The 70,995-nt window shown below is 42.2% G+C and overlaps 4 protein-coding genes across 9 annotated transcripts in view; 3 read left to right on the top strand and 1 right to left on the bottom strand.

Annotated features, from left to right (window-relative positions):
* The window catches only part of LOC136767616 (ankyrin repeat domain-containing protein 35), a 3,587-nt gene extending 154 nt beyond the window's left edge, over positions 1 to 3,433 (top strand). Inside the window, exons 1-5 of the mRNA XM_066721517.1 lie at positions 1 to 330; positions 591 to 1,361; positions 1,930 to 2,019; positions 2,494 to 2,559; positions 2,935 to 3,433. The exon at positions 1 to 330 is cut by the window's left edge and continues 154 nt beyond it. Coding sequence (XP_066577614.1) covers positions 1 to 330; positions 591 to 1,361; positions 1,930 to 2,019; positions 2,494 to 2,559; positions 2,935 to 3,006 — 1,329 coding nt within the window. The 3' untranslated portion in view covers positions 3,007 to 3,433. The remainder of the gene's footprint in view (positions 331 to 590; positions 1,362 to 1,929; positions 2,020 to 2,493; positions 2,560 to 2,934) is intronic.
* Positions 3,434 to 3,936: 503 nt separating this feature from the next.
* nudt17 (nudix (nucleoside diphosphate linked moiety X)-type motif 17) lies at positions 3,937 to 7,852 on the top strand. 4 transcript variants are annotated; one of them, XM_066721515.1, is made up of 9 exons: positions 3,937 to 4,043; positions 4,611 to 4,706; positions 4,864 to 4,986; positions 5,095 to 5,278; positions 5,392 to 5,417; positions 6,096 to 6,188; positions 6,313 to 6,411; positions 6,644 to 6,780; positions 7,064 to 7,852. In XM_066721515.1, exons 2-9 carry the CDS (start codon positions 4,632 to 4,634, stop codon positions 7,257 to 7,259), a joined length of 933 nt encoding a protein of 310 aa, XP_066577612.1. In that variant the 5' UTR covers positions 3,937 to 4,043; positions 4,611 to 4,631; the 3' UTR covers positions 7,260 to 7,852. The 4 variants fall into 4 exon arrangements, with proteins under 4 accessions (XP_066577612.1, XP_066577613.1, XP_066577610.1 ...); XM_066721516.1 differs by having other exon boundaries at positions 3,940 to 4,043; positions 4,614 to 4,706; XM_066721513.1 differs by having other exon boundaries at positions 3,942 to 4,048.
* A 12,427-nt stretch (positions 7,853 to 20,279) lies between these two features.
* LOC136767614 (mucin-1) lies at positions 20,280 to 43,679 on the bottom strand. 3 transcript variants are annotated; one of them, XM_066721511.1, is made up of 8 exons: positions 43,462 to 43,679; positions 36,566 to 38,505; positions 36,123 to 36,196; positions 35,841 to 35,983; positions 35,367 to 35,494; positions 34,893 to 35,039; positions 24,592 to 24,655; positions 20,280 to 22,401 (listed from the first exon to the last, which is right to left on the bottom strand). In XM_066721511.1, the coding sequence occupies exons 1-7, from the start codon at positions 43,523 to 43,525 to the stop codon at positions 24,617 to 24,619; spliced, it is 2,535 nt and encodes an 844-aa protein (XP_066577608.1). In that variant the 5' UTR covers positions 43,526 to 43,679; the 3' UTR covers positions 20,280 to 22,401; positions 24,592 to 24,616. The 3 variants fall into 3 exon arrangements, with proteins under 3 accessions (XP_066577608.1, XP_066577607.1, XP_066577609.1); XM_066721510.1 differs by lacking the exon at positions 24,592 to 24,655; XM_066721512.1 differs by lacking the exons at positions 24,592 to 24,655; positions 36,566 to 38,505 and having other exon boundaries at positions 43,462 to 43,543.
* A 7,924-nt stretch (positions 43,680 to 51,603) lies between these two features.
* Positions 51,604 to 65,618, top strand: ccdc39 (coiled-coil domain 39 molecular ruler complex subunit). The gene is made up of 20 exons (XM_066721509.1): positions 51,604 to 51,754; positions 52,234 to 52,353; positions 53,240 to 53,386; positions 53,815 to 53,973; positions 55,089 to 55,181; positions 55,375 to 55,503; positions 55,654 to 55,845; positions 56,357 to 56,460; positions 56,806 to 56,938; positions 57,127 to 57,321; positions 58,004 to 58,168; positions 58,898 to 59,035; positions 59,265 to 59,473; positions 59,683 to 59,806; positions 59,975 to 60,134; positions 60,467 to 60,573; positions 61,934 to 62,074; positions 62,463 to 62,642; positions 64,991 to 65,082; positions 65,244 to 65,618. The coding sequence occupies exons 1-20, from the start codon at positions 51,665 to 51,667 to the stop codon at positions 65,401 to 65,403; spliced, it is 2,838 nt and encodes a 945-aa protein (XP_066577606.1). The 5' UTR covers positions 51,604 to 51,664; the 3' UTR covers positions 65,404 to 65,618.
* The last annotated feature ends 5,377 nt before the right edge of the window (positions 65,619 to 70,995 follow it).

The raw sequence follows: 70,995 nt of genomic DNA, 5'->3' as shown, positions 1-70,995 counted from the left end.
GGGGCGACTGTGCACCCTAAATTTTCCCCCCAGTCTGGCCCTCCCGTTCCCATCCTTTCTGCCAGCCCTGGTCCTGGGTTGTCCTGGAGGCGCATGGGCCGTATATTCCAGACGATGTCCCCCAGGGTGTCCCCCCCTGCCCCTGGTACTGTCCAGCAGGGGAAGGAAGCACCCGCCTGCGTCTCGGTCTCCGGGGTGGTCCTCCAAGAGAGGAAGCTGGCCAGGAGGGAGAAGAAGGAAGAGGACGAGGGAAGGGGGGATGGAGACAAGACAGAGAGGATGAAACGGGAGCTGCGGCGCCTGGAGGATGACCTGAGCAGGGAGAAGGAGGTGAGGAATGGGTGCAGTGAGCCAGAGAGTAGTGCTGCCATCACCCAGACCTGGTCCTCTGGGTCTTGAGCAAGATCACTTAATTCTTAATTCTGGTGACAGTGATTAGTTGAGTTCTGTCATTGAGAAATGTGTCTCTCCAGGACCAGGGCTAGAGACCCTGCTCTACTGTACTGTGTCGCCCCACATCAGTGTTTGTAGTCTGCTCTTATTGTTGTGCTCAAGGCGACTCAGACCCCTCCCCTCTGTCACCCCCCCAGGTGTCCAGAAATCTCCAAGCCCAGCTGGAGATCCAGGAGGCCGAGATCCGAACCTTGGGGGACTATTTCCCACCTGACATCCTGTGGGAGGAGGCAGAAGAAGCGGGGGTTGGTGGCGGAGGGCCGGATGAGGTGGACAGGGGGCGGAAGGGAGCATTCGAGTGTCCAGCGATGAAAGAACTGTTGCAGAAGGTGGCAAGCCTATCCCTGAGGTACCAGCAGGCCCAGACCACATTGAGGACTCAATTAGAGGAGCTCCCAGAGGCCAGGCAGCGCATCCGGGCGCTGGAGGAACGTCTGGGGGAGCTGGGACAGGAGACAGTGAGCCGGGAGGAGCACCAGCGGACAGTATTGGGGCTGGAGAGTAAGGTGGCGGTTCTGCGCATTGAGGTGGAAAGGATGGAGGAGGACCTGGGCCAGAGGCGGGCGGAGGTGGAGCGTCTGCAGGCCGAGGTGGACCGGGCCTGCGGTGAGGTGCACAACCTGGAGGCTCGGGAGGATCGACGACTGGATGAGGCCCGAGCGGAGGCAGACAGGGAGGCCAAGGCCCTGCGTGGGGAAGTGGGCCGGCTGTTTGCCCAGTGCCAGGCTGCCCAGCATGAGGTGGAGGATGAGCGGAGGGGGGGCGCCAAGTTGAGCCAGCAAGTGACAGATCTGGAGGCGAGGCTTGCCAACCGGGAGAGCGAAGCCTGGGGGCTGAGAGAGAGCCTAAGGCAGCTGCAGGAGAGGGCAGACCGGCTCGAGGACTCCGGACGGGACAAGGACCACATGGTGAGGCCTGGAAACCAGCCCGTCTCTCTGGACACCACCTGTCCCAATACCATGTTAGGCCTGTGCCCTGGTCTGTCCCTTCTGTCCCCTGACACATTCACCATAGTAGGGCACTGTTGAGATCGGGTGGCTCAGTGTGGTAGCACACAGTGAAGGCCTTCGGGAGTCCATGGAGGAGACCACTGCCACACACCGATGGGGCAACCACAGTCAAAACCCTGGCAAAAGTGCCCAAATGCTGAAACATTGTTATTATAATAATTATTATTGTTGTTCACGTTCCTGTTGTTCTTGTAAACCATTTAAAATCAATCTTCCTGAGTTATTAAATATTTACTGCAACTTGTTCTTTATTATTTTTATTAAATCGCTTAATAGATGTGTGTCTCCCAGGGCTATTAAAATGTCATATCAATCTAAATGCAATGTATCAGCACAAGCATAAAGCATGCTACATCACTGCCAGACAGATGCAGCAACCTGGACAAAAGGTCGAAAATGTTAGACAAGTCATAATGCTTTCTTGTGTCCAAAACCTAGCTGGATCTCTTTGCTTCTCTGTCATCAGATTGTCCGCCTGCAGGACGAAGTGGAGACGCTGTCCAATCAGAGCACCTTCCTCCAGCAAGAGACACTCAAACTGAGGGAGCAGATCAAGGTCAGATGGAGCTGTTTTGAAACTAGGCCCCGTCTCTGTAGCTCATTGTATGACAGCAGTTGGCCTCCTGTCCCATTTTAGCCTCGAACAGCAGCCTGGACCCCAACCCCAGCCAACGCCAGTGCCGGGCCCACACAATTCCACATTGGTTCAGTTACCTCAGTAGAAATGCAGCCCTAACAAAAGCCTGAGTTCACTGGGTACTCCAACACTAAGCCCAGCCCAAACCACAGCCCAACCCTCATTTCAACACTTTGTATCAATAGACAAGTTCAATTACTCAAACTTATTTAATAATTTAACCCATCCCCATCCCCCCTTCACTTGTATCCCGAATTCAGACATAGTGTTGGCAAATAATCTCATTTGGGATTTTCAGATTTCTTGCGTTCTTCTTGGTTATTGTGATCGTTTCTTAAGCTTTCCCATTCTGCAGTGAATGCTGATGTGTCCGGTGTGTTCTGTTTCTCTCAGGTGGTCAGGAAGCACCACCACGATGTGATCTCGGTGTACCGAACACACCTGCTCAGAGCTGCACAGGTAAAGTTCACACAGATATAGACACAGGCAAACATGCACACACACACACACACACACACAGACACAGATAAACACATCAACACAGACTCAGGTATAAACACACAGACACAGACTCAGTTAAACACACACATGGAAACAGGTAAACAGAAACACACAGACACATGTAAAAACACACATAGACACAGGTAAACACACACAGTTGTGCCCTGTGCATACAGCGATATTCAAGTGCCATCTGAGTGTAGTGTTGTGCTCGGGAGGGGTGCAGCATTCAACCCACAGCCGAGCTCAAGGCAGGAATGCAGAGTTTGACATACTGTTGGAATTTTGTACACTGCTGCCCGACTCCCGGCTTCTGTCACCCACCCCCTCCAGGGCACGATGGATGACGAGGTGCACAGCATGCTTCTGCACATCTACAGCATGCAGAGACAGGCGGTATGCTGAACCAGATCTCCAGCTTTCAGGACTCTGGGGAGACACGGTGCCCATGTTATGGGCTGCAGGGACAGACCACAGGCTGGATGTAGCACAGGACTTGGAGGTCTCTGTGGGGAGGCGTGGTGACGTGTTGGACTTGGGCCTGTGCTTCTGCCTGTGTGGCATGGGCCTACTCTCCCCTGTGCCACCTGGGTTTTCGCCCCCGGTTTCCTCCCACTGCCCAGAGGCAGGCTGCTTAGGTGGACAGGCTGCTGTAAATTGCCCTGCTGCCATGTGTAAGTGTGTGTGTGTGTGCATGTGCATCTATGTCGCCCCCTTGTGATGAAACTGCAGCATGCACCTTGCCTGCCCTGGAGTGCTTTTGGCGAGAGTTACTGTCTGTTGTACAATCATAAAATTGTGTTGTAAATCGTCAATAAACAAATGAACAATATGGCTGATGTTGCAATTTGAACCTCTGTTTTGTATCAGAGTGGTAGGAGCTTTGTCTGCAACTTGTCTGTTGGGACAGTGGTGGGATGGGATGGGATGGGAGAGTTGAGATGTGAGAGGGCCCATGTGTGTATCAAGATACATATAGAGGTGCCCTATGACATTGTTTGTGTCACTTTTCTACCACAGTTTGTATTTTGCTTATTGGACGTGTATTAGCATATTATAATTGGGTTATGATGAAAAAACTGCTTAATTATGCTTGGGGCAATTTCAACTGTATGGTCAATAATAATAATGATAATAGTGATGATGATATTACTGATGCATACTTCTCCTAAACTAAATTATACTATTACTTGTTCGATTACACACGATCACTGATATTAAGCTGCATACTGTAAGTACAATAATACATACCCAGTCAGGCGCAAGGAGCAGTTCTGGCAGTGAACGCCAGGGGTCGTCCGTGTTGCGCTGCATGTGGAGGAAGCAGTCGGTCAGCAGCACGGAAGTAAACAGTTCCACTTCCCGTCAGCCTGTAACTAACTCGGAGAGCTACCGACATGAATGGACTTTCTCTTTAAGATAAGAAAGGGGAGTGCACTCGGGTATGGTTAGTCTCAAATATTAACTCTATATATGTGTATTTGAATCCTATGTGTTTATGTGACTGACGGCTCCATCGACGGAGAGCGAGAAGGGTCATGTATAGTTCATTAGTTGTCAGTATACAGTATACAGTATAGTGTTTGCGCAATAAAGGACCGTGTCCGTCATTGAAAGTTAATGACACAACGGGATGAAAATAAATGTACTTAATCTGGATTGAAAAGTGCAGTGGTTGCGTCTTTATCACAGATTTTGGCAGTTCTGCACAGATCGGCAACTTTGAACCAGTTTTATGCAATTTGCAGGTCTGCGCAAAACTGCGGAAATCTGCTCTACAGAAACCGAAATATCGTTAGCAGTGGTACAATGTCTGTCTTGGCACGATAAACAGATTTCACTTTAGTCGTGGTCAATTAAATGTATAGAGGTTGCGTTCTTGTAACCCAGACTTCATTAGTTCTGTGCAATGGGATCAGTGGAAATCAGCAGATCTGCGCAGAACTTAGGGACCGCAACTCTTTTAATGGGTCACCGTTGCCAGTGAGTGTCAACGTGTCTGTGCGCAGCAGCGGGCGGGAGTGCGGGCCATGGAGGCTGTGAAGAAGGTGCTGGTCTACCTGTCCGAGGGAAACTCGGTCCCTCAGTGCGCTCGCTTTGTGCAGGTCAGTCAGCTCTCCCTCTGTTTTCCTATTTGTGTCCCTTACCCCCCCTCTAAACACATACACACCTTCTCACTCAACTTTTGTCCCCGTTCCCCCCTTCTTTCCTTTCCTCCACTGATGTTTGTTCGCACCTCATTTTGCAACCGTCTCCGCCCAGAGCATCACGGGACACTTCCCAGGCTGCCATGACGACCAGGTGGAGGTGGGCTGCACGCTGGAGAGGAACTGCTTCGTGGTGTCGGCGGGCGAGAGGGAGGGCGCCACCAGGGTGCTGCTCAGGGTCAGATCCGCTTTTCTGTCTCCTCTGTGATCTGTGAACAATCGGCATCTTGCATAATCAATTTGGATTGGAAGCAGTGCTGAAGTCACCCCTGTCCCCCCCCTCCAGAGAGCTCCCTTCTGCTCCTTCAAGCACCTGTCACTCTCCGAGGCCGCCACCCTCCCACAGGACGTCCAGAACCGAGGTGTGGACGTAGGCGTGGCCATCCTGCTGCAGACGGCCGATCAGAAGGTGTTGCTGACGCGGCGGGCGGCCGGCCTGAGGATCTTCCCCAACGTTTGGGTGCCACCAGGTAGGGCTGGGTTCTGACTGACACTAATCAACATCATCACCAACACAACAATGTTTCCCAGGGCCCTCTGTTGTCGCCTATATCCGATTTCCTGCTCTTCCTGTCTCTTTCAGGGGGTCACGTGGAGCTGGGCGAAGAGGTAGCAACTCCGTCTCCGACCGCAGCCCCTGCTGGGACAGGTCTGGTGTTGGGCTGCTCAGTCCCACCCCTCCAGAGCGTAGTGATCCCAGGCGAGCTGCCAGTCGCTAGTCCTTTAACCGAGGACACAGTCCCTCCCAGCTAGACTCAGTTTAATGGCTGAACGGCCACCTCCCCTCGGTGTCACCACAAAGATCATGTGCATGGGCTGAGGGGTCTAGGGTGTGTTATTATTATTAAAAGTTCAAGTGTTCATGTTTTTCCATTTTCTTTTACATTGTTATTAATCTCTCGGATAGTTTGCTCCACAGTAATTATTTGATATCCCTAAGTGTGTCTAGATAGCACCTATGGGATTCCTCAACTGCACTATTTGCGCATTTTGATATCTATCAATCTATATAATGCGTAGATAATTTTCAGAGCTGTGTACACACACACACAATGTCAGAAAAATAAAATCTGATATATAAGTATGTGCACATTCCTTTACATCCTACACATTATTTTGACATATAATTACCCCTGTAGACAACTGGGTTTTCACTGGTGCATTCTGGGTAAAGTAACTTGCTCAAGGTTACAGCAGCAGTGTCCCCCACCTGGGATTTGACCCACCGTCCGCTTAGGAGTCCAGAGCTCTGACCGCAACTCCATACCGCTGCCCTGTGTTTTGCAGCTGCTAGAGGCTGGTCTGAGGGAGCTGAAGGAGGAGACGGGCCTGGCACTGACCCCTGAAGAGTTTTCATCCACGCTGCTGGGGCTGTGGGAGGTAAGAGAGGGGGAGGGGGATTGCGTGTGCGTGTGAGAGTGTTGGTTTCAGTATTCTCAAAATGTTTCATGATGTGTAGTGACTGTTTAAAGAACTGACTGTTTTGTCCTGTGCCCCCCACCAGTCAGCGTACCCCCCCATGCTGACCAGAGGGCTGCCACGGCGACACCACATCGTCATCTACATGCTCCTGCGCACCTGCCACACTCACCTGCAACTCCAGGTACCAAGTGTCAGTGTGTCTGGGCCACTTTGGCTGCCTCTGGGGGTTACTGTCAGTCAGTGCGTGTGTTTATATCTGTTACTTTGTTTTGCTGTCAGAGTAAATGTGTGTGTCAGTCTCAGTGTCAGGGTCCCAGTCAGTGTCTCTCCATGTCCAGACTGTGTATAAAACACTGGGAGGCCAACCTGTCTGTGTGTCTATTGTGACTGGTTTCTCTTCCCCCCTCTCTCAGTCCAGGCTGCACCCTGACCCCGGGGAGGTCAGTGGCTGTGTGTGGTTGGACACTGCGCTGGTCAGGGCTATTGTGTCTGCTGTGGACGGATCAGAACATTCTGGGACAGCACCACCTGACCTGCCCCTGACAGTCAGGTACTGACATTGTGGCTGTGTGTGGGTGTGTATTTACTCTGTTATTGTGTGTTAGTGTACATCTGTGTGTGTATTTCACTGTGTGTCAATGTGTATTCATGATGTGTCTGTGTGATGTTTCACTGTGTGCAGCTGTATTCCTGTGTGTGCTTTCCCCCGTATCCATTTGTGTTTTGCTGTATGTCTCTGTTTGCGTATGCGTGTGCGTGTGTGTGTGTGTCGCAGTACCTGTCTCCTCAGCTCAGTGCTGTATGTGGACTGATGTCTTACCTAACCCTTTCAGCATGTCGGAGGTATCCCTGGAGGGCAGTGTGAGTCAGTCAGCGTTGCCGGTGTCGGTGCTGTTGGGACGGGCTCCGGCATGGGGCGAGGACGTGGAGCGGGTCAGTACCGGCACCAAGTTCGCTCTGGAGCTGTGGCTGGACACACCGAGCACACAGGAGTCCTGCAGGTCAGACACTCCCCTGGACGCCCCCTGATCCCGGCCCACCCAACATCCTGGAGCCCAGCCCCTCCGTTTCCGTCAGTCAGACTTCTGTTGATTTTTTTTAAATTAAATAAAAGCAAATATCTGATAAAAGCTGATGTAGTAATGAATGACCACTACCGCCTACCATTTAAAATTCTGTGGATGTTCTATTGAGATATTTACATAATCTCTTTCCGTGTTAAAAATATAGGATGTTGGCTTTATAATGACACTTGCCTGTGATGCAGTTTGCTGTGTTGTCCACAAGGGGGTAAGCCATGATAATAAAATAAGAGGACTCGCCTTTGGGTGTGGACAAGGTAATATGTGTCCGGTTTAAACAAAACTGTTCTTGGCCAGCCTGACTATGGTGTACGAGGACATTGTGTACAAACAGGTGACCGGCCTAGATAATAATACTGGTTCAAGTAAAGTTCAGTACAGTCCAGTGTCTTCTGGTTTCCAGAATTATTACTATAATTGCTGTGGGTGATAAACATTCTCCGTCACATCATACAAATATTGTACTGTAAGCTACTCTTGTCATGCCTGTGTTTCTTTTCTTTCGTGATTGGTTGACAAATTAAACTCTGTATCCAATCACTTTGTTTGAATGGTTTTATTCAGGAAAAGGCGCTTATATATTTCACCAGCACAGTAACGTTATACCATATAAATTGTGGAATACTCGATTCGATTAATAATTTCGATTGGCGGGCAAAACTTGCCTTCTGCACCCCCAGATTGGCGTTTAATATTATCAAAGCACTTTCGTTTTGTATTAAACCATAGATAATTATTTGAAGAAGAATTTAAAATAAAATCAAAATGACAGAAGTGCATATGTTTACAATCAAATCACATTCAGGTAAGACTGATCAATTTAATTCAAAGTAACATGAAAACGTGTTCAGATTTCACTTCCTCACAGTGGGTTCAACGGCTCGTTTGCATCATACCGCGTACCGCTCGAGATCATAGACAAGTACAGAGAAGATAAAATGAAAAATTACATTCTCCCACAATAAAGATAATTATTTATAAACGTTATTGATCAAAAATCTAGAGATGTCTTTGCATAATGATCTTGTTCGTGGGCACTGCCAAAATATGTGCAAAACAGTCTCAGGGTGCTATTCAAAAAAAGAACAACTTACATCGATATCCCTCTTGAATTTGTTTAAGTGATTAGCAGGGTAGTATCTATGGATTATTCGAAAGGATAGTTCCCTAACCTTATTGGTGAGTAAGTACTTATGTGGTAGCAGACCTTCTTCCAGTCAATATCAGGTACAACATTATTCTAATAAACTGTAATGTTAGGAATGGATAAAGTATAATAACGAGCATATTACTCTATTATTATTAGATGTCAGGGAAAAACAGACTTTTCCTACTGGGGAGTCAGCTGGATCAAGCCGGGGTAGTTCAGAGGGATAAGAGATGCCCTACGGGACATAATGGCTCCTCTTGGGATGACATCAAATACTATTGCAAACTATTTAGGAGTAACAGGTATATTAAAATGGGCAAGGAATTCTGCATAATTTAATAGTTGACCTTCTGCATTAAACAGCTGACTCACCACTAGAATATCATTATCAAACAAATGCTTCAAAAACAAAGACTTGTTCTTATACATTGTATCCCTGTTGTTCCATATACAATATTTGTGAGGTGAAACATACTTGTGCTTATACACTAAGGACCAGGCTAGGAAAATTTAACTGGTATCTTATCAATAGTATAATTATAAATCAACATAAAATTTAGGCCACCAAATTGAGAGAAAATGTGGTGTGGGATCCAAAGTTCCAAACGTACTCCTACCTGGCGCTCACACACCTCCTTACCTTTACGTCATTCTTCAGTAGCGTTACATCACAAAAGTACAACACCTAGAATTGACATTATCTAAAAACATTTTGTCTGCATTTGACAGTAAGTTTTGCATGAACTACTAAAAGCTATGTGTTGTTCTTAAACTCTCCAGGAACTTTAAATTGGAGTTATATTTTAAAGGAAATGCGTCAGTTCGAACGGATGTAAATTCTCACGGCTGATTGGCTGTCTATCATATGACAACAGTGCGTCTCGTATAATAACAGACACTCTTCTCACGACCTGATAACTTATAAATTACACACGTCAGGATTAGATACACAGATATCTTCCTAGTGAAAAACACAAATTTATTTTTGTTACGTTTAAGAATCGTAGCCGATTCCAATGCTGATTAAACATAACGAAACTATTAAAAACACACCCCAGCTAACACAACGTTGCTACAACATTGTATGTTAGCAGGGATGCAGCCAATGCGGTGAACTGCTACTTGTTTTGTTTGTTTGTTGTGTTTACAAGATAAGGAATAGGGATGGTTGGAAAAAGCTGCTGGGTGCTGGTTTCTCTGAATAAGACTATTAACCTTTGCAGAAGAACAACACTCTGCTTGTTTGCACATGCAGATTAATCAGCTTTATCGCAGTCCTGTCAATGGACAATCTTCAGCAAGACTGTAAACAATGTCTCAACCCCAATATACCTGTCAGACACCCGATTACTGCAGCGACCATTGCTTATAGAAGTGTAACCACTACAAATGCCGACTATATTGTGACCAGCACACCAAGAAGGAAACCGATATAGCCTTCTTCCGACTGGTATTATTGGGTATTAAAGTGCATTTGAAGGCAGTCACCTCCATGTGCAAATAGTGTCCCATTACGATACGACACTGAACGCTTTTATATATTGGAACATATTTTATAGAAATAAGCGTCACCTTATACTCCCACCCTATAAACCAAATCTAAGATTACAGACTGAAAATACATCCAAGTGGAAATATGAACAAAAGGGAAAACATATGGCAGGTGCAATATATAAGGATCTCTCTGATAAAATATAGAGCTTTGTTCCCTGTTATTGGGATTGGCATTTGGGATGGGTCTGAAACAGTGGGATTGATCACCTCAGCCCTGGTGTGTGGCGCGGTTGTGGCTGTGATGGTGCCCCTGTACTGATATTATATAGGAAATCTATGATAACAGTACTAATGTCACACACACACACACACACACACACACACACACACAGTCCCTATTAGCTTTTAATGTAGATACCAGTTATCAGTATAACAATACCATCCATGCAGAGCGTAGCCCAGAAATCTAAGGCAGGGGGGGTGGGCTGAAGATGACGAGAAGGCAGGTTAGGTCAACAAAATGCAACCGTGGAAACTGCAGGAACGATAAAATACATGATTAATAATAAGAAGAACAAACATAATAATGCAGTTCTAGTGCTGCTCTCCCCCCCTGAATCTCCCCGCTCTCTGGCCTGTTACCTACGCCCCTGTGAGTGGCCTTGGAGACTGAATCATCCTCTATGATGTGTGAGAGGGATTCCTATGCGGTGGGAGTGGTGCTCACGCCAATGTTGCCTTGTAGATAAAGGACGCCAGCCAACTGAACAGTTATTACTCATCCTCGTTGTGTCTTGGTAACATGTGGCTTGCTTAGTGACTGTTACCATCCGCCCTGCGTGACACATGTTCTGTGTTGAATAAAGGGGCCATCGATTGCTTATACTTTTATACACATTTGTGGGGAGCAAACGGGACCACTAAGTGAAATTGCATTTGCTGAGTTTGTGGAATGATTAGATTAAATGCATGGGCTCCAAAATAGCCTCGGCTAGTGAAACCAGACACATATAAGTAATTATGGTTGGTAGTGGATAAGATTAGTCCAAAATCCATTTTCTGCTATAGACGACCTTTTCACAGTGAGCACCACAGAAGCCCATAGCTTGGCCATGTTTTAGACCATTGACTAATTTATGGGTCCTATCCAACTGCTACCATAAGATACTAAATCCCCCAGGAAGACCACTTTTAAAAAATCTCAGTCTGCACCAGGGTTGGACACGTGACCTTCATCTCAGGGTAAACTGGGACAACTCTTCAAAGGTGTGACCGGACGGATGTTCACTGCTTGTGTCTCTTGGGTACTGGAACCGTGCCGAGGGACGTCTTGGTCTGTGCCGGTTTGTACAGGTGTGAGGAGTCTAAAAGTCACAAAATGACATGAGAACAAATATTAAAAATAAGAAAAACAAGGCTGCTCCTCAACACATGGAAGATAGAAGAAGGAGTTGAATCAATATAAGTTGTAGGCAAAATGTGCTGCCTGTCTCTGTAGTCCTTACGTGTCCCAAGAGGGTTGTTTAGAACTTAATTGAACAACTGCATTGATTGAATTGACTTTATTGAAGGACAGACTTGATGTATGATGGAACAATAATTGATTATTTTTTCTTGATTTCCCCATAATTTCGTCCCGTCAGATGGCAGTCACATGTCTGTACACAGCAGGGCATTGTGTGCTGGTATCGTTCAGGGAATTTTCGTTTTTGGCTTTGCTTCTCCAGAATCGAAACCCAAACTCGCCCTCCGACCGCAGCTTCACTCTGATGTTGTTTGGTTACACCTTTGGTAAATGGAGTTTGTGTTAGTGTGTGAGCATGTGTGTTTGAGCGTGTGTGAGTGGGTGTTTTTGTGAGAATGTGTGTGTGTATTGTGTTTGAGAGTGTTAGTGAATGTTTGTTAGTTTGTGTATGAGTATGAGTGTGTTTGACCATTTTTGTGTGTCTAAGAGTGCGTGTGTATTTTAAGTTACGCTTTCCAGTTCTGTACACTTAATACATTATTCAAATTGTGAGAGGCAGACAAACAAGAGCGACTACAAACCTCTATCTGTCATGAAGATAAACATATTTGTAAGTATTAGTAAGTTCCTGTTTTTCCTTTTTCCATTCAGCTTATATACAGTGGGGGAAAAAAGTATTTGATCCCCTGCTGATTTTGTACGTTTGCCAACTGACAAAGAAATGATCAGTCTATAATTTTAATGGTAGGTGTATTTTAACAGTGAGAGACAGAATAACAACAAAAAAATCCAGAAAAACGCATTTCAAAAAAGTAATAAATTGATTTGCATGTTAATGAGGGAAATAAGTATTTGACCCCTTTGACTTAGTACTTGGTGGCAAAACCCTTGTTGGCAATCACAGAGGTCAGATGTTTCTTGTAGTTGGCCACCAGGTTTGCACACATCTCAGGAGGGATTTTGTCCCACTCCTCTTCGCAGATCTTCTCCAAGTCATTAAGGTTTCGAGGCTGACGTTTGGCAACTCGAACCTTCAGCTCCCTCCACAGATTTTCTATGGGATTAAGGTCTGGAGACTGGCTAGGCCACTCCAGGACCTTAATGTGCTTCTTCTTGAGCCACTCCTTTGTTGTCTTGGCTGTGTGTTTTGGGTCATTGTCATGCTGGAATACCCATCCATGACCCATTTTCAATGCCCTGGCTGAGGGAAGGAGGTTCTCACCCAAGATTTGACGGTACATGGCCCCGTCCATCGTCCCTTTGATGCAGTGCAGTTGTCCTGTCCCCTTAGCAGAAAAACACCCCCAAAGCATAATGTTTCCACCTCCATGTTTGACGGTGGGGATGGTGTTCTTGGGGTCATTCCTCCTCCTCCAAACACGGCAAGTTGAGTTGATGCCAAAGAGCTCGATTTTGGTCTCATCTGACCACAACACTTTCACCCAGTTCTCCTCTGAATCATTCAGATGTTCAGGGCCAGACGGGCCTGTACATGTACTTTCTTGAGCAGCGGGACCTTTAAGAGAGTGCTCCTAATCTCAGCTCGTTACCTGTATAAAAGACACCTGGGAGCCAGAAATCTTGCTGATTGATCAAATAGTTATTTCCCTCATTAACATGCAAATCAATGTATAACTTTTTTGAAATGCGTTTTTCTGGATTTTTTTTGCTGTTATTCTGTCTCTCACTGTTAAAATACACCTACCATTAAAATTATAGACTGATCATTTCTTTGTCAGTGGGCAAACGTACAAAATCAGCAGGGGATCAAATACTTTTTTCCCTCACTGTACAATATATTCATATAAAAAGAACATGTAAGCGATCCGAGGGGGGGAGTCTTATTTTATTTTATTTTATTTTGTTTGGTGTTACCTGGCTTCAGGTTATTTACTGACTCCTGTCAGCAGTTGCTAGTGTAAATTCAACCTGTGCCCGAGGATGAGGATGACCGCAGTTGAGAGACGCCATGTGGGGCAAACATTCCAGTGTAGGGATATTCACACTGTTCATGGGACTGCCCCTCAGAGGTATTGTATTGTATATGAAAGTATTGGGACACTCCTGACAAAACAGAAAACATACAGTGAATGAAAAACACATTGTGAAACATACTGCTGAATAAAGCATATTTATTCTCCTTCTCTTTCTTCTCCCCCTCCTTCTCCTTCTCTCTCTCACCCTCCTTCTCCTTCTCACCCTCTTTTTCCCTTATTCTCCTAGTCATAGTCATAGTAGTTGCAGTTAGTCCTTCTGCCTACCTATGTGTTCATGCAGATAGTTCAGTCCAACCTGCCTGATCTGCAGGGCTGCTGTCCTCTTCCTGTGCCTGTCTGCTGCAGCTGCAAACACAACGACATCTCGGTCAGCACCATGCATGGCGGCTTTTGACAGGAGCGGTGTGTCAGCCTGTAGCCACCCAGGAGCTCCACACAACACATACAGGTTTCCGCAGGCTGGGGTAACTGGCATTCCAGCCCTTCACAGATGACTAGAGAGTCTTCACTCCAATGACACTTAAACACAGTGTTTAGGAGTGTTGAGGAGCTAACTGAGGCCAAAGACTAGGAGCTCAAAATTGGTTCGGTTATTAGGTAATTTTCCTAATCGAGAGGTCCTGATGTAAGGAAAAACAACCACATCAAGGACTGTGTCAGAATAATGCTGTACTAATTCTGTGATGGCTTCATTGTTCTCAGTCAGGTTCCACCCCTAACCTCCCTGAGCTCCCAGGCTGGCTTATTCAGTACTGGCTGAATTGGATCATTTGTAGAAAATCCCCCCAATTCTTGATGTGTCAGGGTTTGAAAGAGAGATCTCTCCCCGTGCCCAGATGGACCATAATCCCCCAGGCCTCCTGTCCTGCCCTCACATTCCTGTACGTGGACAGTTGTGCAGCCCGAGGTCCGTCAGTAACTTCTGTACCATGGTTCTCACCATGGAAATGCGGGCTTTCCTCCTGAGCCTTGTGAGGGCTTGGGGATTGGGGTCAGGGATGTCAAGGACAGCTAGTGGGCTGGTCCAAAAAAGAAAGCCTTTTCAACACTGGATTTTTTAACATGGGCAGGAATTCTTTGCCTCTCACCCAGTGTTGTAAAATACTTAGTCAGTGTCTTATCAGAGCCTCCCCACCTTGTGGGACAGAGGAATGCAACACGCCCTGCACTGATCTTGGCAGTGGCTCCTTGTCTAACGTCTTGTGGTCACTGCCTTTTATTTTATTTTATTTGATCATATTTCCATTGGGAAATATTGCGGTGTGGGAAGCATTAACTCTGTGTCGCAATGTACTGTGTTTGTTGGATGAGGGGAATGTTCCTGTTGAGTAATAGTGAATGGTGTCACCTTAGTAATTTGAGCACAATGCTGGTGTTGACATGCATTTTATGTTCAATGTTGCCAGATCAGAGGCGTTTAATCTGGATATTCTAGTGGCGAGAGTTGATCAAAGGTTTTTGTAATTATAGATTTTTGGCAGTTTACACATCCCCACCTTTTCAGGTTTTTTTTTAACACTCCACACAACCACCACTTCCTAGTGGCCTCAACACCCCTCTGCAATGGTTACATATATATGACTAAATGCTGGAGAAGAAAACTATTGATGAGCTTGTAATTTGAGAAATGTCAGTGAGGACAAAGTTTTGAGCCGGTCAAGGCCGTAGCTCTAAAACAGAAATGGACAGAATCATTCCTAGTTCGGCAACAGTGAACATACCTGGCATGTTTAGTTTCCCAAAAACTCTGATAATGTATGTGTGTTATTTGTATGTGTCATGCCTATGGTATTTGTGCATTGATTCATTAAGAAAGTGTGCAACATTGTAAAGTATGAGCAAATATTAGATTTTTATGAGCAATTCTAATAGTGAAAACGTGACCATATGAGACCGGTCAGCCAACTCCTGTTCTTATTCTTTCCTCATCTCAGGAGTTTTTTTTGTTTTTCTTTTCTCTCTCTCTCTCTCTCTCTCTCTTTATCTCTCTCCCTCTCTCTTTATGGATGATTTCCTGCACGCCTACACCACACCGAAAATGTTGATGTTTTATATACAGTGAGGGAAAAAAGTATTTGATCCCCTGCTGATTTTGTACGTTTGCCACTGACAAAGAAATGATCAGTCTATAATTTTAATGGTAGGTGTATTTTAACAGTGAGAGACAGAATAACAACAAAAAAATCCAGAAAAATGCATTTCAAAAAAGTTATACATTGATTTGCATGTTAATGAGGGAAATAACTATTTGATCCCCTATCAATCAGCAAGATTTCTGGCTCCCAGGTGTCTTTTATACAGGTAACGAGCTGAGATTAGGAGCACTCTCTTAAAGGGAGTGCTCCTAATCTCAGCTCATTACCTGTATAAAAGACACCTGTCCACAGAAGCAATCAATCAATCAGATTCCAAACTCTCCACCATGGCCAAGACCAAAGAGCTGTCCAAGGATGTCAGGGACAAGATTGTAGACCTACACAAGGCTGGAATGGGCTACAAGACCATCGCCAAGCAGCTTGGTGAGAAGGTGACAACAGTTGGTGCGATTATTCGCAAATGGAAGAAACACAAAATAACTGTCGGTCTCCCTCGGTCTGGGTTTCCATGCAAGATCTCACCTCGTGGAGTTTCAATGATCATGAGAACGGTGAGGAATCAAAAGAACTACACGGGAGGATCTTGTTAATGATCTCAAGGCAGCTGGGACAATAGTCACCAAGAAAACAATTGGTAACACACTACGCCATGAAGGACTGAAATCCTGCAGCACCCGCAAGGCCCCCATGTTCAAGAAAGCACATGTACAGGCCCGTCTGAAGTTTGCTAACATCTGAATGATTTAGAGGAGAACTAGGTGAAAGTGTTGTGGTCAGATGAGACCAAAATCGAGCTCTTTGGCATCAACTCAACTCACCGTGTTTGGAGGAGGAGGAATGACCCCAAGAACACCATCCCCACCGTCAAACATGGAGGTGGAAACATTATGCTTTGGGGATGTTTTTCTGCTAAGGGGACAGGACAACTGCACCGCATCAAAGGGACGATGGACGGGGCCATGTACTGTCAAATCTTGGGTGAGAACCTCCTTCCCTCAGCCAGGGCATTGAAAATGGGTCGTGGATGGTATTCCAGCATGACAATGACCCAAAACAGACAGCCAAGACAACAAAGGAGTGGCTCAAGAAGAAGCACATTAAGGTCCTGGAGTGGCCTAGCCAGTCTCCAGACCTTAATCCCATAGAAAATCTGTGGAGGGAGCTGAAGGTTCGAGTTACCAAACGTCAGCCTTGAAACCTTAATGACTTGGAGAGGATCTGCAAAGAGGAGTGGGAAAAAATCCCTCCTGAGATGTGTGCAAACCTGGTGGCCAACTACAAGAAACGTCTGACCTCTGTGATTGCCAACAAGGGTTTTGCCACCAAGTACTAAGTCAAAGGGGTCAAATACTTATTTCCCTCATTAACATGCATATCAATTTATAACTTTTTTGAAATGCATTTTTCTGGATTTTTTTGTTGTTATTCTGTCTCTCTCTGTTAAAATACACCTACCATTCAAATTATAGACTGATCATTTCTTTGTCAGTGGGCAAACATACAGAATCAGCAGGGGATCAAATACTTTTTTCCCTCACTGTATATTTGACAGGTTCAAGCTGGATAACTCCTGCAGCTTCAAAGGAAAACATTAAAATGCTGAAAAAATATTTTATCTTTTTTTATATATCAGACTAAAACCGTGCATAGTGCACACATACAAAACAAAAACTATAAAAAAGACTGGTTAAAATGCACCATAGTCCACAGTGTAATTAAGCACAATGGAAACAGTCTACTTTAAACTAAGCTAAATGCACACCTTCGTAAGAGGAGACATAAGAGTTAAAGGTTGAATCTTCTAATCTTCTAAGAGAAGACTAACCAAATTACCTGTTGTATCCGAAGAATCAATAATCATTATCAATAAGCAACCCTTTACTTCAGTTCATATTTTAGATATTGAAAGAGGTGGACATTGGCTTACCACTAGGGGGGGCTTCATAACACCTGATACCCTGAGCTGTGGTTTCACTACAGATTATTGAATCCTTCATACAATAAATTACATGCACTTGCAGGGGCTATGAATGAAAAAAAACGAAAAATAAATCCATACTGAACCAGACGTATGATAGAAGACACTGTGAAATGTCAACGATGCTTAAAATGCAACCATACAGTCCCTTGTCTCTCAGCTTCAACTGTACCAGGATTCAAAATCTCACCCCGCAAACTCCTGTTGATATGATGTCAGAACATGTCACCATGGGAATCACAGGCAGGTAAACATGATGAACATGATGAACACAATCTTCTCACAGTAGATTTTATTTAAGTTTACGTTAACTAAAATATTGATCTCTCTTTGCATTGAGATCTTTGCATTTCCAGCTGCTGCACCAGACCTGGGTGGCCTCTGCTACAAAGGCTTCAAAACATGTGAACTATTTTCCTTTCTAAATCGTATCTATTTGGATATAATTAATGTAGGCTTATCTCACTGTAATATATGTATAGTCATAGTTTTGACATGTTTTTGTTTTTCCATTTCCGTCACGCACGCACACGCCACAAGTGCAAACATTTTTGTTTTAATACGTGCTCATTAACCCTTATTGTAGCTTGCTATTGTTTTCAAATGTTTCTATATATATATATTTTTTTTTAACTTTTCTGCTTAATTTTAAATGAACTAGTACTTAATTATACCTAAACTGGTAGATAATGTTAAGAGTATCATGAGGAGTTAAGTGGGGAAAGTGATGCACAACCCCTGCTAAATCTAATACAGTAATTTGCTTAATGATCTGGACTCTGGGATAGTTAGCAAACTTGTTAAAATTGCAGATGATACTGAAATAGGTGGGTTAGATGGCCTCCTCTCGTTTGTAAGCTTTCTTATGTTCTTATGTTCTTGTATGGTTTATTCAATACATTCTCTATGTTTTAAAAGCATAAAGTCTGGCTAGTGGATAGGTCTTTCCAACTGCATTGTTTAGTGTCACGTTAAATTGGAGAACAGATCAATGATTTTATGCTTGATCTTCAACAGAGCCTTGATCTTCAACAGCTGATTATGGGCAATTAGCATCTGGGCCTCACTTAGAGACAGACCAGCAAAGTAACTTTTGCAAGGGTAGAGTTTTTTTTGTAGGAAAAAGCAGCTCCCTAACATTCAAAGCTGCACTACAATAAAGCAGCGCTCCCCAACACTGTTGCTCTCTGAGCTAAGCCTACAATCCCACTCTTAAATGTACTAGAAGGAGGAAGCTGTGCTTTTTTTTTCTGGGGAGGAGGACAATGTGTCAGTTTATTGTGCCCTGCAGGCTTTAAACTTGTGAGTTTTTCAGCACTTGTGTGGAACTATAGTTCTCAACCCTGGCCCTGGTGGACCCCATACCCTGATGGATTCTGTTCCAAGCAAGCTCTCAATTATTTAATTGAACCATTTAACTAATAATTTGCTAACATTTGACTTTGTGTCATGTCCCTTATACAACTTAAACTGCCTACTATTTAAAATAATTAAAAGGCTCTGATTTAGGAAATTATTAGTTAAATTGATTGTTCAATTAAGTAACTGAGAACTTGGCTGGAACAAAAACCAGCAGGGTAGGGGGTCCTCCAGGATCAGGGGCCACTGCCTTGTTTCATGCAACTGTTTTTATATATTTTTGTGTTGCAAGATACAGATGGGTGACAAATTCAAGGAAAAACCTGAATAAATAACTAGAGGAACATAATGAATGCAGATGCCTCCAAAGAGGTGTCATGCATGATACAATTAAGCAATTAACATCCTATCATATTTTGTGGTATGTATAAAAATGCTGAGCAGGCCCAGTTGACCTCGATTTTGGATCAGGATGGCAAGAGGAAAGGATCTCAGTGACTTAGAAAGAGGGGTCATTATTGGGGCATGAATGGCAGGAGCTTCAGTTACACAGACGCTCAACTGGCTTGTGTTCTGGACAAGTGGGTGAGTGCATGTGTGGGACACCAAGAGAACGATAAAGGACTGACTGCTTGACCCCTATAGTCTGGAGGCTCTGTTATGCTGTGGAGGGCATTTTCCTGACATGGTTTGGGTCCACTTGTCCCCTTAGAGGGAAGGGTCACTGCAAATCATTACAGAGTTATTCTGAGTCATCACCTTTCACCTATGGTGACATTTCTATCCTGAAGGGAGTGGTTTCTTCCAGGATGACAATGCCCCCATCCACAGGGCACGAGGGCTCACTGAATGGTTTGATGAGTATGAGATTGATGTGAATCATATGCTATGGCCTTCACAGTCACCAAATCTCAACCCAACTGAACACCTATGGGAGATTTTGGACCGTCGTTTTAGACAGCGCCCTCTACCACCATCATCAAAACCCCCAAATGAGGGAATATCTTTTGGAAGGATGGTACTCATCCCTCCAGTAGAGTTCAGAGACTCGTAGAATCTGTGCCAAGAGCATTGAAGCTGTTCTGGCGGCTCGTGGTGCCCAACACCTTACTGAGACACTTTATGTTGGTTTTCCTTTAATTTGTCACTCATCTGTGTATACCTGTACAGATGCTTACAACTTTGCAAATGGAAAATGGATTCAATGTACAGCAAAGGGGCACCCGTGTAAATAGGGGGAAATTGCACGGTCTGAAAATGTGTTTTCCTTTTTTATTTTTTGGTTTTGTACTTGAATGCTGAACCTGTTGCACCCGCTGGTTCTTACGAGACTGGCATAAACTGTGCCCCATGCAAGGAGGTGGCACAACGCTACCGAAACTCAAGACGGATAAAAGTAAAGTGAAATAAGACGACTAGACATTACGGTTTTATTGCTAATTTATTCAGATTTTCATAAAACATGTTATAAAAATATAGAAATATAGAGGCCTCCTCACACGGCATGGCTCACCCAGGAGCGCAAAGGGGCCGGTTTCACAGAGGTCGGATTTGTACAGAGAGACATTTTGAAGGACAGAGTGGGGAATGGACTCCTGTCCCCCTTTCTAACAGGACTCTGGGCATCGTGATGCACTGGCCAGCTGCAGGCAGCACTTTGGCAGGTGTGGATCTGATGCCAGGAGGGGGGAAGGAAGAGCAGAAACCGGTCATGTGATTTGAAATGGTAAGGTAGGTTACTTTCTTGTTCTGCACTACAGGTTAACATAAATCTCCTAGCTGATGCAATAAGGCTGTGGCATAACAATGATAACAATGAATGATCATAAGACTTGTGTTGCACTGTTCACAAAAATAAGTATCAACATCTGAGGATTTTGTTTCCTGTTTTATCCCAGGATTGCGATTCGAAGTGTTATACTGCAATGGCAATGTCTCTCTGTACTGAAATCCCCTTCATTCTGCAATGGCACAGACAGTTCTGGAAGTTTTATCATTGGCATGCTCCCTCCAAAACTTCCTGTCTAAATACAACAAAAAAAGGCAATCCAACAGCGCCAGACCTCCCTACATGCAAACATGTGGTAATGTTCGCACCGGTGGAGCGTGATGTCTGGAACGCACAGGGTATCATAGTTATGATGTCATGGACATTTTTAAAGTCCGCATGATCAGAGACTTCTCACCCTGCGCTCTTTGGAGATTTCAGTGGATAAGGCTGGTTGGCTTCTTCATTTCCCTGGACAGTTAATTCAATTTTTTTAGGCAGTGGTTCATGATGAAGGGGAGGGGGGAGCACTTAACGTGTGTCCCCTCGTTGCTGCCCACAAATAGAACTGAAGTTAAAACAAATGCACATATCATGTAAAAATTAAACACAGATACAAGTGCTGCAGATCATCATTCGAATATACATACATGTGTATATATATAGATATTGATTACAAAAATATATTGCACAAGCGTGACATCACAAAAGTATGGAATAGTGTGGGATTTGATATATATTTATATATATATGTGAGTGTGTATACTTTTATAGTACCTACAGCAGGGGAAGGCTTCTCCAGTCCTTGAGGGGTTAAGAGATTCCAGCTGGATTTCTAGACACCTATCAATCAGTAACCGAGTAACACCTGGAATCAAAAGGTGTGCGTGCAACTTCTAATGTTATGACCTAAATCAATTAATGAATGAAGACTTGCAATTTAGTAATTTAGGTGCAATAAAAACTAAAAACCCGGATCCACAGAGCACAGCTGTGATATGATTTTGACCAGTTTTCTATACCCAACTCTACTTTAAATGATTGTATTTCACTCTGCAAAGTAACTAAGCAATGGACTGTACACCACAAACCCTGGGAATTCTGGGACTTTTCCACTGGCACCTTCTCTTTAAGAACATAAGAAACTTTACAAACGAGAGGAGGCCATTTGACCCTTCGTACTCATTTGGTGTCGATTAATAACTAAGTGATCCAAGGATCCTAGCCAGTCTGATTTTAAATGTTCCCAAATTTTGTTTGCTTGTATGTTTTTTTGTTTGTTTGTTTGTTTAATCGCACTGTTCTAAGCAGTGCTTGTGCTGGCAGCAGTCTACTTCTGTGAAGCCTTCCCCACGCCACATATGCAAAAAACAATAGAAACAAACAAAAAAACACACTAGTATGTGTATATATATATATATATATATATATATATATATATATAAAATCCTCAAAATATGTCCAGCATTTGTAATGAAAGCCCTAATAACAAGAATACACAATAAATAAAAATACATTAATAAATGTACACACAGCTAATCTGTGGACTGATACCATGAACTGGAACAGAGAGACCACCTGGGGAACAATGAACCTTTTTGTATATTTAAAGTTAAAATAAATCTTCAGAAATACAGTTGACTCAAATGTACAGCGTCTTTGTGTAGCTTAGCACATGCGCGTGTGTGGGAGAGTCCCAGGAGAGCTCTCGTCAGTCAGTGTTCACAAGTTATTGGTGTCCATGGCTTTGTTGGTGTACCCCGCATTTCCATTCCTAGGAGCCTGCAAAGCCAGGAGAGGGAAGAGGATAGGAGGTTAGGTAAGACAGGATTTGTGATACAATAGTGCACAAGTACTTAAAGCCACAAGATCATGAATAATCTACTTGAAGCAATAGAGTAATATAATACCTAAATGCCCTTTAGCTCAGGTTATACAGTTGCTATAGTTCAGATAGCTATAAACTATTAGTAGTTGTAGCAGTAGCAGTATTTATCTGATGCCTACATCCAAGGTTTTCAAAACCCATCTGTGATACAAATTTACAAATGCCTGAATGATAATTTGCATAATGCCCATCTTTTCCTGGGTGGCCAACCTCAGAAAAGGCAGGAATGTGTGAGAATGCATTTCCTGAGACGGCACAAGCATTTTCAACACAAAGGAAAGTTTGCTTCACCCACAGAGTAACGGGCCAGGGTCACCTGTCCCTTTTGTCCAGCTCAGATGCCTATCTGACCACGTCACCCTGTGCGGGAGTCCTGAGCTGTTGAATAAAGGAGCTGTGCCTTGGGAGAATAACCCCATATGAAATGCTGACAGGCTACACAAACCCCTCGCTGCCAGGTGTTTCAGACCATGCAAACTTTCAGTGCATATGTGGACCTTCATAACCAGATGTAAAGAATCCTGCTCTACATGCTGCACAAAGTCCCTTCTCAAAGCTCAGCCCCTCCACCTTAGATACTCGATGTTAATCTCTCACGTTCCTTGTTAGTGTTAGGGACTGTAACCCACCCAATGTATAAGCCCTCTAAATATAAAAAATCATTATGAAATAAAACACTGACCGAAGGTTGGAAAAAAAACTTTAATAATAATAAAGTTGTGGTAAATATGATATGACGCATGGTTTACAATAAGAAGACTGGGTAAATAAGGGATGCTTATACCAGGTTGATTACGGTACCCAGTGACCCCACACCAGCGCGGCCACGGATGCCCATGTCCTCCCCTCTGTACAGTGCTGAGTGGATCAGACTACTGACAAGGAACGAAGGGCGGTTTCCATGGGCAACTCGAGCGGTGAAAGGGTATGGTTGTCAGGAGCCCTGTGAGAACGCTTAATTCGAATTCACCACCCAAGTTGCAGCCAACCGAGCCAAAGAGTGAGCCGCCCGTGCGTGGCTGTCATCCCAGCGTTGTGACGGGCTGAGCTGCCCATCACAGTGCTCTCAGTGACCGCTTCACCAGGCCTCTCTTACAAGGCCTTGGCTCTTGTGTTCACCCTCTGGGCTCTCCACCTGAATGGACACAGATGTCTCACCAGCTCCCACTCTGGAGCCCGGGTTGGCGCTGTCCTCATCTCTCCCACGCCAAAGGCCTGTGCCGCAGCAGTGGGTAGGGTGGGTTCACGTTTTCCCCCGATTCCTCATTGTCCCAAACAAATAAGCTCCTAATCCAGGAAAAGGGCCAAATCGAGTCATTTGGTTTTGTGCGCTTTGTTTTTTGATTTTCCTTTCCTTGCACTTTATTAAACTTATAAGGGACTGATTAAGATCCTGTTGGCTTCCTGCCCGGTATCAGTCACGCGTGACTCTGGCTGGTATTCAGAACAGTTTGCCCTGTGGTACAGCCTGGATACAGGTCACAGCATTCTGATACTCTGAGCTCAACTTGTCAGGTTCCCTGAGTTTTTTAGGGAAATCGGCAGCAGAGTGGGTTTTAATGGTTTAGGAATCAAGGCAATGATTTAGGAGGATTCCAAGCATGGGGTGAACAGTGACTGGAAACCTGTCCTTGCACTTAAAGGCGTATTGAATTAAGTGGATTTTCACATTTCCGTAACTTGCTACACTTTCCTGTACATGTGTGTGTATTACAGTGTGCTATGATGTTTCTGTTTACACTGTTTTCTATGCACGGAGGGCCTGTTATTGCCAAAACTGTCTGAAATTATGTTTACAGTCATGCCTTTCTTGTTGGCCCTTTAGGAAAGCATTTTGGGCTGAAACCAGGACAACATTGTTGTATCTCGTCTGATAACCATCTTTCCTGTTCACCCCCCGAGGCTTTTCAAAAGCTGATCTTGATTCCGAGAAGGAAAATTAAGTGTATCATATTGCAGTCTGTGCTGAATCATCGGGTAGAATTGTGTGACGGGAAAATGCAGGTGAAACTGCTCCCCTCCCCTTTTAACAGACCTGTAATTAGCAGATTTGTATAATGAAACTTAATATAAAGAGTACATACATGCCTTGCAATTATAGTCTCGTCTTCAGCTTTGTAAAGTATATTTCCCAGTGCGTTTTGAGACCTGCCGTAGAAGAAACAAAACAGCAAATGAGCTAAATATATATATATATATATATATATATATATATATATATACACAGTGAGGGAAAAAAGTATTTGATCCCCTGCTGATTTTGTACGTTTGCCCACTGACAAAGAAATGATCAGTCTATAATTTTAATGGTAGGTGTATTTTAACAGTGAGAGACAGAATAACAACAAAAAAATCCAGAAAAACGTATTTCAAAAAAGTTATACATTGATTTGCATGTTAATGAGGGAAATAAGTATTTGATCCCCTATCAATCAGCAAGATTTCTGGCTCCCAGGTGTCTTTTATACAGGTAACGAGCTAAGATTAGGAGCACTCTCTTAAAGGGAGTGCTCCTAATCTCAGCTCATTACCTGTATAAAAGACACCTGTCCACAGAAGCAATCAATCAATCAGATTCCAAATTCTCCACCATGGCCAAGACCAAAGAGCTGTCCAAGGATGTCAGGGACAAGATTGTAGACCTACACAAGGCTGGAATGGGCTACAAGACCATCGCCAAGCAGCTTGGTGAGAAGGTGACAACGGTTGGTGCGATTATTCGCAAATGGAAGAAACACAAAATAACTGTCAGTCTCCCTCGGTCTGGGGCTCCATGCAAGATCTCACCTCGTGGAGTTTCAATGATCATGAGAATGGTGAGGAATCAACCCAGAACTACACGGGAGGATCTTGTTAATGATCTCAAGGCAGCTGGGACCATAGTCACCAAGAAAAAAATTGGTAACACACTACGCCATGAAGGACTGAAATCCTGCAGCGCCCGCAAGGTCCCCCTGCTCAAGAAAGCACATGTACAGGCCCGTCTGAAGTTTGCCAATGAACATCTGGTTGATTCAGAGGAGAACTGGGTGAAAGTGTTGTGGTCAGATGAGACCAAATCGAGCTCTTTGGCATCAACTCAACTTGCCGTGTTTGGAGGAGGAGGAATGACCCCAAGAACACCATCCCCACCATCAAACATGGAGGTGGAAACATTATGCTTTGGGGGTGTTTTTCTGCTAAGGGCACAGGACAACTGCACCGCATCAAAGGGACGATGGACGGGGCCATGTACCCTCAAATCTTGGGTGAGAACCTCCTTCCCTCAGCCAGGGCATTGAAAATGGGTCGTGGATGGGTATTCCAGCATGACAATGACCCAAAACACACAGCCAAGGCAACAAAGGAGTGGCTCAAGAAGAAGCACATTAAGGTCCTGGAGTGGCCTAGCCAGCCTCCAGACCTTAATCCCATAGACAATCTGTGGAGGGAGCTGAAGGTTCGAGTTACCAAACGTCAGCCTTGAAACCTTAATGACTTGGAGAGGATCTGTAAAGAGGAGTGGGACAAAATCCCTCCTGAGATGTGTGCAAACCTGGTGGCCAACTACAAGAAACGTCTGACCTCTGTGATTGCCAACAAGGGTTTTGCCACCAAGTACTAAGTCGAAGTGGTCAAATACTTATTTCACTCATTAACATGCAAATCAATTTATAACTTTTTTGAGATGCGTTTTTCTGGATTCTTTTGTTGTTATTCTGTCTCTCACTGTTAATATACACCTACCATTAAAATTATAGACTGATCATTTCTTTGTTAGTGGGCAAACGTACAAAATCAGCAGGGGAACAAATACTTTTTTCCCTCACTGTGTATATGTATATATATATATATATATATATATATATATATATATATATATATATATATATATATTAAATAGACTGGAAATATCTAATCTTTTCTGGTGAAACGTATTCCTCGTTATCTATAGCGATGGTTTCACAGACCCAGATTAGCACTAGCCTTTGGAAGGGTGGTCTCGGATTTATGCGCATCTTTTGTTTTATGAGTCTATAAAACAAAAGATGAAATTGAAGCTTTGTTTCAAACCTTAATTGGAGCTGGTGCAGATTGGAAAAGATGACAGAGATCATCACAATCCACGGTCCAAATCCCATATCCACACTTTCACAGTGGTGGGGGCGTTTTAACTGATCCAGGGCAAATGCTAATCTGGGTTTACCCGAGATCCAGACGGGACCGTAACTTAATCCCAGATGGCCTAAACCCACTTCAGCGCTTGAGTGGGTTATCCCTAACCCAAGTGGGTGCCCTCTGGACCTACGGTGACACTCACGAAACTCCCCGGGCATCCGTGAGGTCAAGCGACAGTGGGGGAGTGAAAAAAAAAAGGTAATGCTGTTGTCGGGCTCTCAGAGGACCCTGACGCCGGGCTGCACTATTTTATGTCAAATAGATGGGCAAATATTAGCATAACTGCTGTAAGTGTACAATGCGTCTCGAGTGGCTTTGCTTCTGTGCTTCACGCCATGCAAAATCAACAGACTGTCGCTGGCCCTAGTAACCTTGTGGTCCACTGAACCAACTCTGTCCACTCTGACTGATTGGATTCAGTTGGAGATATCCTGTTTTTATTTGTTGTGGGGGGAGAGAGAGAGAGAGAGACAGAGTGAGAGAGACTGGCAGAGAGAGAGAGAGGGAGGGAGAGAGAGAGTTGTGATTTCTGTGGCAATTCTGTGTGTAGTTGCTAGGTTACTGGTGGCAGTGGAAGCCTGTTCTAGCAGGACATGCAGGCCTCAGTCAAGTGCTGACTAAACAGTGCTGTTCTGACCTATAAATAGATCAAGGGCTGCTGGCCTAGACAGAGCCTTAGCACTTGTCTCTCATACTATTCCCTCACACACACTCAGATAGACACGCACACTCGCAAACTCACTCGCACACTGACACATGAATACTTGTTGCAGAGCAGCCCTTGGTGAAGCTCTGGAAGTTTTATTTGGTTAAATCCAGTATGAAAACCCTTACTTTTAAAGGGCCTTCAAAGTCAGAATTATCTAGTCACGCATTGTGTCAGTGGTTGCAGCCTACTGTTCCTTGTTACACGTGTTATATTGCAGAGGCTTCTGGGAAACGGCCTAACTGCTCGAGGTTCAGCTATGAGCAGCCCTCTACAGCCTGCTGTCATGATATGAGCTGCTTAAATTTTACCCCCCATCACCCCATCCACTATAAAAGTTAAGGGCAATTTAAGTGTATTACACTATGAGTAGACTCAGAGGCTTCTAAAGTATTGTTACTTTGTTATTTACTGTAGCCTACTTATTATTTTTTGTCGGGGTCACCCTCGGTCTAGACTACCTATGTGTTAATGATATTGTTTGATAAATGATAAATTTATCTGAGAAATAAATCAATTGAAGGCCATTTATATATCCCAGATACATATTTTTCTCAGAAACGCAACTGAAATCTTCATCTGAAATCTCACCTCAGCGCCTTTTATCACTCTTGCTAAGGCTGTGGTTTTTAGAGCCTTTGGTGCCTTTCTTCTGTGTTTCATTGTACTGGCATTTGTTCACGATAACTTGATTTGCTTTGTAAAAATCAACACAACTGCAGCTCTTATCTCACGGCACCCTTACGGAATGCAGTGTTGATGTAAAGTTTTCTGCATTAAATACCTCAGGTGGAAATGCGTTGGGGAAAAAAACAAGAAAACAGCATGGACTAACAATAGTCACCTAGCTTGAGGGGGCTAAGATAATGCTGAATGGGCAGGCTATGACAACCTTATCCCCATTAGCACAGATATCTGACCAAAGTTCAAGTGTTTTGGCCTTCACCTCAACTAGTGGTGACAAGGGGCAGTACATTTGCACAGAATCTTAACTTGGCTGCAGTTGCCTTGACAACTGTGGTAATAAATAAAATGTGTGTGTGTGAGTGTGAGTATGTATGTGTGTGAGTGTGTGTGTGGTGTCTTGTGCGTGTGTGCGTGTTTGTGTGTGAGTCTCGGTTTGTTGAAAGCTATCAGAGCACAGAATGAGTCTCAATCAGTTCCCTCAGTTCATTCCCAGCAATAACGTCCTAACTAGCCACATTATGAGGTCACTGGTACCTGAAGTACAAATTGCAAGGCCCATTGCAATGTGTGTTTGCATTTCTGTGACGAGCACAAAACATGGGTGGGCTTGGTCCAGCGAGAAGCGATTATTGCACTGGTGTTGTGTAAGGGGGAGGATTGCCTTTTGTTAAATTGAGTATAAGGTACCACATGTAGATTACCACACATGCTACTTGTTCAAGATAATGTGGTACAGGGCGGCGGGACCCACTGTTCTTGGAATGCAACAGATATGATTTATTTTCTTCTGCTGGTTACTTATTATCCCTTTAGGGGTGGTCAATTTTTTCGGCAGATTTGCAGGTTATTGGTTGTAAAGCACAAGTCATTGCTGCAGTCTTGGATTTTTGTCCCTTGTGGGTTTGCAGAGCCAGTATTTTTTCTTTGGCTCAGGGGAGGGAGTGTTGTCCCCATAGCCTAAATGCATATCTGCATATTGACACTGCCTACTAAAGTAGCAAGCCCATTCTGTTTTACTACAGGGAAATTATAATTAAATGGCTATATAACGAGAGGGCTCTACGAAAATAAATGGGAGTCTGTTCAGAAAGCTCCATCCGTGCTACTACATTTTCCAAGGGTCTGCGTAGCAGTGATGTAATATTATGTCATTAATCACATTGTATTTTCACCCTTTTTGTACATTCTTTTCACCACATATTGAAACAATTTATTTGAAAATATGTATATTTTTGCAAAATTCCAAGTCACAGTTAGTTAGGAAATCCATTAATAAATATAAATAAATAGCCATATGTAAGCCACTATGAAAAATAGTGTTCTGAGCACCACTGTTTCCTCCGGGGAAACCGCCTTGTTTCAGCAGCACTGAGAAATCCACTCACTGGGCTGCTTTGAGTTTCAGCACAAGTTATCTATGGAAACTTCATTTTTCACTTTGGTGGCTTATAACGGGAGGAGTTTTAAGCTGCTGTATTGAGCACCGTGTGAATCAATCCTTTGAGACAGCTTGTGTAGTTTTTTTTCCGACAAGGGATGAGAAGAGAGATCCACACTTATCCCCGTTTTAAAGGTTTATGGTTTAATCGGTGCGTGCACAGGGAAAGGGCGAGGGAAGGAGTTCACCTGGCGTGAGAAGGGCCTCTATCTATTGTTGTCATGGCTGGGCTTTACTCAAAAACTCAGGGTTATTGCCAAACCTGTAGAGAAATTCAAAGGGAGTCGAAAAGAGAAATGGGTCTTTGTTCACTCCAGCAGCAGCACCACACGCATAATGTCTCTTGATTTAAAAAACGTGTTGTCTTATCTGTACCAGAGTGGTGGACAATGGATTGTATTTATGCATGCATGTATGTATTTATTTGTTATTTATCTGTGATGAGGGCTACAAGCAACTGACTGAAGAGCAGGAGCTGTTGGGGTTCGAGAGGCATCTGGCTGGGCTTCTCCAGAGCCTCTGTGCCGGAATGGGGGTAAATTCCCACGCCTTGTATTTCTGTGGCGAGGCAGGGAGGGCACAAAGACAGGTCTATGCAGGGTAAGAGGAGCAGGGAGGCCCGGTAACGCGAGCTGGGAGAAATGGCGATGGGGGCCAAGGCCAAGACACACAGATAAAGCTGTGAGTGTGTTATGTGTGTGCGTGATTGTATCCTTGCCTATTCAACTCTGTGCTGCTCTGACTCGAAATGTGAGCTAAATCTCTTGCTGAGTGTGCTTCCCTATGTTGAACTGAGCTGAAGGCACCTATGCAACTTATTTACAATGACATGTTGCAGCAACAGTGAAGCACTGGGTTCTTAAGATCCTACCGAGATCATTAGCCTTATTTGTTCATTAATAATCCTTTTTACAGTCAATACTTTTGTGGATAACTGTGCCGTCAATCGCAAGTCATTACTGCAGTTCCGATCGCTCTTTGGTTTACAGAGCTAAAATCAACATCAAGGCACTGCAAGGATGTGTGTAAAGGTTTATGGTCTTTAGCAGTAAAGCTATCAAGACTGTAAACTTGACACTAGAAACACACAAGATAAAAGATGGTAGTCTCTGGACTTTAGAACAACAATGCTCTCGTGACAGGTGTCAAATGCAGACACATATCCACACATATATATATCAAAACAACTTTATGATATTCTTGTAAAAGTTCAAATTTCACACAATACAGACATTGTACAGTTAGCGGTGTCGGTCACTGCATCCGAGAGCGATCTGAACTCCTCCGAAATAGCGACTGGGACGCGTGGGGATTTTCCGATGGCTGGACGTGTGAACTACAGGGATGATTGAACGTCAGAGTGCTGGAAGGCCCCAATCTGTTCACATCGGGCAGCAATAAGTAGACGCATGGGTGTTAGTGATTCAAAATTGGGAAATGTCACCTTGGAAAAGCTTTGGAGTATAATTTATAATAAAAATGTAAATAAAGTAGACACCCCTCTTGTTCCCACAAATATTAGATTAAACAACCTTTGTAAATATCCTAATAGTTTCCCTTTCTTTCTTCTTATCAGGTTTCTTTGTAATTTACGATTATGTGTTTTTGAATAATATTTGAATACATAACTGTGTTCTTTGTCTTGTTTACAGCCTCCCTCATCTTTCTTTTTAGGTCTTTCTGTCTTTGTTTACACATTTGCATCATATTTGCTCACTCACACCCTGTTTACTTCATCCCTCCATCCCTCCCTCCTTCCATATCTGTTTGCAATGAGCATTTCCTATCACGGATTATGCATAGGTGAAAATGTAATGGTTGCCACTGCTCCAGGTCCACCCTGACATTATCTGTAAGGACTCTTTTGGATAAGTCTTGTAGATCACAGAGCAAAATGGTCTACAGAACAATTCACAAAGAACAACATACGAAGCAACAGGGCTCAATTTTCTGTTTTCAATTTTACCCCCAGTGTTGAAGTCTGGATCTTGGGGCTAGACCAAATCAAGACTCTGCTCTACCCGCGAATCCCAATGGAAGCCACTGTCTACTACCTGTAAATCAAAACATGATCTACGCCAGTGGTGGGGAACCTAAAAGAATCAGTGGGCTGCAAGTCCTGGTGTCAAATAACTGGCTGGACCGCAAGACGAAGGAGCTTTTACAATGACAAGCCACAAACGCTACATTTTAAAATAAAAATAGCAATATAATGCAATAAATACATATCAACAAAGTATTTAGGGAGTAACACACTGATACAAAGCAGCTGTCATAACTACAAATGTATTCTATATATATTGGGCCACATGCTGCAGGTTTCCCGCCACTGATCTAGGCACACGGTTGTCAGTTAAGCTTCTTCGGCAGGTCACAGTCAAGCGCCCAAACATAAAGGTATGAGAGTTCAGTGGTGTGGTTGAAAATGTTTGTGCTCTGGCTTTCATATTGGTGTCAGTGTGCCACACAGTAAATGGGTCTTAACATCCTGGAAGCGTAGAGGACGTTTTGAAAGCTGAAGGTTTAGATCCACCCCTATGGATGTCCATCAATGGTAAAACCTGTTCTGTCTGCTTTGCCATCCCCAGACCTCTCCACTCTCCACCACGCTTTCCCTGCGTTGTTCCCCTGCTCAACCTTATCTGAGGGTAAGTTTGAGAAAATAAATTCCGTTAACCCCCGAGTACACCTGGTCTTTAGCAACGCCCTGTACTTAAACAGCTCAGCCCGCTGATGACATAATGGCCCTGGTGGTTAATTCACACGCTCAAACACACACACCCTCCCGTACATGCAATCACTTACACACACACAAACACAGGACGTGTGAAGGACATTGGAAGGTGTAACTTCTCCCCGGCTGACGCAGTGAAGCCAGGCACTGGGTGGATCTAGATCAACAAAAACAGCTGACTGTTAAAGGTGCAGTTCCACTGACTCGGTCAAGCAGTCCGAAGGCTTGAGGTTGATAAGGCCGTGGAAAGCGATGTCACCTCTACCCCAACACTTTTCGTCACCCTTAATGGGTACAGTGCACATGTGCTTAATGGCTCATGCTAAAATGCACAAACTTACCCTGAGGTTAAATATAAAACTGCAAATGTCGAACTCAATATTGACATTTTTCCTGAAGCATTTTGGGTCAGACGCTAGGAAGGCCACTGTCAAGTTCTTGGCTAAGGTGCAGGGCATACAATGTTATGATTGCTCTGGTGCGAGTTTGAGCACCCATGTGGAGAACTGTGCTGTGTGGAATGTGTCAGATTACACGCCCATAACTCACAATGCAGCAGCGCTGTGCGAGATGGCAGAAGTTTCTTTTTTTTTTTTCGCTCTTACAAAGACATGGTTGTTTGGAATCCCAGTTCATGTACTGAGAACATGTGATTACAAACCGAGATATAGATGTAACTGGTAACCAATTGGTGAACCGAAACCTAAACTTAATTGTTTGCTCTTGGTGGTGTAGCTAAGGCTTCTATACACAGTATGAGATAAAAATATGTTTCATATATTTGTTTTTGTATTATTTTTGACTTATTATTATGACTTACTTATGATTTATTATTATTATTATTATTATTATTATTATTATTATTTTGCAAATATTTTCCAATTCTTGATTGGTGAAAGAATGTTTTTGGCAAGGACACTCAATCTCAATTATGCTAGGTATCACAACAAAATTACATCTTTAACGGCTACGTATATATACATCTTGTTCATCATGTAACTCAATCCAAGCTTATATGACTTCCACTGAACAGACCCGCTGCAGTCGAATCTGCAGGCGGGGCCGGACTGCCAGCGACAAAACTTCTCAGCTTGTCAGGGCCAGCTGAGCCAATCAAGCCCCACCTGAGTAAACATTACGTGCAATGCCAGCGAGTTGCTGACCACTGTGAAACATCCTCACAGCCTCTCACCCTCAGGGATATTTGATCTGTTATCAGTGCAGATGCAAATCAAGATGATAATGAGTTGATATTCAATTCCTCAGATGCTGGAAACAGCGGTGAGAGAGCCCAGCATTTCAAGCAGTAATTAATCCAAAGCTTTTTTGGGTTGCCTTCATAAAATTTACATTTATGATTAGAAGAAAGTAGCTTCTTACTAAAAATGAAGCTGTAACTGAGTACAGTTCTGTAGTTTTCTATTAGCGGGTAGGTCAAAGTTTTGATTTAATCCGGACCCTAGTTGGGCTTGAGCAGGTCGGGTGCAGGTTTGCTGCTGATGCGAGAGAGCTGAGGTGGAGAGAGCATTTTAAAAGAGCATTCTTGCTGAGTGTAGAAAAGACAAAGAGGAGAGGTATTCATAATTTATTTCACCTCACGGCTGTATAGAGTGATGCTTGTGTGTGACCTCAATACAGTAAACAAGATTAATTATTTTAAGCTCAGTCACTTAAGCATGATAGTTTCATGGCAGTGCTGAAATCTGTGATGTTTAGTATCAAAACACATTTCTGACTTTCCTCTTTTACATCGAGGTATACGGCCACACATAAAAGGGTCAATCCTCAAAACACCAGTAAATGGGATAAAAATTATTAAAACTCCCATTTTCCAAATGTAAACCCACAGTTTACATGTAAATGCTACTGTCTCAGATAATCATATATCCCAAAATGGTCGCATTTTAAAAGTGCAAGATAACTGGTCCGTTTATTGCCGGTTTCAAGGTAAAGTAAGTTGCTGATGGATTCATGGTTAATGGCAATGCAGATCACTTTTGTGTCCTGTTATCATTATGCTCTCTTTATTGTTGTGGGTCTGTTGTGTTGTGTATTGTTGCGAAGAAATAATTCATATTTGAATTTTTTGAAAGCTAGCGTGGACAGTTGTCATCCAAATGATGTTTGATAGTATTGTATTATTTTATTTAGTTTTTAATGTGCATTATTGTATTTTCAGTACTGAGTATTTTTGGTGTGGATGTTATTTTACCTAAACTGTTTATTAGTTATTGCTGTTATTTAAATATGCACAGTGCGCTATTTACATTTGTATTTAGTAATAAATCTATTTCTTCAACATGTACAGTGTATGTTGAAGTACAATTAATGTTCAGTTCTGTGCACTATTTAAATGTTTGTGTGTCTTTTAGTTTTACCTAAACATTTATCTCTGCCATTAAGATGTTTTTCACCGAGGTGGGGGGCCCCCACAATCAAATCTCGCCTGTGGCCTCCAAAAGGCTAGGGCCGGCCCTGCGGACATGTATATTGCTCCCAGTGTCACAATGATGAAATGCGTCATAAATTTTCTGTGCTTGCTGTACACAATTGGTACACAAGGCAACTGAAGCGCTCCGTCAGCCAATCGCACCGTGCCAGACAGCCAATCTCAAGCACTCAAGCTCCACCACGAGGAGGAAAATCAGGAGCAGGTCCTTACGTTGCTGTAGGGGTTGTGGGTGTTGGAGGGTGCCTCAAAGTGGCTGTGCGTGGAGTACATGGGGATGTCCGCCATGTCATTCATATACATGTGGGAGCTTCCAGTGTAGTAACCGCTGCTTCTTCTCCTCCGGCACAGGAACACCACCTTTGGGGAAGAGACCAGGGAGGTCACACACAGCCAGACCCACCAGGGTAGACGGAACGTGGCCAAAACTTTAATTTACAGGAATCTCTGGTTCAGGAGGAGGGGATTGGGCAGGGGAGGCTGTCATGAGATGATCATTATTATTATTATTTTTGTCATTTAGCTGACACTCTTATCCAGGGCATAATAATGATAATGAATGGTGCCATGTGAAATAGCCCAGTGATGAGTGGGAGACCTCTGTAGACTGCAGTTAAACACATCTGCTATAATCACACTTTTATTATTATTATTATTATTATTATTAAAGAGTTTTAGCAGACTTACTATGATGATGAGGATGATGATGAGGAGCAACAGGATGAGGCTGGCCAGGACCAGCAGGGCAATACCCCACCCTGGCACCAGCTGGGAGTCCGGGGCCGGTGTAGTGGGTGACGAGCTGATCTTCTCCACTGTAAAGGTATACAAACACACACAGATATTAGGCAGGATGTGGGGCACACTGAAAGTAACTAACACCCAGAAGTCTGTTTAAAATGCATATTGTTATTATCATATGGCGAGAGAGTTTCTTAGGGTTAAGGGAGAGCAGAGAGAGTGAGACTTCAAGAATAAGCAAAGACCTCACAGTGGCCAGGAGAGTGAGACTTCAAGAATAAGCAAAGAACTCACAGTGGCCAGGTCCCCAGATATAACTGCTTGACCACAAAGAGAACTCACCACTTTATGGATACATGTAACACACATTAAGAGACTAGCAGACCAAAAACACACAACAATCCAACAACAAGCCCTTACCAGTAACAGAGTCTGGATTCAGCGTGAGAGAATTCATTTCCTTCCCGTTCTTGGTATTGTCAAGGAAAAGCTGCTGTACTTCACTGGCAGTGAATTCACTGCTGGTGAAATTCAGGATGGTAGCTGCGTTCACTGATCCATTGCTGCAAAATCAAACAGAAAACAAAAACAAAACACACATAATGAAAAGGGAACAGAGCTCAAAGAACAAGTTTCAAACTTGCATTTCACCTTCTCTCCGTGCTTGCCACACTCACTCAAACATTCTGAAGATGAACTTACGTGAAGATTACAGATGTTACACCCAGGTATGTGCTTCTAGTGGAGCATCTGGAGCAGTTGTAGATGTCATTCAACTGGAGGAGACAAATAACACAATGAATTAGTGGCACCTTTTGTTACGCCTCCTCTCATTGGCCAGAACGCATCATGGGACTGGAGCCCAAGGCAGCCACTGACCAATCAACTGACAGGGTTCCTTGATTGACTCGGGGAAGAAGTCTGGAAAGGATGTATCCTCAGAATGTGTTCCCTTCTTCAAACTGCAAGCTTGCCCTGGTAGCGCAAACCTCCCATGACCCCCCACACAATGGAGAGATTGTTTACATATGTTCTGCCCAGCACTGCCTTTGAGTTTAGCTGCTCAAGTTTAACAAGTCTGAGCAACTGAAAATAATAACTAATGCTGTATAAAAACATAGGTTCACAAACATTTGGAGTCTTACCCCTGCCACAACTAGGCTCTTCAGCGTCTTGTAATCCAATGAGCTCTGGTCTGACAGTGATGAGTTGAAATTCTTGTTGGTGATTTTAAAGCTGAGGTTGAAGGCAGAATTGGGGGCTTGGACAGTAGTGGGAGTGGGCTGCATGCTGGTAGATGTTGTGTGATTGGATGATGGGTTCTCTGTCATACTTGTACTTGTTGTGTGATTGGCTGTTGTAGTGGTTGTGTTATTGATTTGTGTTGTGTGACTGGCTGTTGGAGCTAATGTTGTGCTTTCTGTTGTGTGATTGGCTGTTGTAATAGTTGTGTTGTTACTTGGTGTTGTGTGATTGGCTGTTGGAGCTAATGGTGTGCTTTCTGTTGTGTGATTGGCTGGCATAGTGGTTGTGTTATTGTTTGGTGTTGTGTGATTGGCTGTTGGGGCTAATGTTGTGCTTTCTGTTGTGTGATTGGCTGTTGGAGTGGTTGTGTTGTTGTCTGGTGTTGTGTAATTTGCTGTTGGAGCTAATGTTGTGCTTTCTGCTGTGTGATTGGCTGTTGTACTGATTCCGTTACTGTTTGGTGTTGTGTGATTGGCTGGTGGAGATGATGTTGTACTTTCTGTTGTGTGATTGGCTGGCATAGTGGTTGTATTATTGTTTGGTGTTGTGTGATTGGTTGTTGGAGTAGACGTTGTGCTCTCTGTTGTGTGATTGGCTGGCACAGTGGTTGTGTTATTGTTTGGTGTTGTGTGATTGGCTGTTGGAGTTAATGTTGTGCTTTCTGTTGTGTGATTGGCTGTTGTACTGATTGCGTTATTGTTTGGTGTTGTGTGATTGGCTGTTGGAGCTGATGTTGTGCTTTCTGTTGTGTGATTTCCTGGCGTAGTGGTTGTGTTATTGTTTGGTGTTGTGTGATTGGTTGTTGGAGTGGATGTTGTGCTCTCTGTTGTGTGATTGGCTGACGCAGTGATTGTGTTGTTGCTTTGTGTTGTGTGACTGACTGTTGTAGCTGATGTTGTACTTTCTGTTGTGTGATTGTCTGCTGTTGTGGTTGTGTTATTGTTTTGCGTTGTGTGAGTGGCTGGTGGAGCTGATGTTGTACTTTCTGCTGTGTGATTGTCTGCTGTTGTGGTTGTGTTATTGTTTTGTGTTGTGTGAGTGGCTGGTGGAGCTGATGTTGTACTTTCTGTTGTGTGATTGTCTGCTGTTGTGGTTGTGTTATTGTTTTGTGTTGTGTGAGTGGCTGGTGGAGCTGATGTTGTGCTTTCTGTTGTGTGATTGTCTGTTGTTGTGGTTGTGTTATTGTTTTGTGTTGTGTGAGTGGCTGGTGGAGCTGATGTTGTGCTTTCTGTTGTGTGATTGTCTGCTGTTGTGGTTGTGTTATTGTTTGGTGTTGTGTGATTGGTTGTTGGAGTGGATGTTGTGCTCTCTGTTGTGTGATTGGCTGACGCAGTGATTGTGTTGTTGCTTTGTGTTGTGTGACTGACTGTTGTAGCTGATGTTGTACTTTCTGTTGTGTGATTGTCTGCTGTTGTGGTTGTGTTATTGTTTTGTGTTGTGTGAGTGGCTGGTGGAGCTGATGTTGTACTTTCTGTTGTGTGATTGTCTGCTGTTGTGGTTGTGTTATTGTTTTGTGTTGTGTGAGTGGCTGGTGGAGCTGATGTTGTGCTTTCTGTTGTGTGATTGTCTGTTGTTGTGGTTGTGTTATTGTTTTGTGTTGTGTGAGTGGCTGGTGGAGCTGATGTTGTGCTTTCTGTTGTGTGATTGTCTGTTGTTGTGGTTGTGTTATTGTTTTGTGTTGTGTGAGTGGCTGGTGGAGCTGATGTTGTGCTTTCTGTTGTGTGATTGTCTGTTGTTGTGGTTGTGTTATTGTTTTGTGTTGTGTGATAGGTTGTTGGAGCAGATGTTGAGCTTTCTGTTTTCTCAATGGTTGATGTAACATCTGTACTGTTAACATGGGCTGCGAAGACACAAAATAAATTAAAAAGAGACTTTATATAAGAAAGAAATCTTTGAAATATATGATGTTAATAACCCTCTCCCTTTAGCGCATCCCTGTGACTTTTGTATTTTATCTGCTCTTTTTAGCTCAATGTACTGGGATGTGTGATTATTATATATTGTATATTGTACTGATTGTGTTTTGCTGCACTTTTGTAATGCCTTGAAAATGCTTTTTGTGTAAACTAAATCTACAAGAGGAGTTTGCTCATAAATAATAATAATACTCTGTGTAAATAACTCCCTCCTAAAAGTTGTCTTCTTCTCTTTCTTTTGATTATATATGATGGCATCAACATGTTTTTTTATGTTTATCTCTCCCTAGTGAGGGTCTCCCGGTCTGCCTGGTGGCTGCCCCTCTCCTCTCTCTGACAAGCTGAAGCCCCCTGATATTAGATTGACCACAGAGTTTTTCACAAAGTAATTTCTTCTTTTCAAATGTATTTTTTTTGTTGGTTTGTTTCTTTGTTTGTTTGTTTTCATGTGAGAAAGGCAGAAACAGATTGCTTGATCTTTACTTTCCTGGCTGCTGCATTTGTTTGTAACACAGGAAAATCCACTGCTGTTTAAAAAAGCAAAACCATGGTATCTCTGTGCCATTAGTATCTGCCCATATGTTCAGGGTGGTACTTAATTTATGTATTGAACAATGTCAGTTCTCAGCACAGTCCATACATCACAAGGGCCTCAACGCCACACCTGTTGGACTTGTCCCACTCTGGGGAACCGCATGTCAGAGCAGAATCATGAAATGCAGCTGTACAACATTTCCATGGAGACCGAATTAACCTCCTCGCTAGGTTCGCCCCTTTCACCCCAGCAGCTGGGCGGGGATGAGTGTGGGGCACCCCGACTGCAACGTTGCGACGAATGAAAAAATGCCCTTCAGACCCGAAGGGTTCTGGGAAGGATCGAGGGCTGCCTTGTACCCCTTAGTTATGACACACACAGTGGTCAGTTTGTATCTTGGTCGGGGGGTAGTCAGCCCCGGCACTCCGGCTGATCAGCTGATGGGAGCTGTCCATGTAATTGGACATTAGTCGGTTTTGAATTCTTCGTGATGGACATGCGAGAGACATGGACTCAGGCTGACTGTTTTTCTGTTTTTGTTTCTTTTATTTAGTTCTCCTGTACTTCGACAAAGGGGATATTGTAACAGCTGGCCAACCCCCCGAAACCCTCTGCAGAAAGCTGCCGAGCAACTGCCCCTGCATGAAAAGAAGGAAGTGGAAAATCCCCTGATGGTGCACTAAGAGGACCAATGAAAGGTGGGCACCTCCCCTCCCCCCCCCACACACACAAACACACAAAAGTTTATAATTACATCAGTTTATCCAAACAATCATTAAGACATTTAATCTTGATAGAAAACAGTCAGCCTTCTTATGTGGCAATATCAAAAATGCGCCTAGGCCATGACTCAGCTATTGCCCATATCTGAGCCGGGCCTGTGCCATGAACTCAGTGCCATGACCAGCCAGGAGCACCAACCATCAAATGAACCCTTCTCCTGTTAAGCCACCAACCAGTGACTACTGCCTTATTTATTGGATTATTTGATTATTTATTTATTTACATAGTTGTTTGTTCGTTCGTTCGTACGTTCATTCATTTATTAAATAACAGACTCCTGGTCATCAGTGGACATCCTGTTTCAGAGCAAGTCTAAATTTAGATTGTTTTGAATAATCAAATCAAGGGAGCAGCATTTGGATACATGTTTGTTTTTCTAGTTGCCCTTTGCATTTGGGAAGCATTTAAGGCAATCGATCTGAAGGAGGCTGGGGAAGTGGTCTCGCTTTGTGCAGCTCTTCACGACACATTTGGCAGAGGATTGGGGTTAAAACTTGAGCTGCCAAGAACAGAATAATCCTCGGCTGGGATTGAGCTCTTTGGGAGGAGCTGGCAGGGTTCTGATCTGGGATTATTCAGATATTCAATTACAGAAAAGCTCTGCTCAGGCAGCAGCTTAAATTTCCCTGTTTTACTTGGAAGAAGAAAAAACTCAGAGTGAGATTTTGAATTTCCAAAGTGCTTTGAGCTATGAACTTCCCATAGATATTTATTTCCCCTGTGTGTTTGACAGTAATCAATGTAGCTTTAGAAGAGCCTCCACAAATTCAAGAGATGGAGTAAAACCAGAATGTGATCAAAATCAATCAATTGCATTAGGACAGGTGTCAGCCCTTCAAGCCCCCCGAGCACGAGAGAGCCAATCTGAACACACAGGTTTTTATGCAGCAGGGAGAAGGAAGAAGTAAGAATCTTCATTAAAACTCTTACCATCGCATTAAGTTAATTGCATTTTTCCCCCAATGAGGATAAAAGACCCAAGGATTGGTGACACCAAATTAGATTGCCAATTTTAGCATCTTAATTACTTAATAGGAATCGTTATAAGAAGGAACATTTGTATTCCAGGTCTTGATCGGTCTCTGATTGACAGGTGCCGATAAAACCCAACAGGGACCGGTTACCGCTTACCTCCTACACCCTGCCGTTCACAACCTAAAAAATTAGGCGTGTGGAACTGAACTCTTTCAGGGGGACATCTAAGGAGGTCTGGGACCCTCCTGCCAATCTGAGAGGAAGGTAAAGTTGTGTAAAGAATTTAAAGAATCGCACAATATTTTAAAGCCAGATGCGGCCTAAGAACGAGATGGCAGAGGGGACTTCCCAGCTCCTGCTGTGTGCGCCATGCTTGGTTAGCACCAAGGTGGCGAATTTAAGAGCTGCCCAGTCAGTCATAGTTCAGCACATTTGGCATGGTGGCCAGGGTCTCCCTAGTCTGCAACCATCAGTAACAGGTCTTAACATTGGCAGACACAGTGGTGATCAATCAATCAATCAATCAATTTTTATTTGTATAGCGCCCTTCGCAGGGTAGCCACAGAGCGCTTTACAGACTGGTAAACATACAACAAACGTATAGCAAAATAAAAAAACATAAATACAATAAAATCAAATATAGACCTGTAAACATTTTACATGATCTTGAATAAAGTGAGTGAACATTTAAGTAAATAAACCATTTAGGCATGGATGTCAGTAGTGTGCCAGGGCCAGCCACCCACAATCACAGAGACTCCTGTCCCACAGCACATTTCTTTCCTCGTGACGCTTTACTGCTCGGGGGCAGGTGCACATACAGCCCTGATAATGAAGTGCACACAGATTATTCAACATATTTACAGCAGCAAAAACAAACACACACACACGCACAAAGAAAATCTTGTCTAGGCCAGATCCATTTTGGTCTGATCTGGGCCCGCCTCATACTGAGCGAGAGTGGCGTGGCGCTTTTCTGAGAATTTGAATGAGATTTTCAATCATAGGTCAGCCCTATATATACTGTGTGTGTGTGTGTGTGTATATTAAGCAGTAGTGTGCAACCCTATGGGGACTAAGTCAAGGACCAAAGCTCCCCACCCCAGTGATAAAGAAGCTCTATAGGCTTGTCATCCTTGTCATAGTCAGGCTAATGAATAGGTGGAATCCAAACGTACTAGTGTTGAGTATGGTCAAGCAATTCAGAACATTTACCAAAACCGTTATAATGGTAAAACAAAAAAACAAAAAAACTTTAATGGCACAGGATGGTCATTTTCAGCTTTTATCCATTAGGGTTTAAATCTGTATTTGACTTTATATATGACAATTCTTTCAAACAAACGTTTAATTATTGAGTGATAGATGCCTATGACTTGTACTATTCCCCGGGGGCAGTGGCGTGGGGCACTTTGGTTTGCCAAAGTCGTTAGATCGCAGTGCGCTCTGCCTGTCGTTAATGGGTTTTATATAGTTAGTCTACCTTGGCCAACAATGTTTTTATTACAATTCTCTCTCTCTCTCTCTCTCTCTCTCTCTCTCTCTCTCTCTCTCTCTCTCTCTCTCTCTCTCTCTCTCTCGCAACACACACACACACACACACACACACACACACACACACACACACACACATATCATGTGGAATGCTTTACTGAATAACAGATTTTATTACAGTAATGCAAAATTCCGTCCAGATCTTCTCCATTTTAATAAAGTTCACAAGACACGTCTTACACCGGCTCCAGTGGGTAATTTTGATCTTCTTTGCCGCCCAGCCGGTTAGACACACCCGTCTCAACGCGTTAAGACGCGGGCAGCCGCCTCTGAGCCCTGAGCGGCGCGGTGAAATAGCGACTGGGCGCTAAAGCGGATCAGGGAGAGAGCAGCCGCGCTAATCCCGGGTCTCCCCTGCCGAGCACAGTCACCTTTTTTATTGATGTACTTATGTGTGTGCTGGGGAGGGTTGTTGTCTTTTCTTCAAACCGCAATTTATTATTTTAAACAGGACTATGTGTGTGTGATGCAGGAAGAAGAAGTTTTCCATGATACCGTTTTTGCATAAATAGATCAAGGGGTGGTATTGTTGGCTTGTTGTGTTGGTGGGGGCGTCTAACGGATTAATAATTATCTGAAGAGCACAGCCAGAAAGGGAAGAGGAGACAACACCGTTCCCATGTGACATGATACAAGACGTTTAAAAACAGTCGCAAAACCCCCTTGTTGCGATTCATTTGATGTTGGATTGACAGACATTAAGTGGATAGTTAATACACCCGCCTATTATAAATGCGAATGAAAGCATTTGGGTTCAATTGTATGTCAAATCACCCGACATATACTTTTAAGCACAATGAAATGTAAATCAACCCAAAGCAGTACAATACTGGCTTGATACTGACTCCCACAGCAGCGCAGCCACACAACACAGTTATTATTGTCTTTATCATGTGTCTAGTCGTATTACTTGTGTTACTATGTGTAACCTGTACATCTGCTTATTAATAACAATAAGAATACTATACTACCAAATATCTTTCCAATACTATTATATATCACCGGTTTATAGAGCCCGTCCGTCCATCCTTACCTGTCACAGAGCAGAGAAGAAGCACAACCGTAGTCCAAGCAATTTGTTCAGATAGTCGTCCCATATTGAACAGCAGAGTAATCCTTTTCAAACACGTATTAATAAGTGATACAATTATAATTAAAAGAAAAAAACGTATCTACAAAGACCAATGGAAATCGTCTGACTCCAGCAGTGGTCTGAACAGGTGGCAATGGAAACAGGTCGGAGGCTCCCTGCGGTCTGGAGGCTATTTCGGAGACCGTTTCTTACTTACCTGTCAGCAGGTGGGCAGGGGAGGGGCTACGGGGCTAATTTTAGGGCCCTGTGCTGGTATAAAGAGGCTGACCAGGGGGGTTACATGAACATTTATTTTTAACTGAAGCACAAGGTCAGGTTAGTTCACAGTTTCCAACGGTGATTAAATATGAATTGGTGTCAATTATCCCACCGAGTTCTGAGCAATTACATGGGACGTGCGTTTTCTGAATGACCCTGATGATCCTGCTACTGCTGCTGACAGTATTCATAATACACATAATAATAATAATAATAATAATAATAATGAAACTGTGTTATGTATGCTATGGGGACTTCATTATGACCCTCGTAATTTGTCACAATTAAGACGATTTAAGTGGATTTAACACATTTTGTGTTCAACTTAACACAGGTTGTGTGTGGGAATATTACCACAAATAATGTGCTCTTTCATGAACACTATAATGGGTTAGTTTTACTCAACACGTTGGCCTATGAAAACTAAACACAATATTAACTTAACAATGGAAAACCTTTGCGTTATTTGTTGAAAAGAAAATGTAATATACATTTAATATAAATTATTACTATAGCAAATTCATCCAATTAAGTAACAAAATTACAATCACAAACAATGTACGTATGACATGGTACAGTATATGAAAAAAACCGCAATAATTTGAATTAATTTTACTTATTTACCCTAAAGATGCCTTTATCGTGTCAACTAATAGTTCATACTTTTTTAACCTTATATACAGCATGTTATGCATTAAACATCTGTGGAATTATCCACCAAAACAATGTTTAACGTCTAAATCTGGGTATTTAAAATATGTAAATGACTTTTGCATAAATTCATAACATGAAAAAATAGAAACACTAAATATGTTGTACATTCAGTGTTGGCAAGCACAGCAACACACACACACACACACATTGTTAATAAAGCACAGGCAAGCCTCCTGTTCAGTTACGCAATGTGGAACCGGTGACGTGAGGGACAGATATTCGACGTGAAGTAAGCGAAACATGATACTATATCCGTCTCCCTTTATATTAAACAAGTAAGTATTATTTAAACCTCACTAATGCGGGTCTTTATCAATTACATTTTCCATGAGGACACAATACCTACCAAAATACATTGTGACGTACTGGGGGTTCCGGGCCACGGATTCGAATCCCGGTCTCTGCAACGAGCCTGCGCATCACTGAAGGGCCTGCAAGTTTAACTGGACTTTCTGAGGGCTTTTCTTTCACATGGCCCCAGTGCTCTTCTGCACTAATACCATATTTATTTACTTTGTATTGTTAACACAATTGTAAAATATACTGAAATACAACACAAACTAAAGATTCAAATAAAAAAGGTTATTCACATCTCTTAATTTCGTTTTGTAGAAAGTTCAAACACGATGGCTCGAATGACCTCCTCAAGACAGAACAGGAGACACTTCTTGACACAGAGAGTTGTCACAATCTGAACAAACTCCCCAGCGATGTGGTAGAAGCTGAAAATTTGAGAACATTTAAAAATAGACTGGATAGGATCCTTGGATCACTCAGTTAGTAATGGACAACAAACGAGCACGATGGGGTGAATGACCTCCTCTCTTTTGGAAACTTTCTTATGTTCTTATGTTCTTTAGTTTGTAAACTCAGCACCTCAAGCAAAGAGTGTCTTGTGTAAGGTGATTAGTTTAAATACATTTCGCAGAGGATTATGGTTAATAATAATTAACACACTTAGGCTGTGTTAGAAGAAAGACAGTACCATTCACATATCATATTACCACATTTTAAGTGTAGAATTTCAACACATACCTTTTAAGAGTGTAGGCACACCTTAACTAATATTCCTATAATGTATGTATGTACACTCTAAGAACAAATGTATTACATTTAACACATTTCAACACAATAATGTGTCTTTTTAACACAAGTCTGTGACTGAAAAGCACAACACAAACACAAACACACAATATGTTACATTTAACACATTAGTTCTAAGTGTGTATGTATGTGTTTGTTTGTTTGTTTATTGTTAATATTTTCAAAGATGTGTGTATGTCTGCCTTTGAATAGTATTGTTTTCATCCCGGTTGTCATATTAATTGACTGACCAGTAATTAATTATTAACCAATCTGTTTATGTATTTCTAGATATTAATGGTACAGTGGGTATGAGTGAAAGAGAGTGAGATACAGTATGGGAGGCAGCACACGTAATACTGTTTTATTGTATATAGTATTTTACATTTACATAAAAACAATTCAATTTTTTTAATACTTATGATTAAAATCTTTTAAAATCAATTCTTAAAATCACTTAAATTTTTTTTTAAATCTTTGTGATTTTAACGAAAAACAAAACAATGAACTTCAAATAAACGTGCACAAAACAACAAAACAAATGTGATTAAAGCAAAACTGCTCACCAACATAAAAGTCAAATACATTGAAAATAACTGAAAATGCATTGGACAAAATAAAGAAACAATTAAAAAGGTAAAAATAAAAAACAAACAAAAAAGGTCCAATGCATTTAAAATTAAATCCAAAACGGACAATGTATTTGACAAAAGAATATAACAAAACTAAACCAAAAAACCCCTAAACAATTAGTGATTTAAAAACAACTAAATCTTTAAAAACAATTAAGATTCATTTTTAAAATCTTTTTAAAAACAATCATCCATAAAATATTTAAAAGATCTTGGACTCGGGCTCCAGCAGGGGGAACTGACCATCCCCGGAGGTGGGTCCCATCATGGGATCCTGAGCTCCCCCAGATCTTGTATGTGCCAGTTCTTATAGGCTTCCTCCTTGCCCCTCTGATGGACCTCCAGATTGACGTAGTCCCTTACGAGCACCATGCCCCTCCACGCGATGACAATCGGGTCCAGCTCCTGCTTGTTGAATAGACAGATGTTCCGTCCCTCCCACAGGGCCTGCTTCACTGCGCAGACGACACGCCACCAGCACCTCAGGGTAGAAGATGATATTCCCCTGGCAGGACCGTACAGGATCTGCTGGGCGGTCGCCCGCGCAGGAACGGCAAACCTGTGGAGGAACGGAGAAAACAGGAGCCAGACCCTGTGGGCGGAGGGGCACTCACTAAAGATGTGAGCCTCCATCTCCTTCCCCAGGCAACCCTTATAGGGGCAGGTGTCATAAGGAGCTATGCCCCTTCTGTGCATGAACACTCGGGTGGGGAGACACCGACTCACAGCCATCCAGGAGACATCTTTCTGCGTATTTGTGAGGCAAACGTGCGTAGCGTTAGCCCAGATAAACCGGCAGGTTTCGGGAGGGAAATCTTCTATCCGGCTGGTCTCCTGGGTAGATCTCATCTGGCTACAGATGGTCTTATAATCCCAGGAGGCCAGCACGACTTTATGGAGGCCTACTTCAAGCGCAAAGGCTCGGAGCGCCCTGTAGAACGGCGGGGGATCCCACGAGTGCGGCCTGATGTTATCCATGGCGCAGAGGCCGAATGGTCTCAGGCTCCTGGCAAAATAAAAGCGGTTCATAAAACTCACTTTCTTGCCAGCAGCATGGATGTTCTTGACCACATAGGCCAGCCCCTGCGCCTTTATCAGCCGCACAACGTCCGGGACCCCCCTGCCTCCATCCAGGGTACCCTTCACCATTTGCACTCTCTTCAGCCTCTCCATTTTGCTCCCCCAGACAAACCGAAATATAATTCGGGTCACTAGTTTTGCGCACACGTAATGTCATTATTAGCACGCCTGGTCCGACTCTGGAATGATGCCTGTTTGCGGTCACTTTAAAGAGTACATAGTACACCTACCTGTTATTTTACCTGTAGGTCACACACCCCTATGGCACTGTTTACACAAACCGTGGTGGATGTGGGAAACAGGTTAACAATGTCATAGCGATCACTCACATGGGTTATTTTAAGAAACCCATGTAAGTTTCCTACCAGATATTCCTGCCTGGTCAGATCTGTCTTGGCAGGGCTTGGCATTGCTGTGAATTCTAAATGACGTTCTGGTTGCTGTTGGTGTAGCCAAGCCGGAGTCTGTGGAAACGACCAGTGCACTAAACCCTCGCTCTGGGCGGTTGGCTGGGTCTGCTGATATCAAACACACTTCAGTGGAAATAAGCCGTTCTGCTTTGTGGTCGTCAAAAGAAAGGCGTGGGCCTTGTGTTGTTTGTATGGGGCTTACTGTAAAATGTAACATTTGTTTTAGTACCTACGAATTAAATCTCCTACCCTGAAGTCTGCAACACAATACATAGGAATAAATTGTTTATTAAGATAATGATTATAATTGTGTTGGGATAAACTCCCCCCTCACACACACATTTTGTGCTTGAAACATTTTACAGTGATTGTCAGACATTTACTTGTGTCAATAGTTATTAATCTTTATCATGTAGACACCTTTTCATTTGAATTTTAAGGCATATAGCGGACTAAAAATGACATCAAACATTTTAACAACGTATCAAATGTAATCATATATTAAAGCACTGTACATTATAGATGAAAACACTACAAATGCCCAGCCACAGCCATATCTTATGATTGATACTTTTGGAATGATACATTAAGGACATTTATACATATTGTTGAAATAATTTTGACATGTTATCGTAAGAACCTGCAAAATAATCAAGTTTAAAATAACATTTTAAAATGAAAGAAAATACATATATACTGGAAAAAACATTTTAGTTAAATTCTGTTATTTTTTCTATGTGTATTCTTTTGAGATTTAAGGTTGTATTTTCACCCCTGTCAGTCCAGCAGAAAATATGTCTGAATTTGCTTTGGCCATGTAGTAGGAAGTTAATTAGCTACTGTTGAGTGAGTACCAACTGAATCATTCTTCTGATGATGATGATTATTATTATTGATTAAGTATATCATAAACATTAGTTTCACCTATGACAGCTAAATGCAGGGTGCCTAGTCTATCTCTCTCTCTCAGAGCTGCAGGTTAAAACATGTTATTATAGTGGCCTAGACAATGCACAGCAACTAGTAATCTAATCTAAACTAGCCATCCTCTTCATCATTTACAATTCAATAGTGCCTCCTGCATCAATACACCCACTAACCTGCGTGGTGTTCAAACTAACAAGTGTTCAGATTTGGGAAGGTCTTGGTATTAGACTAATATGAGCAAGGTTTGGATGCTTCAACTTTTTATATCTGCAGTTTTCCCTAAAGGTTATCGCGTTTTATTTCAGATCACAGAGTATGATAGCCTTTCATTCGAAATGTTCTCTGCCAGAGAACATCGTCACTGTAGGTCATTTGTGCTCTTCCAACCTTGTCTGCAATAATAAACTATCTTCATTTTATAAATAAAACTGTTTGTGTATATATAATATTGTCCTGTCTTTAACTACAGATGGGTGAAAAAAAAAACAAAGTGTCTCACCAGAACAGCTTCAATGCACAGATTCTAGAGTCTCTGGACTCTACTGGAGGGATGAACACCATTCTTCCAAAAAATATTCCCTCATTTGGTGTTTTTGATGATGGTGGTGGAGAGAGCTGTCTAACACGTCGGTCCAAAATCTTCCATAGGTGTTCAATTGTGTTGAGATCTGGTGACTGTGAAGGCCATAGCATATGATTCACATAATTTTCATACTCAAACTTGTGCCCTGTGGATGGGGGCATTGTCATCCTGGAAGAAACCACTCCCATCAGGAAAGAAATGTTAGAAGGATAGATAGAAATGGATAAAGGTGATCACTGTAGAGCCTTCCCTATAAGGGGACAAATGGTCCCAAACAATGCCAGGAAAAATGCCCCCCGCAGCATAACAGAGCCTATGGAACCCTTACTGTTGGGGTCAAGCAGTCGGGCCTGTACCATTCTCGGTGTCACCACATATGCACTCGCCCATTTGTCATAAATATGGTGAAGGATGACTCATCTGACCAGATCACTTTTTCCCCACATCTCTGTAGACCAGTGCCTAAGGTGCCCCAATAATGATCCCTCTTTCAAAGGCACTTAGATCCTTTCTTCTTGCCATCTTGATCCAAAATTGACATCAACTGGGCCTGCATAGCATTTTTATACATACCACAAAACATGAGAGAATGCTAATTGTTTAGTTGTATCATGCAGTACACCTGTTTGGAGGCATCTGCATCCTCCACTCGTTTATTCAGGTTTTTCCTTTAATTTGTCACCCGTCTGTATGTATGATGTGGCATATTCATGTTATTGTCCTACCAGTGACATCACTGTGCCCTTTGTTAAGTATAGAAGGGCACAGTGATGTCACTACTGCTACTAGAAGAGACTCCAGAGACGGTGATATTTAGTTAAAGGGATACTTCCATATTTTGGCATTTTAGCCTGATTGCTTACTCACCCAGTCTTTTGAATGCATGGAACCTTTAATTCTTTGTGTCCAGTTTGAAGAAATTTGAATTTAATTTCATGAGCAGCACTGAAGAAAATGGTCGCAAATTGCTGACTCTCAAATGCCGTTTAATAGATTTATACTCATGGTATTTGAAAGGTAGATCAGGTTTATGTGCCCAGTTCTTTCCTAGTCTTTCTGAGTCTCAGTGAACAATGTAACTTATTTTGCAAAGATATCAGCTACCAAACAGGTTTTACTTGTATTCTGTTTCTGGTCATCACATGGTCATGCTTCAACAATACAGTATTATACATTTAAAACAGATTTAGTTTTTCTACCTTCAGTTTAAACTACTCTTCTCTTTGTGTGTTCTGTCCTTTGATATTTCAATAAATAAAATGAAAGTACTCTGCTGAAATTATTATGTTTTCAATAATAACAAAAGAATGGTTACAAAATAAAGAAATAAATTACCCTTATAAGATTTTAGTTTAATCAAACGCAGTCTGTTTTCAGTGTGTGGACTGATCACACTTCTTTCATCGAAGCCTGGAGAGTCCTAGAGAAAGATTTATGTTTTATCCTGTTATAATGCACTCTTGCTTTTGTGAGCTGTGCTAAATCTATCAATGATTTAAACTCCCAAGGGTTAAATTCATTTTAATATAAACCCTCTCCCAGTAGGAGTACTGGTGGTTCAAACACTGAAAAAATCACATCTGGAATCAAAAGCTGAGGGTTCAAAGTTCCCGTCTTCATTGAGCAGAATGAACTAGCCTGAGTGTGTAGACAGGAGATGTTACTGGGACTACACTGCAGGGTACCCTATGAACAGTGGGTCTAGCCCTATATTAAGGGGCACTATACATTGTCTGTAGTGGATATATAAAAAGTCAGTTCCACTCTGGAAAAGGAAGATAGGGAGAAAGAGAGCACAACCACACATGCTGTGCTCTCTCCCAGTCAATCTCTACATCATCAACTGCTTCCAGACTTTTGTCCCTTGGGTGGGTGTGTATATAAATCATGCATACAAATATGAAGCATATAAAGAAGGTTAGAAACAGTGTCGTGGTACCTTAGGGCAGGGTTTTTCAAACTGGTCCTGGAGTACCCCCTGCCCTGCTGGTTTTTGTTCGAACCTAGGTCTTAATTACTTAATTGAATGGTATATTGCTTTGTTAGGTCAAATAAGGATTCAATTAAGCCATTAAGACCTCAGTTGGAAAAAAAAAAAAAACAGCAGGGCAGGGGGTACACCAGGACCGGTTTGAAAACCACTGCCTTAGGGGGACAAATGATGTGTGGTGAGACAGTGCCATCTACTGGACTCTACTCTTCCTCACTGTGCTGCAAAGCTCATCTGCACATTTTTCACCAAGCACCCGTCTCAAAGAGTAATAATAATAAGGATTTTCAAGATAAGCACTTAGTCCAGTTGAGTCTGTGCAACACTACCCTCTAGTGGAGAGAGAAAATATGTAACATATCCGGGGACTTGGGTAACCAACGTGGTTTCTATGGTTGCTCTTCAAAACACAACAGCCCGGTCCTGTGCGCTTGTTACACACCGTGCGTCCCGGCTCTGCAGCATCATGTCCGCCCAGGTCTTATCTCAGCTGGGCTGGGATCAGGGCTTTGCCATTCCGGTGGCGAACTCAGAAAACAAAGCGCTGGAAGATGAGGTATGTTTTTAAATTATTATTATTTAAACTTAAACACTCGCTGACAGACACGTCTGCATAAGCATCGCATAAGCAATAACTTTTATACAACAATTATACTATGATTGCTCTACAATTGCCTAATACACGTCAATTTTATAGATGCTTATCATTATTGTATAGCCGGACCCCCTCTATAACTTGCTGCAGATTAACCCTGCTGTGGTACCATGGGGTCTATGTGACCCCACCCCAATGGTACTGTCAGTGTAACTTTTTTAATGGTACCAGAGCAGGGTTAAACATAATCATAAAATGTGTTAGCGGAATAAATAATGTTATATATAGTTGTGTTTTTATTTTGGTGGGACATCGGATGTTACTTTTCTATGATGCTGCACATGCGTGTATAACATGTATGACTGATGAAGGTCGTGTACAGCAGTGACGACCAGCTGATTCCCGTCTCTTCTTTCTTCTCTTCTTTTTTTAATTTCCAGCTTCAGAAGAAGCAGAAACACAAAGCCAATGTAGAGAATGAAGTGGTGAAACACAAAGACAGGATCAAGGCCATGACTGACCACCTGAACAATGTGAGGCAGGAGCTGTGTCACACACAGGTACACAGCGCCGCACTGAGCAGCTAATCTGCAGTTATTACAGCTGGCAGGGGCATGTGAGCTTGTAAAACATGATATTCGTTGTTATAGCGCATGTGTGTAAAACAAATTAGCTTTTACACAGATTTTTTTATTTTTTATTAAAATGAATCTTTGTTAACAGAATTTAAGTCATTGAATATTACAGAACATGACACAGAGGTGCCTCAAACAGTCCAGAAGCAATAAAAAAGGCAAACAGGATGTTAGGGTATATTGTCAAAAGTGTAGAATTGAGAACAAGAGCAGTAATGTTCAGACTGTACAATGCACTAGTTAGAGCTCATCTGGATACTGTGGACAGTTCTGGGCTCCACACTTCAAGAAGGATATCGCTGCTCTAGAGGCAGTTCAGAGGAGAGCAACCAGACTTATTCCAGGTCTGAAGGGAATGTCCTACTGAGAGACTGAGGGAACTGAACCTTTTCACCCTGGAACAGAGGAGACTACGTGAGAACTTGATTCAAGTCTTCAAAATCATGAAAGGCATCGACCATGTCAAACCAGAGGAGCTTTTCCAGATCAGCAGGGACACACGGACCCGAGGACAGAAATGGAAATTGGGCTTCAAGGCATTCAAGGAGACAGGAGACACTTCTTCACACAGAGAGTTAGTCACAATCTGGAACAAACTCCCAAGTGATGTGGTTGATGCTGAAAATTTGGGAACATTCAAAAACAGACTGGATAGGATCCTTGGATCACTTAGTTATTAATGGACACCAAATGAGCACGATGGGTCGAATGGCCTCCTCTCGTTTGTAAACTTTCTTATGTTCTTATGTTGTTAGATATTCTCTCTGAAAAGCAGTGAGTACAGAGTGCTAATGTGTGATTGTGTCTGCAGGCTCTCTGCAGAGCTAAGGAGAAAGAAAGGGAATCAGAAGAGCACTTCCAGGCCCTGGCAGAGAGGGAGAAAGGGCGTCTCCAGCAGGAGATTGTGCAGTTGGAGAGTGAACTGGCCGAGCTGAGGGAAAAGAGGAACATGCAAGAGGCAAAGTTTATTTGGGGTTTAACAATAAGCAATCTTTTCCTTTTGATGCTATATAGCATACATTAGTTACAACATAAGTACATAGAATGCTATTACCTGGGACTGTGTTTACATCTTACGTAAAATAGGCTACTTTATTTTATAATGTGTAGAAAATCACAAAACAACCTATGTACATCCAGTCTTACATAGTGCAATGCACATAGAACACTAACGGGGGGGGGGGGGGGGGGGGGTACTGTGTATTTGATTTAATATGCTGCACAAAAGTCTTTATGAAACCCAAACTCAGACCCACATTTGAATTTACTAGACTTTTATCAGAACCCGCAACTGCCTCCTCCCCAGCCTTGTTTGAAATAGATTTCTAGCTTGGGATGTGTCATTTAGGTAAAGCTGAACAAAGTTTCTAACCTGCTCTTTCTCAGAACAACATTTTTAAAGCCACTCAGAAAGTGGAGGAACTGAAGTGTCAGCTGAACTGGGATCAGCAGGCCCTGGAGGCCTGGCTGAAGGAGTCGGCACAGAAGGATGAAGATGCAATGGCTATCTTTAAATATGCCCAGCAGGATGAGGGAAAGATAAAGGTGAGATGATTCTGTTAGGTTATACACTGTGTGAAGGGAGAGGCCAGCTCATGCAGTATCATATCAGCATCCACTTCCTCACAAATTCATCAGCTGTGCTATTTATGGCATCACTGTCTCGGCACTTGGTCAGTGGTCCTTTTCTCTTTCTGTCTGGCATCACAGCAGTAATTACAATACTAGAACCGCCAAGACCGTCAGTTTAACTTTTAATTACATTTTTTAATTACTCTGCGGTTGTGAAAGATATATGGTTGTTTGTTCTTGACTTTTTCTAATTATGCATTTGAAATACCCTGACATTGTTTGAAAGGCAGCATCGCAAAAATAAGAGTTATAATCCAATTTACCTCAAACCACCAGAAGCCGTCACACTGTCTACATAGAAAAGTATTTTGCTTATAAAGCGTAGTGTTTTTTTATGCATCAGCTAAGACATTGCCACTGACATATTGAATTGAATGCATCCCTATTGTGAATGAAACTGTACAATTATTAATGTATTTTAGACCAGGAAATATCCAGTGAAATGTTTGTTTTGCAGTGAATGACACAGATGTTCGTTTTTGTATCATATATTGCAGCCATGAACGCTTTTATTATTTACAGTAGGCTACTGATATCACAGACATCTTGATTTTATTATTTTTATTTTGAAATGTGCAGGCAATAATGATTAGCAGAAAATATAACCTCTTGCAAAAAGCCAAAAAATATCTCCATAACATTCTGTATAAAAAAAGTAGTACAATATATACATTTTAGGTATGTTTTACAAATAAACACTTATTTACAACATTTATTTTATTATTACGTTTTGAATAGTTTTTATACACTCATGGCTGTATGTAGCCAAAGCACATTTTAGTTCTGTTGCTAGATAAAGATTTATTTTAAGATTTGTGTTACTTATTTAAAGCTTATTAGTTATATAGAAGCCTATATACATTTTTACACATTTGGTTTCTTTTTTGCTATTATGCTTTGTGTGGTATGTGTTTATGGTGACTAATTTCTGTATAAATGCCATTTATTTACATTAGTTTTGTAAGTCAGATGCTTTATGTGATGTTACGTGATATCACACTGCACTGTCTGCTCTTCTGCTCTTTTAGGAGTTGACTTTACGCATTGAGAGAATGACTGTTGAGGTGAACCAGAAGCGCAAGATTCTCGACAGTGAACTGACGGAAACAATAACTGCCCAGGTACTTTAAAATCTAATTCAACAATCTTGTGTATCTACTAACAAGTGGCACTGTAACGCTTGAAATTGAATGTCGAGAGGCATTTCAAGGGATGCAGCTGGAAAAGCCTCTCTGGGTGATAGCTGCTTATTTTATTTCCCAGGCTGACATGGGATTGTAGGTTTTTAATGTATTCTTCAATTTTTGGAACTAGATTGAACTGGATAAGACAGCAGAGGACTTTCGCCAAGCGCATCTGGAAAGACAGGAGCTAATTTGTCAGTGGGAGAATACCATTGAGCAGATGAGGAAGAGAGACCAGGAGATGGATAACTGCTCACTGGTAACTACCACAGCTCTTGATTTAAAAAAAAAAAGAAGAAGAAGAAATTGTGTAATAAGGCATTGAGGCCATAACAGTGAAAGTGGCTATAAGAGAAGCTTGAAAACCTACTGACAATCAGGTTGACCGCAGCCTCTTTCTCCTTCTCAGATACTTGCCCAGGTAAAGCAAGACATCAGAGAAAGGGAGGCTTCTATCAAGGAGAAGAAACACTTTTTTGATAGCGAAGTGGAAAACAACAAAGAGTGTGAGAAAAAGATCTCCAGTGCAGAGCGCCAGGCTGCAAACCTGCGACAGGAGTACCAAGGCCAGGAGGCCAGCCGCCTGCAGCTGCAGGACGAGGTGGGTGCAGCTGGCCCACAGCCACGACTTAACTACTTATTTGTGTGGACAACAACTTCAACCAGTGATGTATAGGATGAAACTGGATTTTTTTTTTTTTTTTTTTGCCAAATTGGCAAAACTGCATTTCTCTACATCAACAAATATATCAGTTGCTAATATGGCAGACTCTCAGCTGATAATGAGACTGGTATGAAGAAGCTAAAATGATTAAATGAGCAGTTTGGCCCTGCCTGCATTAGCATTCTTCACATTGTATAAAACGTGAAATTCAGTGTTTTTTTAATTTTTATATTATGTTAAAGTAATCACTCAAAAGATATTAATGTACAAATGCCACAGAAGTAAAGTTAATTTCATCCTTGTGCGGCACAAAATAAGGTGGCTTGTTAAACTTTTAAATGATCTTACAGACTTCATCACATTTAACTTTAACAACAGAAAGAGACATCTATCTGGACTTTATGACATTAAAATTACAATTTGTTTTCTCCTTCTCATATCTGTTTAGCTGGAGAGCTTGAAAGGGACAGTGGACCGGACAGCTACTGATCTGGAAACTACAAGATCCCAATTGTCCAGCATTAAAAAAGACATCCAGGAGAAAAATTATAAGTAAGCTGACAGTTAGATATGAGTGTCTATGTGAGCACGGGTGAAGCTGGTTCTGCTCTCTGTCTGGACTCCTTTGTTAAAACATCTGGGTGCTGCTGGAGTATCACCTGGTTAATTAAGAAGAAATATTGTATTCAGTGGGGGACGCCTGTCCGTCCCAAACTTAAAAAAGACACTACACAGATGTTTTATTCACCGCCCCAATAAATAATGTCCCTGGATACCCCTAAATCTTAGGTATTTACTAATGAAGAATGTAAAAAACAGAAAAATCAAATAAGAATGAAAGACTGATATCTTCATTTGCACACACATATTTTATAAGGATTGTGTTACTCTCACCAGACTGAATGTTGCTAAAAAGCAGAATGAGGCTCTTGCAGAGAAGCTGAGATATGTGAGCGAGTCAGCAGTGAGTGAGGAGATGAGGGCATCCAGAATGGAGCAGATTCTGAAGGAAGAGGAGCAAACCATCAAGGTGCTTTTTAATATATATATATATATATATTTGTTTTTAATATAGTGTACAAGGTACTATTTTGCATCTGTAAGCATGGAACATGGAGATTGTTAATAAGGAAGTATCTTTGTTCAAATGTGCTTTACTGTGTTTTACGTTTTCATATTTTTTTATATTGACCACATTTTTCACTTTTTGTTGTACAGGAAATAGACTCTCACTTAAACCATGTTCGGGAAATGCTGTTTAAGAAGACACAGGAGTTACAGGACCTGAACACCAAGGAGAAGAACAGAAAGGCGGAGGTTTCGGGCAGTAAGACTGCCCTCGCCAACCTCAACAGCCGGCTGAATAAGCTTGATAACGACTCGCTGAAACAACAGGAAATCCTTTACAACCAGGTGAGAGATCAAAGTCGTCATTTTCTAACATCTGGAAAAATATCTAGTCATGTATCTAAATCTATATCTACATCTGTCCTCCTCATCCTCAGCCTATATCAACACTCTGCTGGATGAAGGCCTCAACAAGATGTTTCCCCTTTCTCGAATCTATAGCTCCCCCATTCTATATCATGCCTGCAAAGTCTATTATTTAATCTTCCCATCTTTTATGTAGTCTTCTTTTAATTTTGAGATCCATTCGATAACTTTCTGTCCATCTTAGATCTGTTCTCTTGCCATGTGTTCAGCCTAATACCATTTAAACACTCAATTTGTGTTCCATTTTCTTTCCTCTCTCTTCTTTCATCATTCAATTGTCTGCAGTTTCTCTAAACTAAAGTTACCAGGTTTCAGAGCCATGAGTGAGCACTGGTAGTATGCATTGATCAAATCGTTTTATAGCTTTCCTTTCAACAGAGTGCTGTTTCTTCCAAATGTAAACCATCCCATTTTCATTCTTTTGATTTCTTCCATTTCTCCATCGGCACTGATTTGTTGATACTTTTTGACTTCTTCAATTAACCATTGATCTACTTCAGTGTTCTTAGATTTAAGAAATCTGTTAAAAATAACTTTAGTTTTACTCAAGTGTATATATTTATATGTATACAGTTTAATAAGTGTATTGTACATTAAACAGGACTTTCAGATTCAGCTGTTGGAAAGGAAGATGTCTCGGCTGAGAGGAGATGTGAATACGGAGGAGAAGCAGGCTCTGGAGGCCAGGGTGGAAGAGCTGAGCAAGGACCTGCAGGAGAAGAAGGAAGTAGTTGGTTTGCTGACAATACAGCTCAAAAAGCTTAAGGTAAGAGATGCTCCTGTTGTAACAGATGGGTGTGTTACTATATATAGATGGGTAAAAAACCTGAATAAATGAGTGGAGGAACATAACGAATGTCCATCTCTCCAGTAGAGTCCAGAGACTCATAGAATCTGTGCCAAGAGCATTGAAGCTGTTCTGGGGCTCGTGGTGCCCAACACCTTACTGAGACACTTTATGTTGGTTTTCCTTTAATTTGTCACCTGTCTGTATATTGATAATCCAGGTTGTTAGGAACTACTTCTGTACATGTTGCCAGTGTATGTAATTCTGGAAAAATATTAGTTTTTCATTTAAAAGGTAAGTATAAATAGAGCTTTTCTATGATGTGTATGTTTGTTGTCTGTATTTTCAAAGGTAGTCCAATGTGTTTCTGCACTTATGTTGCATCTGCTTAAACCTGCATTCAGTATGGCTAACCTACAACAGACCAGCTTACAATGTTGTTATTTGTTTGGGTCTAATCAACATTTACTTTTATGTAAGGCTTACATTGTTTTAAATCACAATTGTTAATCTTAAGCTTTTACATTAAATTAGAACCTTCCATATCCCTGTTGTCTTTAATTGTATAATGTGATATTAATATGTAATAGTCTAACATATTAATCTAACTGAATATACACATCCTATATTGCCACATCACTTTGAACCCGACTATGATGCATGTCCACTTGACAAGGCTAATTCTCAAGGTTGAATTCTTGCTTTCAGGATGATATTCGATATCTAAGGAAAGGGACTGAAAAGACAACAGCCGAGAAGAGTGATCTGACCTGTAAGATTAACGATCTGAACCTTTTTAATGACACTTCAGAGAAGGAATTGAAGAAGATCAGGCTCAAGAAACAGGTACGGCAATAGTAGTGAGAACAGGCTGCAAAGACAGCATCTTCCGGTTGCTTGCTATATATGATGTTTTGGATGTTCTATAATGTTTTATACAATTTGAATACATATTTTTTTTGCGTTTACTCTGAATGTAATCCGAGTGGTAAAAGGTATTCAAGTATTGATTGTGATGTGCACTGAAGACGTGACATTTTTTATTTTCTTTAACATGTATGTTACTGCATTGTAGGACTCCATGGTTGAAGATAACATTTTGAAACTGGAGATCAAACGTTTGAGAGACCTACTGTACAATAAAGCACACAGCGTTCTTTCTTTGGAGAAGAGGAGGATACAGCTACAGACTGCAATGAAGGAAAGGGAGGAGGAAATAAAGGTTCACAGTGAGATGCTACAGATGCAGATGAGACTGGTGGACCAGGAACGCCAAGGACTCAGGTGTGTTGCTGATTCGTAATTAGTCAATACAAAACTCAGCCCTACAGCATGCATTTAATTTGGCATAAAGTGATACGTTTGGCAAAATTGCATTCCTCACAGTCCAAAGTTGAGACAGAAGATTAGTTTCTGAAACTTATTTTACTGCCATTTTACAAACATAACTTTGTATTCAGTGAATGCTGTTTTCTTTCACTCTCTCAAATCAGTTCGGAAGTGCATGAGAGACTTTCCAGAATTGACAAACTGAGGAAGAGGTACGAGATCCTGATGATTTCCATGGCCGCCCCTGAGGGAGAGGAGGAGAGATCGCAGGCATTTTATGTGATCAAGGTGAGGCAGCACAATCGCATTGCCAGAGTGTTAATATTGGGCCTTCCCTCCCTCCTTAGCAAAGTGTTTATTTTACTTGAATTGTCCAGCTGTATAAATTTCAGTCTTGTATGACTGGCTTTAAAAAAATCTCTGCCCAGTCATTAAACTAGATGCTTTTACTAACAGGCTGCACAAGAGAAAGAGGAGTTACAACGGCAAGGAAATGATTTGGATGCAAAGATTTCCAAGGCAGAGAAAGAAATCAGAGCTTTGGAAAACACCCTTCATGTCATAAGCAGTCGCAATACAACATACAGGAAATCTTTCAACACAGTCACTGAGACAAGTATGTATGAGCATTGACCTCCAGAGCAACTGGAGACTATGGTTAGACAGCTTACATACCCTGTACATTGAATTGCTAAATGTGTATGGCAGAGAATGTTTTTTTTTTTTTTTTTTTTTTTTTTATATTAAGATTAGGCATTATATTACAACAGCATCATCGTTCACTGCCAAGCTTCAACATATTTTTTTTCATATAATATTGTGGTAAAATGCAAAATTAAGAATTACAAACTTGTTCCTTGGTTAAATATTTAAAAACTGAAGTAAGCTAATATTCTCGTGGAAGCTTAAAATAGGAAGAGTGTTTTTACAGTCCTTGGTACATTTCAGATGAAGAACATCAAGAGAAGCTCAGGCTTGAAGAACAAATGAGAGCGGCTGAGGAGAACCACAAGTACAAGCGACGGCAAATCAAGGAACTGCAGGAAGACACTCAGGTCGGCGTTTGTTTGTAATTTGGGGTGTGATTTCTCTAACCGCGTTCTGTAACATACAAAAGGAGCACCCCTGGTCTAGTTCTTAAATAATACTTACAGGTCCACTGTGTGTCTGTCTACCTCAGGATCTGCACAGACTGCACTGGATGGTTCTGTACACTTGCATTAGCTATAGAAGCTGCTGTTCTCTTTGTTGTTTTTACAAATTTAATGGCACTGATGTATAAAACAGCAGCTTAAAGCCCAGTTACAACCATGTGATACATTATAGAGTTTTCTCTTCTAGTGAAACCATGCTTAATAGATACAAATGGGTGACAAATTAAAGGAAAAACCTGAATAAATTAGTGGAGGAACATAACGAATGCAGATGGCTCCAAACTGGTGTACTGCGTGACACAATGAAGCAATTAACATGCTATCATGCTCTGTGGCATGTATACAAATGCTGAGCAGACCCAGCTGACCTTGATTTTGGATGAAGATGGCAAGAGGAAAGGATCTAAGTGACTTTGAAAGAGGGGGCATTATTGGGGCACGAATGGCAGGAGCTTCAGTCACACACTGGCTCTTGTTCTGGACAAGCGGACGAGTGCATGTGTGGGACACCAAGAGGACGGTACAAGCCTGACTGCTTGACCCCTACAGTGAGGGGGTCCGGAGGCTCTGTTATGCTGTGGAGGGCATTTTCCTGGCATGGTTTGGGTCCACTGGTCCCCTTAGAGGGAAGGGTAATTGCAAATCATGACTAAGTTATTCTGAGTGATGACCTTTATCCTATGGTGACACATTTCTATCCGGATGGGAGTAGTCTCTTCCAGGACGACAATGCCCCCATCCACAGGGCACGAGGGCTCACTGAATGGTGTGATGAGTATGAAACTGATGTGAATCATATGCTATGGCCTTCACAGTCACCAGATCTCAACCCAATTGAACACCTATGGGAGATTCTGGACCGACATGTTATACAGCGGTCTCCACCACCATCATCAAAACACCAAATGAGGGAATATCTTTTGGAAGAATGGTGTCCATCTCTCCAGTAGAGTTCAGAGACTCATAGAATCTGTGCCAAGAGCATTGAAGCTGTTCTGGCGGCTCGTGGTGCCCAACACCTTACTGAGACACTTTGTTGGTTTTTCCTTTAATTTGTCACCTGTCTATCTAAAATGTAACTTAGTATTAACCAGGATGAGAAATTATGATCCAAAAATAGTAATTTTGGCACCATCTATATATCTAAATTATAAACTCCAAACCTTTAGGCCAAGCTGGGTTCTACTATTTACAGATTGAAATCTGACTCTAAATGTTATTGAGATCATTTAAGAAATTAAAATGTCATTTTCCCTCAAAGGGGATGAAGAGCACACTTGATGATTTGCTCAAAGAAGAAGCTGCCCTAAATGAGAAGAATGAGGAGATCCAATCCAGGATCATCAACTTGAACCGAGATATGGAGTCTCAGAAAGAAAAGTTAGAGAGGGTTATGAGGCAGGTGGGTTGCACGCTATCACAGTGTTGATTTTAGATTACTACACACTTAAGGGCATGATGAAAGCGACTGAAGAGGATTATATGACTGATTACAATACTACAATACCTCAAAAAGATAAAGCGATGAACAAGAATGCTAAAGAGTGTTCAAAAATAAAAATTCAGGCCAAACTTGGGAGACAATTTTGGGTATTAACTGATCTCAGATGGAAAACACAATCAGATTTCTGTACAAAGCACTCAATATATGCTTGATATAACAAGGCACTTATAGCAATAATGTGTATGTATTTAGGCATGTTCAATTAGCTTGAAGTGAATTCCCTCTATAAAATTGAATTATTTTCTGCATACATTAAAAATGAAGACAACGCCTCTCCCATTTGCAGTGCTCTAAGCTTACCAGGGAGATTCGTTCGGCCAGGAAGAGCAAAGGGGAGACGCAGGAAGAGCGTGACATCAGCCTGCGGGAGCTGAGGGACTTCAACAGGTCTGTGAACACCATGCTGCTGGAAGCTATGGAGTACCACCCAGACCTGGCTGTAGCGCTGCATATGTACTTTCAACAGGTAACTACACTGAGCATCAACAAATTGCTGGCTTTAAACATGCATCCCCTGTTACTATCTAAAATAATCAATACAAAAATAAGTTTAAGGAATTATTTGCTCTTCTTAGAGAGAGAGACAACCTTTCATATTAATATTTTTTTAGCCGACATCTTACAATTTGTTGATAACTCAAAATATTGAACCCACAGAACATTTCAGAGTCTGGAGAGAAGGGTTAAATTCCTGCAATTCATTGTACAACCTCTTCTGGATAGGGCCCTCAATCTCAATTTCCACCTGAAATTACATACCCAAATCTAACTGCTTGTAGCTCAGGACCCGAAGCAAGGAGATGTGTACAGTGAGGGAAAAAAGTATTTGATCCCCTGCTGATTTTGTACGTTTGCCCACTGACAAAGTAATGATCAGTCTATAATTTTAATGGTAGGTGCATTTTAACAGTGAGAGACAGAATAACAACAAAAAAATCCATAAAAACGCATTTCAAAAAAGTTATACATTGATTTGCATGTTAATGAGGGAAATAAGTATTTGATCCCCTATCAATCAGCAAGATTTCTGGCTCCCAGGTGTCTTTTATACAGGTAACGAGCTGAGATTAGGAGCACTCTCTTAAAGGGAGTGCTCCTAATCTCAGCTCGTTACCTGTATAAAAGACACCTGTCCACAGAAGCAATCAATCAATCAGATTCCAAACTCTCCACCATGGCCAAGACCAAAGAGCTGTCCAAGGATGTCAGAGACAAGACTGTAGACCTACACAAGGCTGGAATGGGCTACAAGACCATCGCCAAGCAGCTTGGTGAGAAGGTGACAACAGTTGGTGCGATTATTCGCAAATGGAAGAAACATAAAATAACTGTCAGTCTCCCTAGGTCTGGGGCTCCATGCAAGATCTCACCTCGTGGAGTTTCAGTGATCATGAGAACGGTGAGGAATCAGCCCAGAACTACACGGGAGGATCTTGTTAATGATCTCAAGGTAACTGGAACCATAGTCACCAAGAAAACAATTGGTAACACACTATGCCGTGAAGGACTGTAATCCTGCAGCGCCCGCAAGGTCCCCCTGCTCAAGAAAGCACATGTACAGGCCCATCTGAAGTTTGCCAATGAACATCTGAATGATTCAGAGGAGAACTGGGTGAAAGTGTTGTGGTCAGATGAGACCAAAATCGAGCTCTTTGGCATCAACTCAACTTGCCGTGTTTGGAGGAGGAGGAATGACCCCAAGAACATCATCCCCACCGTCAAACAAGGGGACAGGACAACTGCACCGCATCAAAGGGATGATGGACGGGGCCATGTACCGTCAAATCTTGGGTGAGAACCTCCTTCCCTCAGCCAGGGCATTGAAAATGGGTCATGGATGGGTATTCCAGCATGACAATGACCCAAAACACACAGCCAAGGCAACAAAGGAGTGGCTCAAGAAGAAGCACATTAAGGTCCTGGAGTGGCCTAGCCAGTCTCCAGACCTTAATCCCATAGAAAATTTGTGGAGGGAGCTGAAGGTTTGAGTTGCCAAACGTCAGCCTCGAAACCTTAATGACTTGGAGAGGATCTGCAAAGAGGAGTGGGACAAAATCCCTCCTGAGATGTGTGCAAACCTGGTGGCCAACTACAAGAAACGTCTGACCTCTGTGATTGCCAACAAGGGTTTTGCCACCAAGTACTAAGTTGAAGGGGTCAAATACTTATTTCCCTCATTAACATGCAAATCAATTTATAACTTTTTTGAAATGCGTTTTTCTGGATTTTTTTGTTGTTATTCTGTCTCTCACTGTTAAAATACACCTACCATTAACATTATAGACTGATCATTTCTTTGTCAGTGGGCAAATGTACAAAATCAGCAGGGGATCAAATACTTTTTTCCCTCACTGTAACGAGACGGAAGCCAAGGGGACAAACCCAGGGGCAAAGCAGTAGACAAGTCCAGGAACAAGGATCAAGGGCAAGGGTCGTGGTCAGGCAAACAGGGCAATAGGGAAAGTCCAGTAATCAAGGTTGATAAGGAAGACGGTAGGTCAAACACAGGGTGAACAAAACAGGAATCCAGGTTTGGAGGAATGTTCATTGACAAAAGATATCATGGTATTTTTCCGCTGTCATGGCTACTGTAAATTGGAAACTGCAGTTAGATCACCAAGATTTGAAGCTGTCTGCCCATTGATCTATTGAGCCTCGACTGTCTCGGTATCTGGACAGTGTAGCAGGGGAGGTTAATTAGACCAATTGAATATCCAAGAGCTGTGCTGGAACGAAACCTAGCAGACACTGGAGGCTGACACCCCTGCTTTAGATGGTGTTTGATCCCATTGATCCATTATTCTTCCTCCCCAGGCCAACCTGGCTCTGCCGACACCTGCCTCCTCACCTGGCAGTCGTCACAGCTCCAAGCCAGGCTCTGCACGCAGCTCCTCCTCGTCAGGGAGGTAAGCCCAGTTCTATGCTGCAGGTTTCCACTTTTTTTGCATTTGTTTATATTTTTTTATTGGAAGAAACAGTCAAGGATAGTTTTCCACATCAGATGTCTGTGGTTTAAAAAAACAACTTTAGTGGACATGCTGACGGTTTTTATGGTTTATATTTTTAGGACAACAATCTCTTCCAAGAGCAGCCACAGGAGCTCTGCACCTCAGGGCCAAGTGAAAACCGTGGAGCTAGGGCTGGGCTTGTCTGTGTCGTCCCCACCCTGCAGCACCCCGTCCCCCCAGGGCTCTCGTCCAGCCAGTGCTGCCAGAAGTCAGCAGTGACCCACAGCCTCAGTACAACAGAACACCTACAGGACACACATCTCATTCTGATACAGAAAACTTGAAAGTACAGAAAAACAAACCAAATACAGTTTGGACAAGGGCAATTCATGATGTATGCAGTGATATATTGAACTGTATATTCAAATAAGTCACTGTTTTCACATTCAGCACCATCAGCTTAAAACAAAATAAAGTTGGCAGATTTGTTTCCATATTGTTGATTTTTTTTTTTTTTGGTATATATTGGTATATTGGCTAGGTAAGAATCGGACTGTTGTGGATGCTAAAACACTCTATTCAAGTGCACTGTACAGATGCTGCTATGAAACTATGGTTTTTCCTGGTATGAAAACAAGAAGGACCGATGACTCAAGTGTTAGAATTTGACAGCACTATTTCAAAGATTAGAAACAGTGGAAGTATCAGAATTGTTTAGATTGGTACACTTTTCAAACTCTAATCTGGCTAAATATATCAAGCAGGTTTGGTGGCAGATTTATTTTCCTTTCAACAGAGTCCTTACCATTGTTGGTGCTTTAATCTCCTTTCATCTCTCTCAGATCTTGCATCTCTTCTTTTATTTTATTTGCCCGTTTCTTCTCTCCTATTCCTACAGAATTGTACCTGTCACTGTTTAATCTGTTGTAACTACATCCCTGGGATGAATAGTCTTTTGTGTTAACATATCAGTCAGATTTGCAGGAACCTGCAGAGGAGGAGGAGAATACAGTGGCACTCAAAAGTATTCACCCCCCTTGGACTTTTCCAACATGAAATCAGAATGGATGTAATCAGGAGTTTTTGCTCCTGATCAACACAGAAAATGTCCATAATGTCAAAGTGAAAAATATAATCTACAAATTGTTCTAAATTAATTACAGAAAATGTCCATAATTGTATTTGTATTTGATCTAAAACTCTTGAAGGTTATTCCCCAAAGGTGTTTTGAATGGTAATCAAATCTAAAGAAAAAATACTGCATCTGTAAAGTCCATCACTTATTTACATTTTCAGACAATCCTTTAAAATTGGGAAATCATGCAAGGATATTACTGTGAAACAGGTAGAATAAGAAAGACTGTTACCTCTGTAAGCCCTTGATCAATGAAGGAGGTTCTGTTTCACCCATTCCCAGCTTTCCCAAAATAAACTCCACCGTAGCTGGATTGGCAAACCCCAGTCTATCTGAAGAACACTGTCAATGTTACACTAACAGTGCGCCTGCAGCAAACAAACACAAAAGTTGACTTTTGGCACATGTTTCATGGATTGTGCATTAATAATTGGGTATCTTCAATATAAATATACAACAATAATACATTAATCAACTTTTAACCATGTAATATCTGGGGTTTTATTTCTTTCACAAAATAATATGTACATACAGTGCATCCGGAAAGAATTCACAACGCTTCACTTTTTCCACATTTTGTTATGTTACAGCCTTATTCCAAAATGGATTAAATTCATTATTTTCCTCAAAATTCAGCAAACAATACCCCATAATGACAACGTGAAAGAAGTTTGTATGAAATCGAAATCTTTGCAAATTGATTAAAAATAAAAAACAAAAAAAGCACATGTACATAAGTATTCACAGCCTTTGCCATGACACTCATAATTGAGCTCAGGTGCATCCTGTTTCCACTGATCATCCTTGAGATGTTTCTACAACTTGATTGGAGTCCACCTGTGGTAAATTCAGTTGATTGGACATGATTTGGAAAGGCACACACCTGTCTATATAAGGTCCCACAGTTAACAGTGCATGTCAGAGCACAAACCAAGCCATGAAGTCCAAGGAATTGTCTGTAGACCGCCGAGACAGGATTGTATCAAGGCACAGATCTGGGGAAGGGTACAGAAAAATTTCTGCAGCATTGAAGGTCCCGATGAGCACAGTGGCCTCCATCATCCGTAAATGGAAGAAGTTTGGAACCACCAGGACTCTTCCTTGAGCTGGCCGCCCAGCCAAACTGAGCGATCGGGGGAGAAGGGCCTTAGTCAGGGAGGTGACCAAGAACCCGATGGTCACTCTGACAGAGCTCCAGCTTGTCTCTGTGGAGAGAGGAGAACCTTCCAGAAGAACAACCATCTCTGCAGCACTCCACCAATCAGGCCTCGATTTTAGTGGCCAGACGGAAGCCACTCCTCAGTAAAAGGCACATGACAGCCCGCCTGGAGTTTGCCAAAAGGTGCCTGAAGGACTCTCGGACCATAAGAAACAAAATTCTCTGGTCTGATGAAACAAAGCTTGAACTCTTTGGCCTGAATGGCAAGCGTCATGTCTGGAGGAAACCAGGCACCGCTCATCACCTGGCCAATATCATCCCTACAGTGGAGTATGGTGGTGGCAGCATCATGCTGTGGGGATGTTTTTCATTGGCTGGAACTGGGAGACTAGTCAGGATCGAGGGAAAGATGAATGCAGCAATGTACAGAGACTTCCTTGATGAAAACCTGCTCCAGAGCACTCTGGACCTCAGACTGGGGTGAAGGTTCATCTTCCAACAGGAGTAGCTACAGGACAACTCTGTGAATGTCCTTGAGTGGCCCAGCCAGAGCCCAGATCTGAAAATGACTGTGCACTGACAGATGCGAAGATCTCTGGTGGTGAAATGTAGACATGACAATGTTTCATATGTGATTTAATATATTATAAAAGTATGAAAACTATCATTTAACAACATTTTTCATATTGTTATAGTATTGTTAAAAATATTAAATACATTTTGAGTATATAGATTTCATATTTTATTACATATATTCAAATGTTCATTGGATAATATATTATATTGTCATTCAATATATTTTAAATAAATGGATATATAATATATATATATTTCTTCCGTATGGGAAGCCTGCATTAAAATTCCATCCCGGTGCACATCGAGCCACACGCTCACAGTGCCACTGAACAAAGCTGCTGCAGGAAGACCTATCCTATTTTATTTCTTTAGTGGTGAAATCCTGACACACTGATGGAGAAAATTTTAAATAAAAATTATTTGCAATCTTGTTCTCTCTCTCTCTCTCTCTCTCTCTCTCTCTCTCTCTCTCTCTCTCTCTCTCTCCTTGTATTGTCCATTGTGTTCATCTTTCTCTTTCATCATTATTATTATTAGGGTGCTGCATGGTGGCACAATGGTTAATGGTCATAGCTCCTGGGTGACTGCTTGTGTGGAGTTAACATGTTCTTCCCCCAATCTGCAGTTGGATTTTTACATAATATAACATTTACATAACCTTTACATAACATTTGTAAAACAAGTTCATTAATGTGTTGTGAATGTAATTGAACTTGTTACCTACAACAATTATGTTTTCTATTTTCTGTAGCATATTGAAATGGATTGATATTTGTGCCTTTCTTTCAGTTGCAACCCTGGGGGTGTCAAGCGAACTTGGCAGCAAATAACAGTAAAGTATAAGAACATTGTTCAAAATGGTAAGGTCATAAATGCTTTATTTGCCTTCACAGCTGCCTAAGCAACACCAATTCAGATGTGTAAGTGTTGAAATGGTCAAGCTCAATATACTTGTATGTGCTTTTACTCATTAGCCAACAGGAAAAAAGTGGAGCAGAAGAGGACAGGAGGAGAGCCCCCACCACCAGCCTTTACCACTACAGAGGAGTTGGCTCTGGATCATAATAGAGGCAGGCCAATAATGGATAGCATTGCTGAAGGTAGCTCATTTGAGTAATCTGCCCCCCATGACACAAGCACCTATGTAAAGGGTAAGCTGATCACATTTATTAGCAATTGCTCATTCTTGTCTTCATATTCATCATCATCTTCCTGTAGTGACTGACGGCACCATTCATCTGCTGGAGCCAGGACCCATTGAAAGTCCTGTAAGTAATTCCTGCAGTATATGAAACTGAGTTGTGTAAGATGTGGATGGCAGGTGTACACTTAAAACCTTTTTGTGTTGTAGGATGAGCATGATGAGGACACAATCTCTGCATGTTCTGAGAGGCTTCTAGAGGTACTATTCTTTAACATTGAGTCTAAATTGATTTGGCCACATACTAAAACCATATCCTCCATGTACTTTAGCAGGACATGGTCCCACCCACCATTGCAATTTCTGCCTCTGCTGAGCCTTCCACCTCAAGAGATGTTAGTAAAGTAAGTCTAGCTATACAGCATTTTATGTGTATGCTTGTAGCCCATGTAATTTAAAACTGACTCAAGTAAAATAACCTTCTGTGTTTATGGCTTTTATTGAAACCTGTAAAATTATGTTTTGTATCCCCTTTCAGGTGGATGTCCAAGAGTTATATAAGTGCCATCTGGAACTGGAAATCGAAAAATTGAAACTCCAGATGGAGCATATACAATTGAAGATGTGAAAGACTGAGTTGGAGATCACTTTACTGGAGCACCAGTTAAATGTGGGAACACTGGACCTTGTTCTACAATGGTATGAAATGTGAAAGGACATCCAATTGATGATCCCTTGTTTTTTATTTGCAGCAAATCAACAACAAATAAAAGTGCCTTCATGACAGTCTCAAGTTGTCTTAGTCACACAGCATCATGCAGCACACACATATTTGGTGGGGGGGGGGAACTGAACAGAATCTTTTACACTAAGGTTACACTTGAAAATGATTGTTGGCAATAGTATCTCAAACAGCCCTGCCATCTATGTGGTCCTGGATGTGGCCAGTGGGGTCATCATCAAGGGCCAATGGAGCAACAGGGGGTCCCTCTCTCTCCTTATTACTGCAATGTTATGGAGGACCACACATGCAATAGTAATATCCCATGCCCTCTCTGGTGTGACCCTGAGGCTACACAGACCGTGAAAAGGGGAATTCATCATGCCCAGTGTCATCTCCACCCTGGCTCTTGTCATGGCATAGGCTGTGTTGAAGAGCATCTGGGTTCCTGGAGCAGGGTTAGGATATGGGGTCATTAGAAAGGGCAGGCAGAGATACCCCCTATCCCCAAGCAGATATCCAATAAAGTGCCCTATATTGTCACAGAACACAATTACCATAGGTTGCACAATTTGTATACATTTTACTGTTCTCTGCCTGTATGGTTGATTCTTTTGCAGAATGCTTTGCATATATCAGTCCAAGAAGTAGGATTGAAAACCTACTGCTTGGTTTCAAATTAGCAATGTGTCACTATCAAGTTATAACTTGCTGAAATCTCTGGTACAATGTGGACTCTCTGAAAATGTGCGAATCATGCACAGACCCTGGCCACGTGGCTTCCACATTTGTGATCAGCTGCTGTGCATCAGAAATGATCTAAGCAGAGGAGGAAAAAGCTGTGAGTGAAATGATGTTTTGAAATCAAGGTGTAATTTTGACAAGGTTAACATACAAAGGATTCAATTGGTACCTGCACATTAATTATTATTTTTAATTATTATTTTTATTTCTTGGCAGATGCCCTTTTCCAAGGCGAATTACAACATAAGTGCAATACAAAGTGCTGTGAAAGGATTTCCTATTCACAAAATCAGCCTCATTGGGTCCAGGGGGAGCTTTGATGGGAATATGGGTTCCATCAAGGCACCCAATCATGTTTGGAAATCCTGAGGAATGGATTTAGTTTCATCATTTAT

Source organism: Amia ocellicauda, chromosome 14 (genome assembly GCF_036373705.1).
Source record: "Amia ocellicauda isolate fAmiCal2 chromosome 14, fAmiCal2.hap1, whole genome shotgun sequence".
Taxonomy (NCBI): Eukaryota; Metazoa; Chordata; class Actinopteri; order Amiiformes; family Amiidae; genus Amia; species Amia ocellicauda.
This window is presented reverse-complemented; position numbering and strand designations above follow the sequence as displayed.

Coding starts and splice junctions, on each gene's coding strand:
- nudt17 (XM_066721513.1), top strand. Junction 4,987..5,094: donor CCACCAGGGTGCTGCTCAGG/GTCAGATCCGCT, acceptor CCCCCCCTCCAG/AGAGCTCCCTTCTGCTCCTT. Junction 6,412..6,643: donor ACACTCACCTGCAACTCCAG/GTACCAAGTGTC, acceptor CCCCTCTCTCAG/TCCAGGCTGCACCCTGACCC.
- LOC136767614 (XM_066721510.1), bottom strand. CDS start 43,525: ATGGGACGACTATCTGAACAAATTGCTTGGACTACGGTTGTGCTTCTT. Junction 35,984..36,122: donor GTAACATCTGTAATCTTCAC/GTAAGTTCATCT, acceptor TTGATTTTGCAG/CAATGGATCAGTGAACGCAG. Junction 35,040..35,366: donor TCATCATCCTCATCATCATA/GTAAGTCTGCTA, acceptor TCTTCCCCAAAG/GTGGTGTTCCTGTGCCGGAG.
- ccdc39 (XM_066721509.1), top strand. CDS start 51,665: ATGTCCGCCCAGGTCTTATCTCAGCTGGGCTGGGATCAGGGCTTTGCC. Junction 51,755..52,233: donor ACAAAGCGCTGGAAGATGAG/GTATGTTTTTAA, acceptor TTTAATTTCCAG/CTTCAGAAGAAGCAGAAACA. Junction 56,939..57,126: donor AAGAGGAGCAAACCATCAAG/GTGCTTTTTAAT, acceptor TTTGTTGTACAG/GAAATAGACTCTCACTTAAA.